The following is a 66,592-nucleotide window of genomic DNA, read 5'->3' as shown; positions in this document are numbered from 1 at the left end:
TCCAAGTAAATCCCCTGGGGGGAGGGGAGCAGGGACAGTTTCTAAATAGGTCCTTCCAGGCACGGTGCCTCAGACTAGAGACTAGACCTGCCCAGAGATGGACGGAACCCAGCGCCAAGGTGCGCGGACAACACGCGTGTTCTCATTGTTCTGCTGAATGGCGCATCTGGGGCGGGTGCGGCAACCAGGCCGGCCCAGCAATGAGGGAAACCCATCTCCCTAACGTCCTGGAGGGGACAGAGCCTGGAGAAGAGGGTCAGGAAGTGGTGGTTGTTGGGTCCTCCGCTCCGGGAGTGCAGGAGGAACAATAGAAATGACGGGGCGGCTCCAGAGGCTCCCGGATTGCAGGAAGGGCAATGGAAATGACCGCTGCTGCGGGGGTCTCAGGTCTTCCAGCCTCCCCCCCACCCCCCGCCCTTAACCCTTGACTCTCCCGCCAAAAGGATGTACGCCCAGGTCACGTCTCCATAGGTAACCCAATACCTATGCAGGAGACAGATCAAAGACCCCCGCCAACTCCATCCCAGCGCGACTTCCCCCACTCTGCTTTCCAGAGTTGCGGAACCTGGAACCTCGGCCGAGGGCGCCCACCTCCTCCCGGCGCAACTTTCTTGGCTCCCCTTCTCCTGAGCCCTGAAACTTCGCCAGAGAGAGCCTTTAATAAATCATGCCTTGCGCCTACCTCGCCTGTGTCCTGTTTATCTCGCCGATAAGACCTTACAGTGGGCCCAGGACAGCTATCGGGGAGCCTGTGTGTCTCTTGGCCTCTGGGCTCCCTGGAGATGAGGAAACGGGGAGGGAGCAGTGTGACCATTCCTGGACGTCTCCTTCTGGCGGGGCTCTCTGCTGGGCCTGTGGGAGCACAGTCTCCCAGAATCCCCGCGATTTGAGGACGGGTGTGCTGGTGGTCACTGCACGTCACAGACAAGGAGGCAGGGGCTGGGAGAGGCTGGGAAATGTAAGGAAACACCTCACATCTAAGACGTGGGATATGGAGCAACAGTCCGGGACTTCCTCCTCTTCCTCAGTCACCTCCAAAGCCGCAAGCTCTGTGGGAAGGAGAGGGGACCCCGGGGAGCCTAGTCAGATGTTCTTGGTGCCCAGATGAATCCAGGGGAGACCCGGCCCATTCGATGGCAGTCTGCGCGCGCGCAGTGGGTCCTGGCTTCTGCGGGAGCACAGTCCCCACTCCTAGACTCTGTGGGCTGGTGGAGACTGGCCTCAGCTGGCGAGGGCTGAATGGGAAAAAAACAATATTTTATATGTTTTGTTTATTTATTTGTCAGAGACAGAGAAAGGGCACAAGCGGGGGGAGCAGTGAAGGCAGAAGGAGAAGCAGGCTCCCTGACGAGCAAGGAGCCTGATGTGGGACTTGATCCCGGGACCCATTGATCATGACCTGAGCTGAAGGCAGACGCCCAACAGACCGAGCCCCCCAGGCGCCCCTAAATGGGGCTGATTCCTTTTCCTTCTGGGCATTTGACAGACTGACGGACACCAGACGTCCCTAGCAGGTTGTAATGGTCCTGCCACAAAGTCTCTGCTGAGGCAGAGGGTGGAAAAGTCCAGAAAATGGCACCATTCAAAGGTGCCTGGGCCTGGTTGCTTCCTCCGTCCTCCTGGAGTGGGGGCTGGGAGGCCCTCCCCTGGACAGTCACCCCTCCCGTCAGGGTCGGGACCTACGTTCCCTTGGCTTTTGCTCTTCAGGGTCTACCCCTGGAAGCCTTTTAACCCTCCAGGAAAAGAGATACCGACATCCAAGTTGGCTTCTGAGACAAGGGAAGGACTGAACGAGGGCCCCCTGGGCTCCTGTCTTCAGGTCACATGTGCTCCCCACTGACTCACTGATCCCACCTGGGAAATGGGTACAACTGGCTTGGCCGTCAAAAGAGGTAGTATTCTACGCTCCACAGGCTCTCCTTGGTCTCAGTTCAGACCCTCTTCCCAGCAAAGGCCTCCGTGGCTCCAGCCCCAGTAATCAAATCCCCCCTCATCACCTCCCCTTACGGGGCTTAGATGGTGAGACAGAAGGTGGGTCAGTCTGACAGCAGTTCGCCAGCCCCATGGGGCTGTGGGATTGGGGGGTGCTCTCCCCAGGTCCTTTCGGAGCAAGCACAGGAATGTGGCGGTGTTCTAGGACACGCTTATTTCTCCCCGAGGTGCAGAACCCCATGCTGACCTTCAGAGGGCAACACAGCTTCCCAGGAGCCTTTCAAAGCCCTGGGGGTGACAATGGGGTGGCAGAGAGGAGGGGCAGAAAGGAGGTGGGGGTGGGAAGCAAACGGAAGTCAGTGCTGCAGGGGGGTCCTGCCAAGCAGATCCGTCTGCTCCCACACTGACACCCGCAGGCCAGGGAGAGACCCTCACCTTCCAGGTGGGCTGCCTCCCTCGGTGGTTGGCGCTGGCAGCTGGGCAGCGAGGGGGAGAGCCTGCGGGTACGGAAGCAAGGGACGCGGAGGACAGCGGGCGCGGGAAAGGAGGTGATGGCCCCCCTTGGGCCTCGAACGGTGGTCTCTGGAAGCACTGCGGGAAGGGGCGCTCAGGGGGGCCGCAGGAGATGACTGGGTGAGGAGGGCCTTGTCCCCTCCTCCTACTGACCCTCTCGGGCTGGCCTGCACTGAGGGCTCTCGGGGGCCGGAACAGTGAGGGGCACAGAGCCCCGTCCCACAGGGGTTCTGACCCACTCTGGAGGCGAGGAAATGAAGGCCCAAACCAGGCGAAGGGCAAGTCCGAGGTCGGGTGGCAAGAGGGTGGGGGGACTGGCGGGGACCTCCGGTGAAGGGCTCTTTCCACAGGGGCCCTCCCACCCCAAAGTGCCGTCTGTCCTGGGCGAGTTCCTGCCCCTGCCCCGCAGCAGGCAGAGGGCAGCCCCCTTCCGAACGGAGGGATGCTGGGGCCTCTGAGACCACACAGGCACATGCAACGCCCACCGGCCACCCTTGGCCCTACACTGTGGCTCTTGCTGGCCTGCCGCTGGCCTGGCGTTCTCCCACTTGTCACCACTGTGTCCCCCACTAGGTTGTCAGTCTGTGCAGAGCCGGGCCTGGGGTGTTTTACTTACGACTGTGCCCACAGTGCCTTGGACAGGTGCCTTTAAATGACACGTGGGGGGCCTGGGGGGCTCTGTCAGTGCAGCGGCCGCCTTTGGCTCAGGTCATGATCTCGGGGTCCTGGGATCGAGTCCTGTGTCAGGCTCCCTGCTCAGCGGGAACCCTGCTTCTCCCTCTCCAGCCTGCTTCTCCCCCTGCTTGTGCTCCCTCTTTCTCCCTCTGTCAAATAAATTAATAAGATCCTTGAAAGAAAAATGAAGACAGGAATGACAAATGGCTCTCAGGTGACCACTTGTTTGTTGAGTGACCCCGGACAGTGACCTGCCTCTCAGAGGACATGTGTGCCCTTACTGTGTGCCTGACGTCGTCTATCTGTGAGCTTTATATGTATTAACCCCTCCAAGCCCACAGCCGTCCTCGGAAGTGGTCACCATTATTACCCCTAATCACTGACCTTGAGGGAAGGGAAGGCGGGAGGGTGGGGTGACCTGTGGCCGGGGGTGGGGAGGAGGCTGGGAGCAGAACTGTGTGGTCACAGGGACAGGTGTTTGGCCTAGAAGGGAGGCAACTGCTGGGCCCCTTCTGTCCCCTCCTCCTTGTAACCTTGCCTATAAAACAGGCTAATCACAGTTCTCCCTTCCCTACCCACCCCTGCTCATTCCCCTCCCCCGCAGGGGCTGAGTCCCCATGGAGATGATGCAGGACAAATTCTGGGTGCAGAGGAAGGGCTGGGGTCAGGGCGGCCTGAGCTCTCCGGCTGCCTCCACCAGCAAGAGGCTTCCTCTGAGGCCTGGGCACTGACCTCCCCATCCGCTTTCCACACACTCTCTTGGGTCTTAGGTTCTCCTGCTCTGAAATGGGGAAGGGGGCATGAGAGACAGACTAGAGTCATAGTGATACAGAGGGCCTGTTCCCACTAAAAACAACAAGTGCTGGACAGAACTGAAAAGCATGTTTCAAAGCAATGAGGAGCTCACAGGACAGTAAGGAGTGAGGAGACCAAAATCTAAGGGAAACCAACTCCAGGAGCTGAGCCGTGCTCCAGGGCCGCTCACATCCCGAGAGCACTGGCTGAGCCAGTGTGTCTGTGGAGTTAGGAAGATGGAGCTGAAGCCCAGGGCTCACTGAGGAGGGGAGACAAGGGGGACCGCCTCCATTATGCTGGGACCCCAAAGGGCTACATACTCCGGCTGAGAGCCAGAGGAGACCCAGGCCCCATCCCATCAGACCTCAAGGAACAGACCTGGGGGCTGCACACACAGAGGAACCTGCAGGGTCTGAGCCCACTCACAGCACTTAGGGCCGTGGGTCGTGGGCCGCAGAGAGGTCAGCCTGACTGGGAAGGGCCCCTGGGAGCAGCTTGCCTTTCTCCTAGCCTTCTAGACACCCTGCAGATGGTCTCCTCAGGGGAGAGAGCAGGCCACAGCCCAAAGTGACAAAGAACCACTGGCCTGGTCATGCAGGGAGGCTGTCTCAGGCCTCCGTGTTCTCTCTTGCAAATGGGGCTGAGCAGACCCTCTCCAGGATCCCCTCCGGCACAGGGATTCTCTGGGGGCGAAGCTATGTGTGCTTCTAGAGCGAAGAAGGGGGTGTGGATGGGATGGATTAGCCCATCTCCTCCTCCGACAGAGGCTAGAAGGGGAAGCGGGTGTGCTGGGCCCTGTTCCCAGCTCTGGGGGTGGGCAATAAGGAGGTTGTGTCTGTGGCCCCAAATGGCCCTTTGATGTATGCATGGGTGGGTGGCCCTAGGGGACCATAATAAGGGCCGCCAGGGAAGGAGGCAGGGGAGCCCCTGGGGACACCCTCAGCTTGACCTACTTGGGCCCTCATAATTGCTCCCTTCCTTCGCTGGGAGACTACAAATAGGGACGGCCCGTCTCCAGCCTCCTACAGCTGAAACCATCACTCTTGGTGAGTGCCAGCTGCTTGGTTCTGCCCTGGATTGGGAGCCGGGCCTGGGGACAGAGGGAGGAGCACTGCAGGTACTGGCCAGGTGCCGGAAGTCAGCTATCGTGGGCTCAGTGGTCCTCGGTTACAGTGAAGGGCTGTCTGAAGTTTGGGTTAAGGGTGTACAGTGTGGAGGTCTGGCAGGGGTGGGGTCTCACCAGAGGGTTCCCTTCAGGCTCCAGGCACCCAACTTCTGAAAAAGCCCCTGGGGTGGTGCCAGCCAGGCCGGCAGGAGCCCCAAGGGCCGCCGAGCACCAATGAGGTTCCCTAGTCCCTGTGCGTGTGGCCCTTTCCTCTGCGGGTAGCGCAGACTCCCAGCTCCACCGCTGGGCTGTCACAGAGACCACTGGCTGAGCGTTGCCCCAGCTCTGCCGGCGGGGCTGTTCTGTTCCGTATGGCCCAGCAGAGGGGCACCCGGGAGAGCCCTCCCAGCCCGGGTTCCTTGCGGCACACTCCTGTCCCCTGGGGGAGCAAGGCCCTAGGTTCACCGGGGATTAGCAGGGCCTTCCCAGCTGCTTCAGGGTTCCCCAGGCTGGAGGCCTCCTCCCAGAGGTGGTGGGGTTGTGGGGGAGGTGGGCACTGCTCTTCTGAGAAAAGGGGTGTTCCTGTGCAAAACCTTCTGGCTCAAGACCCCAGGGGGCAGGGAGACAGCTTCAGGTGGGGCAGATCACTGCCCCGCGAACCTCTGAGCTGGCTCCCTCTGTGGACTGCCGGTTTGGGTCCCTGAGCAGGCCTGAGAGGTGGAATGAAGCCCAGTTTACAGGTAGGGCCCCTGCACCCCAGTGTCAGGGGCTCATCTGCGGTTGTGTGGCTGGCCTGATGCACGGGGGTCCCAGGCAGAGTTCAGGGGAGCAGGGATGAGTGAGGGTGGTGAGGTGCTGGGGTTGCTCTCAGACCTGACCCCTCCCCGAGAAGCCCAGCTGCTCCAAGGGCCTGAGGAGGGGGGGCTGGGGCAAGTATCTCCTTGGGCAATTTCCTGCGGGTCTGGAGGCTTTATCTCCTGGTGGGGCACCGTGGGCCTGAGCCCTTCCTGGGTGTCAGGGCCGAGAGAAGGGAGACAGCCAGGGAGTCCTCAAGGATCCCCAGTGTGGGGGTGCATTTGGGGGGTGGGATGCTCTCTGAGGAGTTTGCCCTGATGGTAGGGAAAGAAGACTTCTGTCCAGGAAAATGACATTGGGGTCATAGGGAGAGAAATTAGAAGAGGCTGGAGTGGTCAGGGCCGGGCTGCTCGGAGGAGGGAAGCAGCAGGAGTGTGTGGGAGCGGTCCCTGTCCTAGGCATGGCTGGGCCTCCGGCTGAGTCTCACCTCCGTGTCCTCTGACAGGGAGGATGGCCAGGCCTCTGGAACAGGCGGTGGCTGCCATCGTGTGCACCTTCCAGGAGTATTCGGGGCGCGGCGGGGACAAGCACAGGCTCTGCCAGGGGGAGCTCAAGGAGCTGCTGCAGAAGGAGCTGCCCACCTGGACCCCGGTGAGCTCCTGGGGGGGCCAGTGTGTGGGAGGCACTGCCCGGACTGCGGAGAGAGCTCTGGGGACCGTCTCGGAGCAAGTGGGGCAGGGGTGAGGCTGTGAGGAGGCGAGCGGATGCGCCAGGGGTCCCAGGGCCCCGGCTGTGAGGGGACAGAGCATGGCCACACCTGCTGCCTGGCAGGCGGTGGGAGGACGCGAGGGCGCACTGGGCGGCACCCCGCACGCAGCCAGCGGTGGGTCCTGCGAAGGGCGGTTGCGGGTGTGGACGCGGGCAGATGGCAGAGCTGGAGGCTGAGGCTCGTCCCCCAGGGCGTGGGAGGCAGGGAGGCCGGCCAGGAGGGGAAGGTGGGTTGGGCATGCACCCCTGCCTCAGCCTGCCACCTCGCCCCCCGCCCCCCGCGCGCAGACGGAGCTGCGGGAGTGTGACTACCATCAGTTCATGAGCGTCCTGGACACCAACAAGGACCAGGAGGTGGACTTCGGGGAGTTCGTGCGCGCCCTGGCCTGCCTGTGCACCTACTGCCACGACTACTTCAAGGACTGTCCCCCCGAGCCCCCCTGCCCCCAGTAGGCTCCGCTCCCACGGGCGCCTGACACGAGGCCCAGGCCGGGCTGACCCAGGGGGCTAGAGGCGGGTGGGGACCTCCCCAGGGTCCCAGCTGAAAAGCCCCAGAGCTCCGCCTCCCCCTGTGGCTGCACACGGATGAGGCCCTGACCCCGGAGGGTCCACTTCACGCCTAATAAAGAACTGGTGTCCCCAGATTGCCTCTCGACTCTTGGGCTTGTGGGGGGTGGGGGGCAGAGTCCTCACTCCTCTCCAACTTTTGTGGGGCTTTTGAGCCGGAGGGCACGAGGCTGCGGGTGAGTCAGCCTAGTGGAAGCACGGAGGGGGGTCCTTCTGAGGACAAGGTCCAGGAGGCTGTGGGGTGTCTTTCTCTCTCTGAGGCCTTTGAAGCAGCAACTCCCCTGGGCCGTCAAGGAGGACGCCAGGGCAGCCCCAGATTCCCTAGGGTTGGTGCTCAGGCCTCGCTCGGCAAGGCTGTTCTGAGGAGGAGGTTGGGGAGCAGGGGTGGGGCGGACTTGTGGGCTTGGGTGTGGGAGCCCAGAGAGCAGAGCTAATAGGATTGGGGTGTTTGAGGTCTGACTAGGGTATGGCTGTTGGCCAGGGAGGGGTGCCCAAGGGAGGGGACACCTTGAGACAGACCCCATCCCTGAAACTATAACCTGCTGAGGGCCTTAGCTCCCTACTCCTGATCCTCAGTAAAGCTGAGTTCATACCCCACTCTGAGAAGGTGACCCTTCCCCATTTCATGCCATTTCTCCTCTAACTTTCCACCCCAACCTGTGTTCTTCATTTTAGTACTATCCCAACTCTAGGTACCCCATCCTGATAGCCTCCCTCTCCCCCATCCTCTGGGTACCTGCTGTCCATCCCTGAGCCCCACACTTGACTCCTACTCCCTACTCCATCACTACTGCATCCGGGACCTTTGTCCACTGATGTGCCTGGGGTGGTCCTAGCATCCCCTTTGGGTGTTGGTCTGTTCCTCTTCCAGACTCCCCTCCTGCCCTGGACCTCACTCAGCATGGCAGAGTGCCCTTGAAGTTGGGGAGAAGGGCAGCGAGAGCTTCCTGGGGTCCCCTCCTTAGTGCCTGGGCAGCCACATTTCCAGAGAATTAGGCACAAACACGCCAGCTGCAGGAGATTAGCGGGAGGGGACAAGAGCCGAAGAGGACGGCTGCCCCAGCCACTCCACAGTCTCCCTTTTATGGGATAGAAAACAGTAGCCAACAGAAGGACTGATGAAGGTCAAACGTTAATCCCGTCTTGCAGACAAGCAAGGAGGAGGATCAAGTTTATCGTTAACCAAGCACATGCAAAGGACTCGTCCAACTAACAACCGGCACTTCTGGGAATAGAAAGGAGGGAGAACGGAAAAGGGAAGCCGGCGGGTTTCGTTCCGCCCAGAGCTGACCGGGCGTTCCCGCGTGCTTGGCTTCCCTGAAGCAGGCGGCCTTCCGCCCTGAGCAAGCCGGGCATCCCCCGCTGCCCCCTTCACGTTCGTACATCGTCCTTCTCCCCAAAGACCTGTTGCCAGTAGGTGTATTTCTGAAGGCCGTATCTAAATGTGCTTGGTAACTAGTAAAATCCTCCAGGGGTTACAGGTTAAGTAACAAATTGTTCCGAGGGGCAGCAGCACAGAGCAATTTTTTTTTTCAAGATTTTATAGTATTTTATTTTTTAAGTAGGCTCCCTGCCCAACGTGGGTCTTGAACCCAGTCCCGAGATCAAGAGCAGGGCCGTGCGCACTCACCTGCCTTGTCTCCCCTTTTCTGGCTGCCCAGCAGGACCACCTCCTCCTTGCCCCCCTGCCCCCCCCATACCCAGGGCACAGACTTCCTCTGGCTCCTGAAAATTCAGGTTGAGCTGAGCCCACAGTGCAGTGCCCACCCCATGGAGACCCCGGGCTGTGTGGGTCTCCCATTGTGCAATGTGCCTACCCAGGGCAGGAAGCTGGGTTCCCAGCCGGGCTGGTGGAGGGGCCCACCGGAGGACGGTCTCTCACTCTTCCCCAACCCCTGCTATGGGCAGGGCCTGGCCAGGGTATAAATAGGACAGACCGCTGGGTTTTCCCCACGCTTCTCTCCTCACACCCTCCCTCCTCATCTCTTCTTCCCTCCTGGCCTGGTAAGTCGTGGTCTCCTGACTGGCACACAAGGGTGTCAGGGTGAGGCTGGGGTCAGGCTCCGGGCAGAGGAAGGAGTGGCTGGTGGGGGCCAGATATGCTCACGGGGTCCAGCGTGAGATTTGATGTGGAGGCCCTGGAGTGGGGCGTGTGTGTGTGAGTGAGTGAGTGAGTGTGTGTGTGCGTGCGTGAGCATACACACGCCTGGCTGCCTGTGTGTGCAGGAGAAAAACCCACGAACAGGACGTGTGCAGGGCCTGGATTCGACCTAGCTGGTGGCATTGGGATGCTGGGCTCTGCACGTGCTGTTGCTGGAGTGTGTGTTGGTGTGTGTGTGACCTGTGGGTCTGCACATCGGCTGCTGTTTGCTGGGCTGCAAGGGCCTGTGGGTGCACACTCGGGTGTGGGAAGCAAACTGAAGTCAACTGGACTTTTGTCTGCTTGTGTCCTGTGGGCGTCTGCTCTGCACCCTGCAGGGAGCTGGCCGCACCCGCCCTGCATCCCTGCCTCTGCCACCTCACCCGGCCCCTCCCTACTCCAGGGCTGGGCCGCTGGTTTTTTCCGCTGTGGGCCCCTGGGCAGGCCTCCAGCAGCCCCGGGAGGGGGAGAAAGGGGCAGGGTGTGGCCGCTGTGGTCGTGGGAGTACTGGGGGAGGGGGAGGCCCCGCCTGAGTGAGGCTGCCCGCAATCCAGAGCCTGGGCCAGGCCAGGCCAGCCCGGACAGCGGCCTGAAGCACACACCTCCCGCTAGGAGCCGCCTCCCACCTTTCTGGGTCCCCCTCTGGTGGGAGCAGAATCTCATCAAGTGGCCCCTGGGGGCTGGGAGTGGGGTGGAACATTCTGAGGGTGGGGCTGGGGAAGACAAGGTTGTCTCCGGGACCCATCCTCAGATCCTGAGTGCCACCATGGCGTGCCCCCTGGAGCAGGCTCTGGATGTGATGGTGTCCACCTTCCACAAGTACTCGGGCAAGGAGGGTGACAAGTTCAAGCTCAACAGGTCAGAGCTAAAGGAGCTGCTGACCCGGGAGCTGCCCAGCTTCTTGGGGGTGAGTGGCTACTGCCTGGGAGTATGCCCCTGTGTGCTCCCCTCTCCACGGGGAAGGGGCAGGGCCTGGTGGGGCACCAGCCTGTGGGCAGAGCCGTAGCTACCGTCCCTGGGATGCTTCTGTCCCTGGGATGGGGACGTCCGAGCAGAGGGCCTGGTTCGGAACACAGTGGGCACCTGCCACTCACTTCCGGGAGCCCAGCAGGAGGAGGGCTGGGACCCACGGGTAGGGTGCAGGCCAGACCCCGCCACGGGCTTTGCACAACTTAACTAAAGGGGAACAGACATTCAGAGCGGCTAAGCAACTTCCAAGGTCGTGAAAGTGCAAAGCTGAGATCCACAAACAGGGACATTTGCCATCAGTCCGGCAACGGATAATTTTGGAGTCTTTGTGGGTGTGAAGTCACAGTCGAGGAGACACGTGTCCACGCCCCTGAGCATTCCCAGTGCCCCATTATACCAGACTCTGTGCAGTATGCGTGTTACCTTCGTGACCACTGTCTAGCCGCATTCTTGGAACAACCTTGGGGGGCGACGTGGTGGTCCCTTCTCCAACTGCGTGCACGTCCCCTTGGGGTGAACTTCTGTGGACCCCGCTTAGCCCCTGAGAGCAGGGGTTCCAAAGCGGGGCCCCCAGGGCGAGGCTGTGCCTTCCTGAGCTCCCGTCTGGAGATGGGAAACGGCTCTAGTCTTTGCTGCATGCCAGAACGTGTGCTTCTGCTTGTTGCCTCTTCCCTGCAGAAGAAGACGGATGAGGCCGCCTTCCAGAAGCTCATGAGCAACCTGGACAGCAACAAGGACAACGAGGTGGACTTCCAGGAGTACTGCGTCTTCCTGTCCTGCGTCGCCATGATGTGCAATGAGTTCTTCGAAGGGTTCCCCGATAAGCAGCCCCGGAAGAAGTGAAGGCTCCCCTGGGGGTGGGGGTACCCTACCTGTTGGCAGAGGGCACCGGGCCTCACCCCAGCCCCGCCAGATGTGTGCACGATGTGACCAAGTTCAATAAAGAGTCTTAGAAGCTTTAAGGTTGATAGTCTGAGAGGCTCTGGGGCTGTGGTGAGGGCTGAGGGACGGGTCCCGGTGGGCCCCACAGGCGGTGGACAGCGGTTCCGTGGCGAGCAGACTAGCCGGGGGGGGCAGGGGTGAGTGGAAGACTGTGTGTGCGCATGATGGAGCTGGCTGATGGCGCCCAGGGCAGGGCAAAGAACCCCCAAAGGCTTGGAGCGCGCCGGCTGTGGGGTCTTGGCCAGCCGACTGGCCCCTCCCACCTCAGCCTCTGGAGAGACCGAAGGTCACATCTGCTCTTGGCTGGGGCCTGGAATGGAGTTTGGGCGCCCTGGGGCAAGGAGCTGAATCACGAGGGCGCTGCCCTGTGGGCCCCTTCCAGCGCCCTAGTTTCCAGCCCAGGGATGGGTGAGTCCCTCCTGTCCGTGGTTAGGCCAGGGAGGCCGGGTGGAAGGAGATCACCCCGTTGCAGCAGCCTGAGAATGTCACCAGCGAGGCTGGGAGGAGGGCTGTTAGCAGTTAGGGTCATGGTCCTTCAGAGAGGGACAAAAGGACCTCAAAGGGGAGAGCGGAGGATGGTAGCTGGGGTGGGAGGGAGGGAAGTGGTGGGAGGTGGCCCTAATTTTGGAGATGAAATTCCAGACACGAGATCTGATCAATGGAACTGAGATTTTTCTTCCCCCAGAAAACACTAGGCCTGATGTCGTGTCTCTTCAGATTACAGGCTGATGGGTGATGGACGCTGTCCTACAGGCCGGGCCTGGGGTTGTGGGGCCTTTAAGAAGAAGGCAGTGAGGGTGATGGCCAGCAGCAGGGGGTTTTGGTCCCCTTGACCTTGCAAGCTTTCCCTTCTCATTACAGCCTGTTTTTCTCTCCAGCGTCAGAGCAGTGGGGCAGGTGACTCAGATGTTCCCCCGAGTGTGACTGCAGAGGCCTGGCTAGGATTTTGGTCCAGGAAAAAGCCTGCCTCCTCCCCTTCTGCCAGGGCCCTGGCCGCCCATCTTCTAAGGGAGTGCCCTCCCCCGGGGATGTTCCTGCATCACTCTGCCTCAGAAACTCCCGTTGCTCAGCGACCAGTCCCTGCTGCCTCTCGCTCTCTCTCTCTCTCTCTCCTCGCCAGCCCAGGTCAGGGCGGGGCGGGGCAGAGGGGGCGCAGGGCGGAGGGTCCAGGCCTGGTGGGGATGCTGTGGCCACAGGTGCCGTCTGACTCAGCTCCGTTCTCACACTTGAACCGTTTGGTGGTAGAAGTGTTTCTCCTCTGATTCAGGCCGCTCTCCCCGCCCCTGCTCCATTCCATCCTGCACCCTGAGCCTGCTTCCCTGTCACCTGGGCCTACCCTTCCTGGACCCCTTCCATGTCGCTGATTCCCAGGCCTCTGTTCCACGTCTCTGACAACTCTTTCCCATGAAGATGAGCGAGGCATCTTAGGCTTCGACTCCATGCTTGCTAATGACCTTGACCTTGACTTCCATGCCCTCAGCAGGGAACATCTTCCCTCCTGGATTCCCATCTCAAGTTGTGTTTGCTCTGTTCCTGGTGTGGACAGGAGGCGCAGTGTGGAGAGTGGCCTAGGGACACTTTGCCACCCCATTGTGAGGAGGTGCCCTGTGTTTGGCCACGTTTCCCTCCTTTTCCCAGGGCTCCTGGTTTCTCTTCCACCCCTGTTGTCCCATCAGATTGAGTGCTGGGTTTGGGCTGGGAAAATAAAGCTTCTGGAACTGAAGATGTGTGTGCCTCAGTGAGCTCAACATGCCCCCTTCCCCTCTGTTGGGAAACAAGGAAGGCAAGACTGGCAGAGGGGTTTCTCCCCAGCCCTGTCCCAGGAGGCTCTGACCTGGGCTTTCTCAGGTCCCTCTCCTCATTGGCTCTCCCTCCTCTGGTTTCCTGGGGACCAGAGCAAGGGAACAAAGGCAGGGAGTGGTGGGAGGGAGACTTGTTTGTGCTGCGTGGGCTGTCTGCTGGCGCCTTCCCTGGTGAGTCCTTCCTACTCACTTCCTGCTCATCTGTGCGGTGGGCAAGTGGGGTGGTGAGGCCAGACCACGACAGCCTTGGGGACCACCACCGAGGAAGGCCTGGCATGCTGGGCAGACATGGGCTCAGGAAGGAGGGCGGAGTGTGGAGCAGGGCTTATCGGAGTTTCCCGGGAAGGGGCTCTGGGTATGCAGTTGCAGGCAGAAGGGCTGGGGTGCTGTCCCTGACGCCCAGAGGCCCTCCCCTCCCCTGTGCTCATGGCTGAATCTTCTGGAGTGTGAGGGGGCATGATGCTGAGGTTTTGGGGTGGCGAGAGGTGAATGACAGATCCAGCTCAAGAATCACTAGGTGGGCTTTGGGAGAAGGTGAAAGCCAGCTGCTGCTTCCTTCATGCTCTGGACTCTACACAGATTGACCTGGAGCCCCCAGGTTTCTTGGGTGTTGTCCCCCTCCTAAGTCATGGGAGCGGCCTCTTCCTTGGGTAGGTGTGGCCGCGCTAAAGGACCTGGAGGGTCACGTTCACACCCAGCCTCTGGATCCTGCCCTCAGAGGCATCCTGGAGATAGGCCCTCCCCTCCTAGTGCCGGTTCTGTGCAGGTCTGTGGGCCAGACTGAGACCAGCGGGACAGGTCCAGCAAACTCTGCCCTGTTTCCTGCTGAGATCTTAGCTCCCAGGTCCAGCTCCAGCGCCCCTCTGAAGCCTGGACTGTCTTTGCCTTGTCCTCTACCTCCATAATGGGACACTCCCCACGCTCCGGTGATTCAGGCGCCCGGGCACAGGAAGGTGACTGGGGCGAGACAGCCTCTGGGGAGTGACTGCCCGAGGTCAGTGGGCCAGGGGACCTCTCTTGGTTCCTTCGTCTGCCACCATTTCATCTCGCGGGGAGGTCATCTGCCCCTAGAGCCCTTTTCCAGCATCTCCTAAGCAGGGGCGTGTGTCGGCTCCTGTGGGGGCTGGAGGGGCTCGTGGCTCTGGCTATTCCTTGTTTGCCTTGGGCTGGACTAGCGATGGGGGGAAGCAGCAGGTCTGGCTTCCCGGGGATGGTGATCCTTCCCTCCCCCTTCACCCTCCAGAGCTCACTGATGGAGACACCTCTTGAGAAGGCCCTGACCACTATGGTCACCACTTTCCATAAATATTCGGGGAGAGAAGGCAGCAAACTGACCCTGAGCAGGAGGGAACTAAAGGAGCTGATCAGGAAGGAGCTGTGTCTTGGAGAGGTAGGTGACTCTTGCCCCAGCCCAAGCCCGAGTTCTCCCTGCGCACGTCACGGGGGAGGAAGAGAACAGAGGAAGCACCACACCGCTGTGGGGGCGCCCCTTCTGTGAGGTAGGACGCCCCAGCTTTGCATCTGTAGAGCACCAGCAGAGGGGACACGCACCAGTGCTCTGCTCTCCCAGTGCTCAGCCTGGAGTAGGGTGACCAATGGGACTGGCAGAGACTAAGGAAGAAGGTGGGCATCTTGGGCCAACAGGTGCACGGCCTCCGTGATGGGAGGTCGGTGGGTCTCCCTGGGAAGGAGGCAGGCGGCGTCCAGAGGGTGAATTCCAGCCCGCGCGAAGGCCTAGAGGTCGGGGAGCCTTGTGTGTTGAGGCCGGGCGCACGGAGCCATCAAAGAGCCTGTGTGAGGAATCGTGGGGGACAAGGCCCCAGGGCGCCCGGCTCGAGCTGCGTGAGGCTCGAGGGCCGGGCCTCCGCCTGTGGGCCCCGTACAACCAGGGCTCTCAGCTGGCACCGACGCGGGAACAGAAAGTGTCCTGCTCGTTTGGGAACACAAGGATGGAAGGAGACAGACTGCTTCTCGCCAGACGGAGAAGGGGGAGGTGGCTGACCGAGGGGAAAGCCTATGCGGAAATGATACTGTTTTTACAGCTCGAAACAACAGAGGCTCAGAAACATTATCTAACTGGTCCAAAGACACCCAGCTAGTAAGAGGTCGAGTCCTTCCTTCTTCCTTGAAAATCTAGTCCTGGGGCCTCTCCAGTCACATTGTGAACCCTGGTGGGCCTCCCTTGGGCAGGAGCAGGTGTGGGTTTCACGAAGCTTGGCCTCCGGCTTTCCCGCCAGGCTCTCTGCATCCTGAAGTTAATGAGGGCAAAAGGAGGGGTGGCGGGTCCCCAGGGGTTAATTACAGAGCACAGAGGGCCTGGGGAATGCTGGGGCAAGGACCATGTCACAGAGAAGCTGTTTCCATCTCCATTTGTCCTGACGTGTGTCTCCTGTGGAAAAGTGGGAACTGAGGGCAGTGAAGAGGGGAGGGCAGAACTCTTCTGTGTTTTCTTCCTGTCTCACCCGAGGGCCATGTTTCATCCTCTCTGTGGCGCTGGTCTGGGAGAGCAGGGGAGAGCAGGGGACAGACAGAACATGGCTGGGCCCCGGCCTCATCTCCACACAGCTGAGCGGCAAGCTGTCCCAGAAGGGAAGGCCGCGGTGGCTTCTGGGCTCTGACACGTGGCTTTCGTGGCATGCTGTCTGGGTCAGGTCTCAGCTACCCTCTGCAGGGACAGAAGACTCAGTTCCACACAGTCTCCAAGGCATTTCTGTTTTGGACGCTGTATAACGTCCAGACCACTATTTCCCTGGATGGTGGGACGTGCTGTGGAAAGGGGCGGTTGGGCCGGCTTTCCTAGGGACAATTGCTTGGATTCAAGGTGTGTCACCGCGTGGCGCCAGGCCCGGTGCTGGCTGTGCGCTGGGGGCTGAGACCGTCCGTGTTGGGGACCCAGCTGAGAGTCACCCTGAGGCTGTCTTCCCGGGTTGTGCGTGGCGCCGTGCGGTGGTGATGCAGGGCTATTTGGGGTGGCTGACCTGTCCCTTTCCCTTGAAGAAGATGAAGGAGACCAGCATTGATGACCTGATGAAGAGCTTGGACAAGAACAGTGACCAGGAAATCGACTTCAAGGAGTACTCGGTGTTCCTCACCACACTGTGCATGGCCTACAACGACTTCTTCCTGGAGGATAGGAAATGACCAGGGCTCAGCCCCTCCCCCTGGTCTCCGCAGCCCCTCTCACAGCTCCCCTCTGGCCACTTGCCCTCGTCTCCCTTCTGGATGGACCCTGCTTCTGCCTTCCCTTCCAGCAGGGCAAATAAAGATTTTCCATTCCTGGCTGGTTTTGAAGATGTCTTGTCCCCCTTGCCTAGGGGTGGGGGGGGGGCAAGGAAGAACGCCTCCTCGAGTGGGCGGAGGGCCTCCGGGATTTAGGGTCCTGGGCGTCCTCCCTTCCTCGGTGTGGATGTCACTGAACTTCCTGGGCTTAGTTTTGCCCTTCCGGAAAATGGGGAAGTTGGGCCCGGCTTTCCCCTGCAGAGAAAGCTAAGAGGAAGCGCTTTGACAGGGCAGAGGAGGTGCGCGCGCTGGGGGAGGCTCCGAGGGCGGCGGTGGACAAGCCAGTCTGAGGCCACGGGAGGCCTCCTAGCCAGCCTCCTTTCCCCACTTCCCCCGGGCGGGGGGCTAGCCCGCCCCGCCCCACCCCAGTCCTCTGTGGGGTCCGGGCGGAGGGTACAGAGCTCGGGAGGGCGCTATTCCAGGCTGGGGTGTGGGGCGTGGGAGGGGGCGAGCGGGGGAGGCACGGGCTGCGCCGGGGAGGGAGGGTTGTGAGTTGTGAGGGTGGTGGTGGGAATTGGTTTTGGCTGAGGGGTGGGTGTTCCAGATGTCCCTGAAATCCCAGGTTGCAGACCACTGGCCGCTCCCCCTCCATCGGGGGTTGTCCCCAAACACCCTCTAGGGAGCCCCCCCGCCCCCGCCGTGGGCCGGGAGCTCGGTGTCCCTGGCTGGCAACGGTCGCCCCTGGGATCCCCGTTCCGTGCCGGGAACCGGAACAGCCCGAGGCCGGCGGCGCGGAGGGCTGGGGCCCGGGTGTGGTGCCGGCGCCCTGCGGGCCTGGACGGGGCGGGCCTGAGGGCGGCGCGGAGGGCGCGGTGGGGCTGGCCAGGGGTGGGGGGGGAAGTTGGCCTCGGGCGGCGGCGGCGGGGGGGGGGGGTTCGGGGCGGGGTTGGGGGGGCCTGGCGGGGGGGGGGGGGCTCTGACTCGCCCGGCCTCCGCCCCGCGGCCGCTAAAAGGCGCGCTGGCCGCCGCCCCGCGGGTCCGCGGACGCTCTCCCGGCCGTGCGGTGAGTCCTCGCGGGGCCGCCCGCGCTGGGGTGAATCGGCCCCCGGGCGGCAGGTGGCTCCCCCGAGTGCGCCCCGGGCTGCGGGAGGGTGTGTCCCGGGTGTGCGGTCCCCCTCCTCCTCCCCGACCTCTGGAGCCCCCGTGGCTGGCTCTCGGCCGTGGTCCGGCTGCTGCTTGTCCACCTCTCTCCTCTGGGCCTTCGGGTCTGCCTCCCTCCCGCCAAGCCCCGAGCCGACTCCCGCTGGTGACACCGGTGCGCTGCGGCTGGGGACAGAGCTCTCGGGGAATGTGAATGTGGGCGGGTGGGGCCCTTCGGCACTGACCAGCCTTTCCGCCCCCAGCTCTGAGCCCAGCGCCCAGCGCCCAGCCATGGCGTGCCCCCTGGACCAGGCCATTGGCCTCCTCGTGGCCATCTTCCATAAGTACTCGGGCAGGGAAGGCGACAAGAGCACTCTGAGCAAGAAGGAGCTGAAGGAGCTGATCCAGAACGAGCTCACCATCGGCGCGGTGAGTAAGGCCGCTCCCCGGGCCCTTCGGAAGCAGGGTGAGGAGAGGGAGGGGCCAGGTGCATCTGACGCTCAGTTACCCATATTCTGGGGCCCGAGCCCACACAGCTTACTGGGACCATGGGTCAGTTCCCAGCGGTTAGTGGAGCAATAAAGCCAATGTCTTTGAGGAGGAGAGAGCAGGGTCCCCTGTCTGAGGGAGGGCTGCCTGGAGGGAGCAGGGGAGAGAATCGGAGGTTCTCATCACATTGAGTCTGGATTTCCCTTCTGACACGTTAGAAGCTGCAGGATGCTGACATTGCAAAGCTCATGGAGGACCTGGACCGGAACAAGGACCAGGTGGTGAACTTCCAGGAATATGTCACCTTTCTGGGGGCCTTGGCTTTGATCTACAATGACGCCCTCAAGGGCTGAAAACCTATCGGGAGGTGGAGACACCCTCGAGCCGGCCTGCCTAAGTCAAATACTCAAATACTGTGGTGGGTAATTGTTCAATAAATACCTTTTTTTGGTCAAGTTTGCCTCCGTGTCCTGGCTTCCTAGTGATTTCTGTTCCCTCCTCTTACTGGTGCTGTGCCAGCCATCAGAGTTTGCTCATGGTCAATTCTGGGAGTGACAGGGCAGTGCCCCACCACACCTGGGGCCACCCTGACTGCTGCTAGCCTGTAAGGTGACTGCAGGCGAATTAGAAAAGGGTCTCGCCCTGGACGAAGGCTTCTTAAGGAAGGCTCACGTGGTTCCCAGGAAAGAGGGCTCTGGAATTTGGGTGGGGAAGGAAATGGTGCCCAAGCCAGGCTGTGATGGGTCCAGAGTGGGGCAGAGATAGTCCTGGTGATGTAATTTTTGAATGTTGTTGAGGATGGTGAAGGCTGGAGCCAACGGCCAAAAAAGAATTCCCGAGACATCTTTGTGTGTGTGTGTGTGTGTGTGTGGGTTTAAGGATTTTATTTATTTGACAGAGATCACAAGTGGGCAGAGAAGAGGGGAAAGCAGGCTCCCCGCTGAGCAGAGAGCCCTAGGGGCGGGTGTGGGTGGGTTTGATCCCAGGACCTGGAGATCACGACCTGAACAGAAGGCAGAAGCTTAGCCCTCTGAGCTACTCAGGCACCCCCCTGAGACATCTTTGGTGCAAATAGGGGGTTTTATTAAAGCACGTGGGCAGAAAGAGCTTCTGCCCCAGGATTGTGAGGAACCACTGACTGTACACCTCCGGGTTGGGGGAAGTAAAGATAAGGGAAGTTCCAGAAGGACTTCTGCAGGCTAGAGCAGGCTCTCCAGAAGCCTGGCTGTTGTCAAGCTGAGTAAGGTTTTTCCCTCTAGTCTTGACATTAAGACTAGGGAGCTTCTGGAGGAAGGTTGTACTCTGCCTGCCTCCAGTATTTTATCAACGGGTGCAGCGTGCAGGGACACAGGCTGTGAGGCATTTACTTTTATTTACATGTCTTTCTGCCTTTGCCTCCCACCTCCTTAGCAGCCTCCCAGAAGACACAGGCCTGCTGTGCTCTGGGTGTGCTGACTGAAGGGCGGGGGTGGGGGGGGCGCTTATGCGGTGAAGGGAGGGAGAGAGGGCGCATCTGGCACGCCCCAAGCCTGGCAGGACAGAGGCCACTGGCGGGCTGAGCCCACAGCAGCCGCCCATGGCCCAGTTGAAGGTGGGGGGCCTACTTTAAGAGTCTGTCTCTGTCATTTTTGTGTTGGGGGCGGTGGTCTGAGTAGCTTGCAGCTGCAGGGGTCCTAGGGGCTGGGCTAAGCACAGCTTCGAGCCTTTCAGCCTTGCGGTCAGTCCGGATCTGGCCCATCCCTGCAGCCGCCGCATGAGTCAGCCCAGTCACCCCATGGGAACCAAGCCGGGCCCTCGGCCCCCTCAGGGAGGATGACTAATGGGATTACCGTCTCAATGCATTGTTTGCGTTTGAGGTTTCAGGGTGTGGGGCAGGGGGATAAACTGGACCTAAGGGCAATGGGGCATTTGTCGCTGTTCCCCTCCAGGCCTCGTCCGGGCTGGGCACGCTCCGTCGTAGGTTCTGGGCGCCTCGGAGGGAGACCATCGGCTCCTTCTCTCTTTCCTCCCCACTTCCTGGGAGCCCCACTTTGCCGAACTGTCTTCCTTCTCCCTGGGGCTGCGAAGAGAGAACAGTCGAGGAAGCCCCCCCCCGTTGCCCCTCCTGCGCCGCGGGGAGTGGGACCCGCGCGGAGGGGGAGCGGGAGGGACGCAGGGCTGCCGCCCCCGGCTGGAGAGCCCCGTGCCAGCCCCGGCTCTCCCAGCCCCGGCGCCGCCTCCACCGCGGGCACTTCGGGGCGCAGAGCGGGCGCCCTCGTGCGGGGCCGCGAGCCGGACGCGGGCAGGAGGGCGGCGCCCGCTTCCCTGAAGCCCTGGGGAGGGTCGGTCTCGGCCCCGACCCGCAGCCCCGGCTCTCGGAGACGGGATTTGCCCGCCCGGGGAACGTCAGCGGCGGGGTCTCTGGGTTCCAGCAACCGGTCTCTACGGGGTTAGGGTTAGGGTACGGGTTAGGGTACAGGTTAGGGTTAGGGTGAGCTTAACCCTAACTCGACTTGGTCTGCGACGCACCTGCGCGAGCCGGTCCGGGGAGGGACGGCGGTTTGCAGAGACGATTAGGGTTTGAGCCCCTTCCCCTCTTCCAGGGACCCAAAGACCTTGGTGCCAAGAGGGAGCAGGAGCTGTCCCGGAGGGCGAGGGCGGAGCGGCTCTGGCAGGCTCAGCCCCACGTTTCTGGGGAGCCGCGGAGGCTGAGGTGAACCCACACACGTGCGCAGTCCACCTGCTGCACAAAGACGTCCGTCCTTCAGCTTCTGCTTCCCCACAGCAGTGGAAGGGGACGGGAACATGGATTAAAAAAATAAGATAATAAAACAAATCCCAAATAGAAAGCAAATCTTTCCGTTTGCTTTGAGACTATGATTTTTTTTTTAAAGATTTTTATTTTAAGTAATCTCTTCACCAATGTGGGTCTTGAACTCACAATCCCGAGGCCGAGAGTCCAGGCTCTACTGACTGAGCCAGCCGCGTGGCCCCAGAGTATGATTTTAAAGGTTTTTTTTTTGTGGTGGTGGTGGTGGTAGGCAGCATTTCCTTTGGGATCTGGGGGTGGGGGGGTGTGCGGTGGTGCACGGGCTGTTCGTTTTTCGGGTATTTGACTCCAGTTGATGGAAAGTTGAAGTGAACCCTTTGAACTCCCGTGATGGAGCAGGGGTCGGTCGTAGAGGAGAGTGAGAGGTTCAGATGCAGGGGCTCATTCGCTCTCTGTCTCTCCACTGAGGTGCACCTGCGGACGAGAGGAAGTGGCCATGTGACCCCATTGCCCCAGGTGAGGCTCTTGTCCCCCTCACCGTGCGGACTGACAGTGACCCTTCAGCGGGGGGCCCTGAGGCCTGAAGCTGAGCAGCAGGGCCGCTGCCGATTTCCGTGAGCCCATGGAGGGGCTGCAGAAGGGGTAGGACCGAGTCCCAGGCTGCAGCTCTCTATTCCCTGCCCAGCAAATTGGAAATTATTAAGAATAACACCACATTACGTTTGTGTAGCACTTTTATTTTTACAAGACACTTTTTTTTCTTTTTAAGATATTATTTACTTACTTGACAGACAGAGATCACAGGTAGGCAGAGAGGCAGGCAGAGAGAGAGGAGGAAGCAGGCTCCCCGCTGAGCAGAGAGCCCGATGCGGGACCCTGAGATCATGACCTGAGCCGAAGGCAGAGGCTTTAACCCACTGAGCCACCCAGGTGCCCCCTTTACAAGACACTTTCGCGTCCATTGCCTTTTGTGACACTCAGAAGATCTGCACTGGTATTCTTAGCCCCATTTAATGAGTGAAAAGGCGGAGTTCCGGAGTTCGGAGGAGGCGAGGGCCTCTGCTTGGGCACATGGTCAGAGCTGGGCCCTCCCTTGCCAGTTCACTAGTGTGCATTTTTTTAAAGTTTTCTTTATGTCAGTAATCTCTGCATCCCACATGGGGCTCAAACTCACAAGGGAGGTCAAGCGTTGCCTGCTCTAATGACTGATCCTGCCAGGCGTCCTAGTGTGCATCTGATCATGACATAGCTGGCCATTTCTTCATCTTTTTTTTCCGATATGTCTTAATTACTTATTACTTAATTACATTATGACGATTACATATTGTCATATGAAAGGATTTGCGGAACACATCTAAGATATAAGAATCATGGCATAAGAACCTTGAGTTTAAGAAATGAATGTCACCTTTGCCTCTCAACTCCCTGGACGGACTCCCCCATCCCACCTCCTTCCCTCCAAGTGGAGCCACTGCCCCGTCATTGTGTGTATCATTTCTTCTTTCTTCAATAGTTTTTACTACTAATATCTTCATCTCTAAACAATATGTGTTTTTGCATTACGGTTGGCTTTGTATAGATGGAATAATACCATGTATTTTATACGGCGTGATGAAGGAGTCAAATCTAATTGTTTTCCACGTAGGTAAATGTTCCAGAAAAATGAATTAAAGATTCCATCCTTTCTCCGTCACTCTGTAACCCCAGTTACGCGGTGCATGTAGTATGGATTTGCTTCTTGTTTCTGGTCCATCGACTGGTCTACTTTCCTGTCGGTACCATCCTACGTTTAGACATTAAAAAATATTTTGATAATAATCCTTGATATGTGGTACAGCAAACCTCTCAGCTCGCTCTTCATTTTCTTGGCTATTCTTGGCCCTCCATTTTATTTACTTATTTATTATTTGGGGATTGTATTCCTTTGTCTTTATTTTCCCAAAGGAAACAGTCCTCAATCTTCTAGTCCATTAAAAACCTCCCATGTGCAATTGTGTCTTCCTTGCACAGGACGCAAATGTCCTCACATTGCTCAAGTCACTGGGCAGAGTTCAGGAGCATGCAGTGCCACGGGTCCCTCTCTCTTGCACGTGGGTACATAACAGGTTTGGTTTCCAACCCGCTGCAGGCTCTGGTGTTTCTCTGCCCTCGACTTTAAAATATATGCTTTAGAGTGAGCTTGTTGAGCTTGTTAATGCCACAGAATTTGGGATTTTGGGGTTTTGTTTGACATTGCACGGATTCTGTGGACCATGTGGAGAATATTGAATTTTCCAATCCACGAATATGAGAAGGTTTACCTCCCTGTTTATTTAGATCTTTAATGTCTTTGAATAGCTGTTGTTCTCACCCACAGGCACTGACTTGTACAGTTTTACTGACATTGTTGCAAATGGCATGTTCAAAAATTTTTTTCTGTTATTGGTATAGAAATGTAATTAAGTTTTAAAATACTGAAACATTTCTGGGATGCCTGGGTGGCTCAGTGGGTTAAAGCCTCTGCCTTCGGCTCGGGTCATGATCCCAGAGTCCTGGGATCGAGTCCCGCATCAGGCTCTCTGCTCAACGGAGAGCCTGCTTTCTCCTCTCTCTTTTTTTTTTTTTTATTTATTTGACAGAGAGAGAGAAATCACAAGTAGGCAGAGAGGCAGGCAGAGAGGGAGGAGGAAGCAGGATCCCTGCTGAGCAGAGACCCCCGATGCAGGACTCGATCCCAGGACCCTGAGATCATGACCTGAGCCGAAGGCAGAGGCTTTAACCCTCTGAGCCACCCAGGCGCCCCTCTCCTCTCTCTTTGCCTGCCTCTCTGCCTCCTTGTGATTTCTGTCTGTCAAATAATAAATAAATAGATCTTTAAAAAAAATAAAATACTGAAACATTTCCTATTTCATATAAAACATAACAAAATGTACCAATTATCCATTTTTTGAGGGGGAGGGGCAGAGGGAGAGGAAGGGAGAGAATCGTAAGCAGTCTCCATGCCCAGTGTGGAGGCTGACTCTGGACTTAATCCCCTAACGTGAGATCCTGACCTGAGCTGTAATCAGGAATTGGAGGCTTAACCGACTGAGCCACCCAGGTGCCCCCTCATCTTAACCATTTTTTAAAAAGATGTATATATTTATTTGAGAGAGAGAGAGAGAGAGATCGAATGGGGGGGGCAGGGGCAGAGGGAGAGAGTCTTCAAGCAGATTCCCCACGGAGCACGGACCCCTATGTTGGGCTTGATCTCCTGAACCCAAGATCATGAGCTGAGCCGAAACTAAGAGTCGAAGGCCTAACTGACTGAGCCAAGACAAGCCCTACCTTTGGTATTTCAAGTGTACAGTTTCGTACATTAAGTATGTTCACATTGTTGGACGACGGGTCTCCAGACGGCTCTCATCTTGCGGAAGTGTAATCCTACATCCCTCAGACAAGAGCTCTCCATTTTGTACCCTCACCTGGTCCCCGGGAACCAGCAAGCTACTTTCTGTTTCTGTGAGTTTGCCTGCTTCGGGTGTTTCATGCATGGGAAGCCATACAGTATTGGGTTTCTTGGTGACTGGCTTATTTCACTTAACGTCCTGTCTTCAAGGTTCATCCATATTACAGCATGTGACAGAATTTCTTTCCTTTTTGTTACTGAGTTTTGTATTGACTTTATATTCAGAAACTTTGCTCGCTGCTCAGTGGGGAGCCTGCTTCTGCCTCTCCCCCGTTGGTGCTCTCTCGTGCATGCTCTCTCCCAAATAAATAAATAAAATCTTAAAAAAAAAAAACAATTGAGAGGCACCTGGGTGGCTCAGTGGGTTAAAGCCGCTGCCTTCGGCTCAGGTCATGATCCCAGGGTCCTGGGATCGAGTCCCACATCGGGCTGTCTGCTCAGCAGGGAGCCTGCTTCCCCTCTCTCTCTCAGCCTGCTTCTCTGCCTACTTGTGATCTCTGTCAAATAAATAAATAAAATCTTAAAAAAAAAATGAGTTGAGGGGTGCTGGGTGGCTCAGTCAGTTAAGCATCCAGCTCTTGATCTTAGTGCAGGTCTTGATATCAGGGTTTTGAGTTCAAGCCCCATACTGGGCTCCATGCTGGGTGTGGAGTCTACTAAAAAAAAAAAAAATCAGGAATTGATATTTTTAAAAATGCTTTTTCTGCATATGTTAAGATGATGGCTGGTGGGACACCTGGGTGGCTCCGTTGGTTAAGCAGCCAGTTCTTGGCTTCGGCTCGGGTCCCCATCTCAGGGTCTTGGGATCCAGCCCTATGTCCTGCTCCATGCTCACTGGAGAGTCTGCCTGAGATTTTCTCTTTGCCTCTGGCCCACCCACTGCTCATGTGCTCTCTCTTCCTAAATGAATAAATAAAATCTTACAAAAAAAGATGATTGCTGAATTTTCTCTTTTATCTGTTAATGAAATGAATTATATAACTTTCTTTTCCTTTTTTAAAAAAGTTTTAAAGGGGCGCCTGGGTGGCTCAGCGGGTTAAAGCCTCTGCCTTTGGCCCAGGTCATGATCCCAGGACCCTGGGATCGAGCCCCGCGTCGGGCTCTCTGCTCAGTGCAGAGCCTGCTTCTCTCGCTCTCTCTCTCTGCCTGCCTCTCTGCTACTTGTGCTCTCTGTCAAATAAATAAAAATAAATAAAATAAAAAAATAAATAAAAATAAATAAAAATCTTTAAAAAAAAAGTTAAAAAAATTATTTATTTGAGAGAGAGATCACAAGTAGGCAGAGAGGTAGGCAGAGAGAGAGGGGGAAGGAGGGTCCCTGCTGAGCAGAGAGCCCGACGAGGGGCTTGATCCCAGGATTCTGGGATCATGACCTGAGTCCAAGGCAGAGGCCTTAACTCACTGAGCCACCCAGGCGCCCCTAAAAATGTTTTTATTTATTTATTTGACAGAGACAGACACCAGCGAGAGAGGGAACACAAGCAGGGGGAGTGGGAGAGGGAGAAGAAGGCCTCTTGCTGCACAGGGAGCCCGACGCGGGGCTTGATCCCAGGACCCTGGGATCATGACCTGAGTGGAAGGCAGATGCTCAATGCCTGAGCCACCCAGGTGCCCCATAACTTTATTTTCTATGATTAAACCAAGCTTATATTTCTGATATAAACCCAACTCGATCATGACATGTCAGTTTTTTAAAACTTTATTATCTTTTTAAAAAAGATTTTATTTATTTATTTGAGAGAGAGAGAGTGGGAGCATGAGTGGGGGAGAGGCGGAGGGAGATGGAGAAACAGGGTCCCCACTGAGTAGAGAGCCTCGATCCTAGGACCCTGAGATCATGACCTGAGCCAAAGGCAGAGGATTAACTGACGGAGCCACCCAGGTGCCCTGGTGACATGTCAGTTTTTATATATTGTTGGATTTGGTTTGCTAGTACTGTATTTCAGACTTTTATTCTTAGTACGATTGGTTTGTAATTTTCCTTTCTTGAGTTATCCTTGTCAAGTTTGGATATAAAGGCCTCAAACAATGAGTGGGGGAAAGTTTTCTTCCCCCATTTCTTTTTTTATTATAGTATTTTATTTTATTTATTCATTTGAGAGAGAGACAGAGAGAGCACAGCAAGGGGAGAGGCAGAGGCAGAGGGAGAAGCAGGCTCCATCATGAGCAGAAAGCATGAAGCGGGACTCGATCCCAGGACCCGAAGATCATGACCTGAGCTGAAGGCAGACGCCCAACCATCTGAGCCACCCACGTGCCCCTGTTTCCTTCTTTTTTTTTTTTATTTTAAAGATTTTATTTATTTATTTGACAGAGAGAGATCACAAGTAGGCAGAGAGGCAGGCAGAGAGAGAGAGAGGAGGAAGCAGGCTCTCCGCTGAGCAGAGAGCCCGATGCGGGGCTCGATCCCAGGACCCTGAGATCATGACCTGAGCCGAAGGCAGCGGCTTAACCCCCTGAGCCACCCAGGCGCCCCTGCTTCCATAATTTTGCTATTGTAAATAACATTGCTGTGAACCTCGGGATGCATGGATCCCTTTCATTTAGTGTCTTCATGTTCTTTGGGTAAATACCCAGTACTGTGATTATTAGGTCATAGGGTAGCTCTATTTTTAAACTTTTTGAGGAAACTTCATACTGTTTTCCACAGTGATTGCACCAGTTTGCCTCCCCACCAATAGCACACGAGGGTTCCTTTCTCTCCATGTCCACGTCCTCGCCAACACTTGTTGTTTTTTGTGTTTTTGGTTTTAGCCATTCTGACAGGTGTGAGGGGAACTCCCATTGTAGTTCTGGTTTGCATTTCCCTGATGCTGAGTGATGCTGAGCATGTTTTCATGTGTCTGTTGGCCATCTGGAGGTCTTCATTAGAGAAATGACTGTTTATTTCTTCTGCCTATTTTTAAATTGCATTATTTGTTTTTTGAGTGTTGAGTTGTGTAAGTTCTTTATATATTTGGATACTAACCCTTTATCAGATATGCCATTTCCAAATATCTTCTCCCACTCCATAGGTTGCCTTTTTATTCTGTGTTTTGATTTAAGTCCCCAAACCGAAGGCCGCCTGTCCTGTCCTTCAAGTGCTTTTGCTCAGGCTGATAGTAACACCCTGTGCCAAAGCCCCTTTGCTTTCAGCTCATCTGCTGAGAGTCCAGATGTGAGATGCCAGCTGCTGCCACTGTTCTCCAGCCAACCATTCTTTTCTCTCTCTTCCATCCTGAAGCTTTGTATCCAGGGATCAGACTGAGAGGAGGGTGCCGCTGCCTGTTGGCTTTCTGTTAAAGCCAGTCACTTCAGTCCAGGGACGTGTTCGTTTTCGTGTGGTGGTCTGGGCAGAGCAGGTCCCTGACATTATGTCCTGTTCACTGTGGAGCCTTGGACGCCACCGTACACTTGCAATCAGCCCGAGTGGTGGTGGGGGTGGGGTGAGGGCTCCCAGGATTCTGGTTCTGTTCTGACCAGAACTTGGACCATCCACTGCAGATCAGAGATGTGAGCACCTGGTTTAGTGGACAGTGGGTTGCCAAGCTGCGTGATGATCGGCAGGTTCTGGCTCCAGGCTATGCGGCTCTTGTCTCTGTGGCCTCCCCTCAGCCCCTGTGGTAGCCGTTGTCATAAACCCATGAGGTTAATCTACTCCTGTGGCTCCTCCGACTCCTCTTCATAACCGTCTATGCTCTTCTTAGCCTTTTGAATTCCGTACACTTTTTAGAATTAGCTTGTCAATTTCTACAAAAGTCCCCACTAGGATTTGGATAGGGATTGTACGAAACTATGGGTGACTTTTGGAAGAGATGACAGCTTCACAATAGCAGTCTTCTGGTCCATGAACATGGTGTATCTTTTATTGGCTTCCCATCCCATGTAGAGTAAACTCCAAATTTGCAAAGTCTTTCTTGGTCTGGCCTCTGCTTCCCTCGCAGACATACCCTCCCCTCCTCCCTCCCTCTCTCTCTGATCTTCATTGACATTTTTCGGGCCGTGTTCCTTCCGTCTCCTGAACTTATCCTTACTGGGGTGGCTTCCTCCTGAGTGTGCCCTGGTAGCAGCAATTTTCCAAAACAGCAGGACTCCTCCCCCAGCTGGATCCTGTTACTCAGAGGCAAGGTGACATGGTTGATGCCGGGCACGGCGATGATAGCTAACAAACTGTATTGCACACCTGCCATCTGCTCAAATGATGAAGCCTAAATCTTCCATATAAACGCACATGCAATGGTAATGATGTGAAGTGATGGGTGTGTTAGTTGGCTCAGCTGTGGTAATAATTTCACCATGTACACATGTCTCAAACCTTCAAGTTGTGCACCTTAAATACATGTCAATGATATTATATCTCAATAAAACTGTTGAAAAAGGAGAAGAGAAACAGGAGCCGTGGAGTCAGACAGTCTAGGTATTAATTGTGCCTCTGCACAGTTAATAGCTCTGTTGCCTGGAGAAGGTTCCTTATGTTGTTCACTCGCTCTTTGTCAGCGACCCTTACACAGGCGAGATGACCGGGTGGGTGTGAGGTCTGTGCTCCACACAGAGGAGGTGCTCGTGCAGTTATTCCTATATATTTAGGGATCTCCTCAGTTCCTACAGAAGCAGCCAGGCACTCTCTATAACCCGAAATTCTTCTAATTTTCCACACAGCAAAAAAAATTAAGTTACTCAGAAAATGCAATAACGTCACTCTCTCCCTTTCATGTCAAACATTCACCCAAGTGTTCTAAAGCATCTATTAACGCCTCTCGAGCACAGACCGTCACTGGTGGTTCCAGCTCCCAGTGAGGCCACTGACTACGATACCAGTTGGTTCCAATTGTAAAGAGAAAACGGGTCCATAAAATAGAAAGTAGATAAACACTGATGAGAACTGGCAAAAATCCCAAGTGGAGCCTCAATATTTAACCATCACAACCTGATTTATTATCTTTGTGTCAAAGTGGCCATATTTCTTTACTTTTTAAAATAATTGTTCGAAATCTACCCCCTACCCCAGCCTAATAGTCTCTTGAGGTCTTGGGTCTCAGGGCCAATTCTGAGTGAGTTGTTCTCTAACTAGAGATGAGTCCTTTGCTGTAGTGGCTTGTGGGTGCTGCAAGGTGTCGCTTTCAGGACTGGTCTTCACAAGTGGATGGCGGCGAAGCCTAGGACTGTGCCTTGGTGGCTGTGGGGATGTCTGTTTGGCACTGAGCCTGTGGTTCTTTTCTAAGCACACTGTCTAGGTATCTGCTTCCCCAGACTATAATCTTCTAGAAGATAGGGTGTTGTTCTTCTTTTAAGTTGAGAAATATTTGACAGTTAATAACTGTATATATTTAAGGTGCACAATTTGATGATTTGATATACATAATACATTGCGAAATAATGACCACAATTAAGCTAATTAACATATTAGTCACCTTATATAATTACATTTTGAATGTGGTGGGAACACTTACGATCTACTCCTTTAGCAAATTTCAAGTATACAATAAAATATTAATTATGGTCACTTGGTTTTACATAACATCTTCAGAATTTATTCATTTTGCACAACTGAAACTTTGTATCCCTTGACCAACATTTCCCCATTTCCCCTCCCACCAGCCCCTGGTAACCAATTATCTACGATTTCTGTGAGTTCAACTTCTTTAGATTCCCCGTACAGTGAGATCAGGCAGTATCTCTCTTTCTGTGTCTGCCTTATTTCACTTTGCACAATGTCCTTCAGGTTCACCCATGCTGAAAATGGCAGGATTTCCTTCTTTTTGGCTAATGACATTCCATTGTATATACATGCCATATTTTCTTTCTCTGTTCATACTTTAATGGACATTTAGGTTGTTTCCATTACCTCGGCTATTATTAAATAATGTTGAAATGAACATAGGAGTGATTATTTCTTGAGATCCTGATTTCATTTCTTTTGGGCGTATATCCAGAAGTGGGATTGCGGGATCATCAGGTGGTTCTATTTTAAATTTTCTGAGGAACCTCCATACTATTTTCCATAATATTTTACCAATTTATATTCCCACCAATGTTGGATTATATAAAAAAAAACTTTGCTTTGTTATTGAGTTGTATGACTTCCTTACGTATTTTTTTTAAAGATTTTATTTATTTATTTGAGAGAGATTTATTTATTTTTTTTTAAGATTTTATTTTATTTATTTGAGAGAGAGAGACAGTGAGAGAGAGCATGAGCGAGGAGAAGGTCAGAGAGCGAAGCAGACTCCCCATGGAGCTGGGAGCCTGATGTGGGACTCGATCCCGGGACTCCAGGATCACACCCTGAGCCGAAGGCAGTCGTCCAACCAACTGCGCCACCCAGGCGTCCCTATTCATCGTAGTTTTGTAATGAATTGTGAAATTAGCAAGTATGATACCCCTAACGTTGTTCTTTTTGCCCACAATTGCTTTGGTTATTCTGAGTCTTTTGTGGGTCCATATGAATTTTAGGATTGTTTTCTATTTCCATAAGAAATGCCATTGGGATTTTTATAAGGATTGCATTGAATCTGTAGATAACTCTGGGCAGTATGGACACTTTAACAATATTAATTCTTCCAATCTATGGACATAGGATATTTTCCTATTTGTCTATGTCTTTTTAAATTCTCTTCATCAGTATTTTCATGTGAAGTTCTTTCAACATTTTGAGTAAGTTATTTCCTATGCATTTTGTTCTTTCTCTTGTTATTGTGAATGAGATTGTTTTTCTTTTTTTTTTTAAAAGATTTTTTTTTATTTATTTGCCATAGAGAGAGAGAGAGAGAGAGAGTGCACACAAGCAGGCAGAGGCAGAGAGAGAAGCAGGCTCCCTGCTGAGCAAGTAGCCTGATGCGGGACTTGATCCCTCATCACCTGAGCTGAAGGCAGCGGCTTAACCAACTGAGCTACCCAGGCGTCCCAATGAGATTGCTTTTTAAATTTTTTTTTTTTTTGGGGCACCTGGGTGGCTCAGTGGGTTAAGCTGCTGCCTTCGGCTCAGGTCATGATCTCAGGGTCCTGGGATCGAGTCCCGCATCGGGCTCTCTGCTCACCGGGGAGCCTGCTTCCTCCTCTCTCTCTCTCTGCCTGCCTCTCTGCCTGCTTGTAATCTCTCTGTGTCAAATAAATAAATAAAATCTTTAAAAAATTTTTTCTTTTTTGGATAGTTTGTTGTTTGTGTAAAATACATTGATTTTTGTATGTTTATTCTGTATCCCACAACCTTATTGAATTTGTTTATTATTTATAACAGGTTCATGATTGTTTAGTTTTTAGAGTTTTCTATGTATGATCATGTCATCTGCAAATAGAGATAATTTTATTTCTTCTTCTTCTATATGGATGCCTTTATTTCTTTTTCTTGTCTAATTTCTGTACCAGGACTTTCAGTATCATGTTTAAAAGAGATGGCAAGGGGCGCCTGGGTGGCTCAGTGGGTTAAAGCCTCTGCCTTCGGCTCAGGTCATGATCCCAGGGTCGATCCAGGGTTCAGGGATCAAGCCCTACGTCAGGTCAGGCTCTCCACTCAGAAAGGAGCCTGTTTCCCTTCCTCTCTCTCTGCCTGCCTCTCTGCCTACTTGTGATCTCTGTCAAATAAATAAAATCTTTAAAAAAAAAAAAAAGAGGTGGCAAGAGTGATGTCTTTGTCTTGTGCTAGATCCTGGAAGGACACGTTTAGTTTGTTTCCACCTTTGATTATGAAGTTACCTGTAAGTTTTTCATATGTGGTGTTAAGATCCTTCTGTACCTATTTTGTTGAGTTTTAATTGTGAAAGGATGTTAAACTTTGTCAACTGCCTCTTCTGCATCTACTCAGATAATTATGTATTATTTTTCATTATGTTGACATGCTATAACTTCGCTTTACATATGCTGAATCCTGAACTATCCTTGAATTGCTGGGATAAACCCCACTTAGTCATGGAGCATGATCCTTTTAATGTGCTGTTGAGTTCAGTTTGCTAGGATTTTATTAAGAATTTTTGCATGTATGTTCATCAAGGATGTTGGCCTGTAGTTCTTTCTTTGTAGTGTCTTTTTTTTAAAAAAGATTTTATCTACTTACTTGAGAGAGAGAGAGAGACAGAGTGAGAGAGAAAGCATGAGAAGGGAGGTCAGAGGGAGAAGCAGACTCTCCATGGAGCAGGGAGCCTGATGCAGGACTTGATCAGACTCCAGGATCATGACCTGAGCTGAAGGCAGTAGCTTAACCAACTGAGCCATCCAGCTGCCCTCTTTGTAGTGTCTGTGCCTAGTTTTGGTATGTGGTGATGTTGGCCTCATTAAATGAGTTTGGAAGTGTTCCTTCTGTTTTTTTTGGAAGAGTTTAAGAAGCAATGGCATTAATTCTTCTTTCAATGTTTGGTATCACTCACCCATAAAGCCAGAGGTCCTGGTTTTTCCTCTCTTGCTTTCTAGACAAAACAGGGAGCTCATCACTAGACTTACAAGAAATGCTCAAGATCGTTCTTAAAATTGAAATGAAAACTCACTAAACAGCAATGTGCAAGCACAGGAAAGCATGTCTCACAGGTAAAGGTAAATATATGGACATATACAGGTTAATATATATGTAAAGGCACCTATTGACTTTTATATTAGGGTGGGGAAATTTGCTGGGGTATGCCTGTTCTTTACCCCCACAGAAGGAGGTCATGGTTAAGAGGGTCTCTCATGGGTCTGCATATGGCAGTAGTAGACAGCAGGGGCACCTGTGTGTGGGGCCGCTATGGAGCTGGGCATTCAGGGGCTTGCATTTGGGAGGTGGGTGGTGGCTCTGGTCTGGGGTTGGGGTTCAGGGCACACCAGGGGCAGCGCTGGCTGGGGAAGGGGATGTAAGTCCATTTCTATCCCCTTCTCTCCAGCACCTAACACACATGGCAAAATTCTCTCTTTTTTTTTTAAAGATTTTATTTATTTATTTGACAGAGAGATCACAAGCAGACGGAGAGGCTGGCAGAGAGAGAGATAGAGGGAAGCAGGCTCCCTGCTGAGCAGAGAGCCGGACGCAGGACTAGATCCCAGGACCCCGAGATCACGACCCGAGCGGAAGGCAGCGGCTTAACCCACTGAGCCACCCAGGCGCCCCCACACATGGCAAAATTCTTAAGAAATATCAATATTAAGGAAGAGTTGGTTGAAATGTATAAATTTAAACTAATTTAAATGTCTACAGATAATGGATTAATCAAACATATTTTGATACATGCAAACAAGTAATCACTTGGCATTCCTTAGAAATCAGGCCAAGCTTGATTAGGTGGGTGGAAGACGCCCACAGTCTAGCATTAGGTGAAAAGGGTGGTTATAGCAGAGTTGAGGAAGGAGGTCATCACTGTGCATTGGGGGGGTGTAGGGTCTCGTTTTGTCCTGGTTGAGGAAACGTCAGGGTGAAGCGGGGAGCAGTACGACCCCCTCCCCCAAACAACCTATGGGTGAGAAATGGAGTTCCTTCTGAGTGACAGCCGGATCACTACCCCGTGATGGTCCGAGGAGGTCTTGGTATGCCGAATCTGTTACTTAGGTGGTTTCAAGGTTTTTGTTTCTTGGCTACCGAAAATGCAGTGGTGAACATTTTACTCCTTTTTTTTAAAAAAAAGATTTGATTTATTTATTTGAGAGAGCGAGAGCGACAGGAGAGGGGAGAAGGTCAGAGGGAGAAGCAAACTCCCCGCAGAGCTGGGAGCCCGATGCGGGACTCGATTGCGGGACTCCGGGATCACGCCCTGAGCCGAAGGCGGTGGTGCAACCAGCTGAGCCCCCCAGGCGCCCCTATTGCCTTTTAATAAACTCCCAGGACAGTTACGGCTAAATTGAAGGTGTTCGATGAAAATATCTGGGACTGCGGCGCCTGGGTGGCGAAGCCTCTGCCTTCGGCTCAGGTCACGACGCCGGGGTCCTGGATCGAGCCCCGCCTCGGGCTCCGGCCCCGCCTCGGGCTCCGCGCTCAGCCGAGGGCCTGGTCCCCCGCTCTCTGCCGCCTGTCTGTCCTCTCTGTCCCCCCGCCCGGTAAACAGGCGGACTCCGGGACCGCAGGCAGGCCCCGCCCAGTCACTTCCCGTTTTGCAAACGAGGCTCCACTCTGGGAGCGGAGACGCGCGCGGCCGGCGTCGGGCGGAGGAGGGCGCCCCCTGCGGGCTGGAGGACCAAGTCGCTCCCGCCGACCTCCTGCCTCAGGCCGCCCGCGCGCCGTCCCCTGCCCTCTGGCGCCCCCTTCCGGGAGACGCCCGGCGGGAGGGTCACTTCCGCCCGGCGGGCGGCGGTTTTCCCGCCGCGAGGCCGGTCCCGCCCCTTCTCCCCCGCCTCCCGCCGCCACCGCGGCCGCGGCACACCCCCTCCGAGCTCCCTGCCGTGCAGGGGTGACGCGCGGCCCCCACAGGTCTGCGGCCTCCGCGCGCCTCCCCCTGCCGGGCGCGCTTCCGTCGAGTCCCGCTCAGGCGCGTCTCCCTGAGGAGGTCGTCGTCGGCTCGTCTCCGGGCTGGAGCGGTTCCTTCGCGGGCGCCCTGGTCCCGCCTCCGGGCTGGTGGCGCTCGCGGGGCATCGTGCCGCGGGCGACGCCGTCCGCTCCGGACGCTCGGCCCGCGAGCTGGCCCCACGCCGTCCCCCCGGCCCCGGACGAGGCCCCCGCGCCCTGCGGGGCTCCGGAAGTGGCTGCGGGACGGCCGGGCGCGGCCGCTGAGGGAGGGCGCGGGAGGCCCGCCGCGTGCGTCCGGCCCCGGAGCCGGGGGCACCCGCTGGGCGGTGGGCGTGGCCAGCTTCGGGTCGGGCTCGGAGGGAAGGCGGGTCCCCGGAGCGGGTCGCGGACCCGCAGGGAGCAGGGGTCCTGTGACGTCATCTCAGGAATGCGGTCGGGGCTGCCGGAGGACCGGGCGGGTCGGGACGCGGGCGGCCGCAGTTAGAAGCGCCCGCGAGGGGCAGGAGGAGCACCTGCCGGCTGGGCCCGCGCTTGCCGCCGCCGCTCGGCTGGGAGCACCGCAGGCCCTGGATCCCCGCGCCCTCAGCCCGGGTCAGCACTTCTGAGCGCGCGGGAGGTGGGGCCGGTCCCAGGAAGCGGGGGTGGGCGGCCGGCCTGTTCGGGGAACGCGTGCCCGGCATGGGTGTCCCAGTAGGGTCACTGTGGTCCTCCAGCGGGTTTGAATCGGGCTCCGGGCGGGTCACACCTGAGGTCGCCGTGGGGGACTCCATTTGTGTCTTGCACCACGGAGTCCGCCGCCTTCTCCTTGATTTCTGGTGACCGTTCCGTGGAGAGGAGGGTCTAGGGGCCGAGAGCACGGCCCGCGGTCTCCGGGGAGGGGCAGGGCCCTGTCCGCGCGCTTGCAGGGTTTGCAGGGGGGCGGAGGGAGTGCCGGGAGGGCAGCTGGGGCGCGGTGCGGGAAGGCGGGCAGAGCGAGAGGGAGCACCATCTTCCCTGGGCGGGCCTGGCCAAGGCGCTGCCCTCCCCCAGCTGCACCTCTGTCCCCAGGGCTCCAGGGATACGTCTCTCCTCCGGAGCCGCTCCCTGTCCCCGCCAGGGCCCGGCCACCGGGATGCACACGCCGGTGGAGGAATCCCTCTTGGGGATCATCGCCTGCTACCATCAGTACGCCGCTCGGGAGGGGGACGTGGAGACCCTGTCCTTGGAGGAGCTGAAGGCTCTGCTTATGGACAATGTACCCCACTTCATGGAGAGCCTGGTGGGTGGGGTCTGGGGTCAGGTGGGCATGAAGTGTAGGGGGGTGGTGGGGCTGGAAGCAGTGGTGAGGGCAGAGGTATGGGGAGCTGTCTCCCGGGAGAATTCCTCCTCAGGGGAGGAGCGGTGAGGGAGTTGGGAGGGCAGGGTCCCCGGCAGAGGGAGGTGGACGTGGCCCAGCTTTATTTCTCCTCCTCCCTCTGCGAGATCCCTGCCGGCCCCATGCAGCCGGGCGCGGTCGGTCGGGTCGGTCCGTGAGACTTAGTGCCGACTCCAAGCTGCTGGTCCCTCTGCTCATCCAGTTTCCGGAGAGAATAGGTCCGAAGTGTCCCGTCTGGCCTCTGCCCCATGCGGTCAGCCATCCTGCCCCAAACCTGCCCTTTTAGCCCCAGGCCCCCTCTCCTGCGACTAGTACAAACCTCCCCGTCACCGTGCCTGGGTGAGGACAGTTTGGGCAGAAGCCAGGTAGGGGAGGAAAGGTAGTGTTTCCTTCTAGCTGCTGTCCGAAGGGCCAGCAGAGGCTCCCGGATCAGCCCAGGAGCTCGGAAACCTTGTCAGGCGGCACATCTCCCCGATCAGGCCCGGTATTATCAGGCGCCTGGGGGGCTGCAAGGCTGGCAGGGATGTCTGGTTTGCTGCCCTCTGCCCTCGGTGTCCTGCCTCAGAGGTCTCTGGACCGTCCTCTCCAGAGGACTTCAGGTCTGGGCCCTGACTGGAGGCCACCACCTTCCAGAAGGAGCACTGCCTCCTTGGCGTGTTCCCTTACCTACCTCTGGGAAACATCAGAGGAGGGTCTTGCCCTGGGTGTATTGGAGTGTCGTTGTGAGGGTCACAGAGGGGATTAGGGAAACTTTCTTTCCAGAGCCACCTACCTATACCGTGGGGCTGGGCAAGGATGGCCAGACCGTCTCACCTGGAGCTCACAGCCCTGCCCAGGGAACAGGGCCCTCAGGGACAGACAGAAGCACAGGGCACGGGGCAGACAGACAGCAGCCTGGGCCTGAGGTGGTGGGGGCGCTGAGCTGAGGGAGAGCCAGGGAGAGCCCGCCCATGCAGGAAGCCCCAGGGGCTCAGTTCAACCAGTTTAGCAGGGGAGATAAGCTTAGGTGAGTTAGATGGTGGTGGGCGGTGGGGGGGATAGGGCCCCCCTCCAGGCCCCCCCAGCAACAACTCCCTTCCCCAGAGGCTTCCAGAGGACTCCACTCTGGGTCCCCACACCCACCGGCCAAATACTGCCGGAACCAGCTCTGAGGCCCTGCCTGGGGCTCCTTCTCCCTGGGCTGCCTGCTGAACCCCGCCTTCCTTCCAGCTGTCCCTTCCATCCCAAGTGCTTTTGCTCCTCCCCTCTAGCATTCCTGACCCTCAGCCCTCCGGCCTGCCCGCTCTGGGACGTGCTGGCCAGCCCCAGGGCCCAGGACTACTTCTTCCCTCATGCAGCACTTTCCGCAGGCGACGCAGGCTCAGTGTCTTAAACAGTTCCTGGGCAGATGCCACAGTGTGCAGACATCTGATCCCCTCCTTGGTTTCCCTGCAATAGTCCTGGAGATGCCAGACATGAGGGGCAGGTGGGCCGTGCCCTGGGGAGCTCCCTGCGTGCAGGAGGGGGCACTGCCTTCCATCCTGAAGCCGCTAGGCCAGGCTATCGCTGCTGGGCAGCTCCAAGGGAGCTGGGAAGACAGGCTTAAGCAGCCACCAGTGGTGGTCGGGGGCGTCAGGAGGCCCGAGGCCACTCAGCACAGCGCAGCAATAGCCAAGCAGTGGGCCAGTGGTCCCCAGGCCCCATGGTACGCCCACATAGCCCTGCGTGGAGCCTGCAGAGGCCCCTGTCCCCTCTTCTCCTTGGAGTCTGATGCTGCCCCACATGCTTTCCTGGCCTCCGCCTGAGTGGGGTGGGGTGGGGTGTGGGGACGCTGGGCCCTGCAGGGCTGTGGAGGCACGGCCAATGGCTGTGGGGCGGGTGGGGGGCAGTGCCAGGCAGGCATTGACCTCCGTGCCCCTCCGCAGGGCCGGAAGGAGCCCTACTACCTCTCGGAGTTGTTCCGGGCTGCAGACAAGAACAAGGACAAGCAGATCTGCTTTGATGAGTTCCTGTTCGTCCTGGGCCGGCTGCTGACCGACTACCACCTGCTGTACCACCGGCGGCTGTGCGCCTGCTACTGTGCCCAGCACAGCCTGCACTAGATGGAGACGCGTGGACCTGCCCAGCCTGCACTAGATAGAGAGGCGGCAGCCCAGCCTGCACTAGATAGAGACACACTAGCCCAGACAGCACTAGGTAGAGACGCACTAGCCCAGCCTGCGCTAGATAGAGAGGCGCCAGCCCAGCCTGCACTAGATAGAGACGCACTAGCCCAGACAGCACTAGGTAGAGACGCACTAACCCAGACGGCACTAGGTAGAGACGCACTAGCCCAGTCTGCACTAGATAGAGACGTGCCAGCCCAGACAGCACTAGATAGAGACGCACTAGCCCAGCCTGCACTAGATAGAGACGCGCCAGCCCAGACGGCACTAGGTAGAGACGCACTAGCCCAGTCTGCACTAGATAGAGACGCACTAGCCCAGACAGCACTAGATAGAGACGTGCCAGCCCAGACAGCACTAGATAGAGAGGCGCCAGCCCAGTCTGCACTAGATAGAGATGTGCCAGCCCAGACGGCACTAGGTAGAGACGCACCCATCTGCCTAGCCTGCGCTGATAGAGATGCGCCCGCCTGCCTAGCCCGCAGGTGCTGCCCAGGAGTTGGAGCCAGAGCCACTGCAGAGCTTTGCCCCGCTTGTTGGCATGTGCCAGAACGGGCACTCCCCTGTGCACACGTGTGTGCAATGCACAGCTGTGAGGGAAGAGAATAAAGCCATCCCACAAACATGCTGGGAATTCCTTGGTCATAGTTCTGGGTATCTGCTGTGGGTCCAGAGAGGAGATCGGCTGCTCCCTTGGGGGTCATCGCCTCCAGCCCCTGTCTGAGGGGGGAGACACAGCTCCTGGCCTCCAGAGCTCCAGTCTGAGTCGGGGGGACTCTCTTCTCTTGGGGAACCGGCTCTCTGACAGCCCTCACCGGTACTGTTCTGACCTTTCATACACAATGGGACAGGAGTCAGGAGGGCAAAGGGGCACTGTACAAAGACCCTCTGGGAGGGTCTCCTTGCTCTGGAGGAGACCCAAGGAATCAGGGTAGGGTGGCTGCAAAGGAGGAGTGTAGTGGCCTGCGAAGGTGCCAGGCAGGACCGGAGGAGGATGTGGGTAATTGGCATGGGCTGGGTGGCGTCGGAGATCGTGAGGTGGGTTTTGAACATGCTGAGTCAGGGACAGGGACCAGGGCAAAGGGCAACACGCCAGCCTGTATTGTGAAGAGACAAGAGTGGAACCTAGGCTACTGTCAATCAGGGAAGTCTTCCCGGAGGAGAGAAGGGTTGGGTCTGGGTTTTACTAATAAAGGCTGATGTGGGCATTATTCCACTCGGGGCTATTATGACTCACCAAGTCCTCCTATGGTCTCTGACCCCTCCCAGCAGGGACCTGCCCCTGCCCATCTTTCTGTTTATTTTTCTCTCCCTGGGCATCCAGGGATCTGATGCAAAAATCTCTCTGGGTCAGTCTGCTCTGCCTTTAGGCCCTGGGCAGGTTTCTTCTCAGAGGGTGGTCTGGGAATCCCTGTGCTCAGAGTACTGTGACAGCAATGAGGAGTTTTCCAAGAATGATGGGCAGTCACCATTGCCCCTGTGCCAGATACGGGGGGGTGGGTGTCATTTACAGGACGTGGTTGGGTTCCCTCCCTCAGCTGGGTCTGTGTGCCACAGCAGGGCAGTGCTCTGTCGGCTGAACCGGGGCCATTGTTTCTGGCCAGTCAAGCTCTGAAGCACCGTGTTGCCCCACGGCTCCTGGGCCGGGCCTGCCACTGATCCCCTTTGCACACTTGTTGTCTGCCGACGCTCAGGACTCGGCTGGGCGCCAGCTGTCCCCCTCCCAACACTCCTGCACACTCCCTTGGGTCTGCACTTCCCCTCGGAGGTTCGTGTCCTGCTGTACCTGGGGGTTGGGCCCTGTGCTGCCTCCCATGGGCTCTGAGTCACCACCAGAGGTGCAGATGGCCGGGTGAGCCAGGCTGCCCACTTGCCCCAGGCCTAGGGAAAGAGCCTTCTGGCCTGTCTCACCGACTGCTGGGTTCCACAGACCTCTGCTTGCAAAGGGGTGGCTCAGCCTAGATCTGCCCTTTCCCGGGGTGGGGGCAGGGGTTTCTACACCCGCTCTAACCCTGTGTCCTCATTTCCTCAGCCTTGGGCACAGGGTTGGTTGGGTAATTGGGACACATACCCAGGACTGGACTCTTTCCTGTAGGTAGGAACAGGTTCCGTTCCCCCTGGGTTGCCCCATGTCCGTCGGTCTGATTACAGGCTCTACCTTTTCCCCTGAAGCGCTTACCCAATTCTTAATGCCATCTTCTGCAAGGTCACTCAGCTGGCCCCCTACTCTACCTGGTGGTCTGGGGGAGCTTCTCTGGGGCAACTTTCAGGGTCTTGCTGGTCAGCAAGTTCTACTGTTAAGCACATGATGCCGGGAGGAGGTCCTGGCTTCTGTCTGCCTTGGGTCTCTACCACTGGACCTGGGGTCTTGTGTTCTTGATTTCTGGATAAAGAAAACTGTCTCCACTGGGACTGTTCTCAGGGACTAACTTCTAGGGAGACATCTCTCTTTTTCTCTCTTTATAAAAAATATTTATTTGTCAGAGAGCGGGAGAGAGAGCACAAGCAGGGGGGAGCAGCAGAGGGAGAGGGAGAAGCAGGCTTCCCGCTGAGCAGGGGGCCCGATGCGGGGTTTGATCTCAAGATGCTGAGATCATGACCTGAGCTGAAAGCAGATGCTTCACTGACTGAATGAGCCAGGTGTCCCAAGGGAGGCATCTCTTGAAGGGTCAGGGGTCTGGGATGACATCATCTACATCAACCTCATCCTCACCCCCACAAGACAGGTCAGCATGAGCCCCAACCCAAGCTCATGAACTAATCCTAAGGAGAGCCTCAGAAAAGCCACTTTGTCGTGTCTCTCTGTGGGCCTCTGTTCCTCGTCTGTAAAATGGGCTGATGTAGGGACAGCACTTACAACAGTTCCTGGCACATGGTGGAAGCCCAGTGTTATTCTGCTATTACTTGTTCTAATTATTGCTTGTTGCTGCTGTTACTGTGTTTGCCAGGCACTGTGCTGGGTCCTGGGGAGACCGAAACGGGAGGTCCAATCTGGGTCCTTGAGGGCTCACAGTCCGGCTGGACAGTTGCCAGAGGACACGCCCACCCAGCGCTCACTGGCACTGCACTAACTCAAGTACTTGACACATTCTTTGTGGACACTTTTTATCCGAGTATAATACGTAAGATAAGTTCACAAACCATCAATTTTTTTTTTAAAGATTTTATTTGTTTATTTTATAGAGATTACAAGTAGGCAGAGAGGCAGGCTTTGGGGGGTGGGGAGGGAAGCAGACTCCCTGCTGAGCAGAGAGCCCCGATGTGGGGCTTGATCCCAGGACCCTGGGATCATGACTTGAGCCGAAGGCAGAGGCTTTAACCCACTGAGCCACCCAGGCGCCCCATCATCAATATTTTTCATCTGTTGTTAATCCTTACAATAACATATAAGGAGATTCCATTTATTTTTCAGGAGGAAGCATTTAAAAAATTAAAAACATTAAAAAAAAAGTACTATTTGTTTTTTTGTCAGAGAGAGAGAGAGAGAGCATAAGCAGGCAGAGTGGCAGCAGAGGCAGAGAGAGAAGCAGGCTCCCCACTGAGCAAGGAGCCTGATGGGGGGCTCGACCCCAGGACCCTGAGATCATGACCTGAGCTGAAGGCAGCGGCTTAACCCACTGAGCCACTCAGGCTTCCCAAAAAGTTTTAAATGTTTAATTGTGGCAAAATATGTATAATATAAGATTTACCACCTAAGTGTTCAGTTGTGTTAAGTACGTTCACGTTGTTGTGCAACCAATCTCCAGAGCACTTTCATCTTGCAACTGAAACCCTAGAGGCACTAAGTCTCCATTATCCCTCCTTCAGGCCCTAACACCCACCATTCTACCCTCTGTCTCTACGAATTTGCTACCCTAGGGATGTCATGTAAGTGGCATTAAAGCATACTTGTCTTTTTGTGATGGATCTTTCATGTAGCGTGATGGCCTCAAGGTTCATCTGTGTTGTAGCAGCAAGTGTCCGAGCTTCCTTCCTCTTTGAGGCCAATAACATTCCATTATGTGAATATGCCGCGTTTTGTTTATTCCTTCATCCTTGGATGGACACTCGGTTGGTTTCTCCATTTCAGCTGCTGTGAATCATGCTGCTGTGAACACGGATGTATGAATATCTCTTTGAGGCCCCCCTTTCAGTTATTGTGGATGTCGACCCAGAAGGGGAATGACCGGGTCATATAGTAATTCTGCTTCTTTTTGAGGAACCGCCATACTGTTTTCCACAGCAGTGGCACCATTTTACATTCCCACCAACAGCGTACAAGGGCCCCAATTTCTGCAACGCCCCCGCACTTGTCATTCTGTTTTTGTCAATAGCAGCTAATCGCATGAGTCTGAGGTGATATCTCATTGTGGTTTTGATTTTATTTCCTTAGTGATTAGAGATGTGGAGCATCTTTTCATGTACTTATTTGCAGGTCCTCTTTGGAGAAATGTCTATTCAAGTCCTTTTTCAATGGGGGTAATTTTGTGGTTGAGTCGTAGGTGTTCTTTATATGTTCTAGATATGAACCCATTATCAGATGTATGATTTATAAATATCTTCTCCCATTCTGTAGATTGTATTTTTTATCTCTTTTTAATGATTGTGGTAACTAAGGCACAGAGAGGGTAATTGGCCCAAAGTCACACAGCTATAAAGTTAATGATGCAATGAAGCCTTGAAGGGCTGTGGAAACAGGAGAGGGAAGCTAATCCCATCTGCTTCCTCCCAGGAGGCGATGATGGCACCGGGTAATTACCTGCTGAATGCAGGAAGGAAGAGAGGAGAGCTTTCTCGGCAGAGTCATGTTCTTGTTGGGTCATGTTCTGGCTCATGATGCTTGGTGCCCTGACACATGTGCACTGGGAAGCTCTGGGTGAACTGCCTCACCTTCCCGGGTGTCAGCCTCCCTGGCTGCAGATTGGGTGGGTTCTGTGCACTGCCTTCCTGATAGGCATGTTCTGAGGCTCTCTGTGCTTTGTAACGAAGAAAGATGCACCACAGACTTGAGCGCGGGAAGCCAGTCAATCTGAGTGGCATCTTGTTGGGGGACTTGTTCCTCCTGAAATCCTGGGGGAATTGGCCACCTCCTCTTCTTCCCTTGGACACAGAGTGCTTTTGACTTCTCCAAAGAACCCCTTCCCCCCAGCTGATCCCCACAGACTTGGGTTCCTCTTCAGCCCAGGCTTCTGGGGTCAGAGGCCCACAATCACCCCAGGGAGGGCTCAAGGGTCCCTGCCATGTTTATGCAGCAACTCAGTGCCTCCCGCATGCACAGGGACCCCAACCCAGCCTCAGTGTCCCGGGGTACCATGCACCCCCAGCTTCCAGAGCAGGAGAGCTGGGAAGGGGTGTGGGCGGCAGGAGAGCCTGATAGACTAGCACACATCCCATGGAATCCAACCACACAAACAAAAGCAATTGTAGAAACAGTCCAGCTTTCTCTACTAAAATCCAGCAGCTAGTACAAGTCTTCTTAACCTTTTAGGGGTCTTTGGACCCTTCCAGGAATCCGACGAAAGCTGTGCAGAAAAGTGCTTATTTATGCAAATACTCAAAATGATGCTTTCGGCTCCAGCTCCATTTCAGAGACGACAGCCTTCGGTGCACGGGTTCAGTAGCAGCAACAGTAAGGAGGTCTCAAGAGTGGGCATCCCGGCTGGCCAAGCCAGATGATGCCAGTGGCTCTCCAAAGGAGTCTTCCCCGTGGCCTCTTCCTGGTTTCTCCTGCTGGGCACTACTGCCTGGCAGATGCCTTCCTCTTTCCGCTTTTCCTGCTCCCCCTCCCGTCCCATCAGAAATTTTCGCTCTGTGCAGTGATTTCCCCATTCACCTGGTTGGGAAACCAGAGGCTGTGGCAACTTGGGAAGGGAGGGGCTCTCTCTGCGTGGCCCAGAGTCCTGGCAACGGGCCAAAGCCTGGCCTGCTATAAAAAGGAGTGGACACTGAGCCCTGCACATCTTCTGCCAACTCAGTTTCGGGGAGACCTGGTAAGTAAGACTGCTTCAGTCTGCCCCATGCTTTGGGGCTGGGCCCCCGCAGGGAGGGCCGGAGATGGAGCCGAGAAGGGGAGAGAAAGCTCAGGGAGGTCTGGAGCAAGACCCAGATCTCCTGGAGGATGTCAGTGAGACAGGGATAAAGACAGAGCCGGGTCCTCTGGCACTGTTGGTTGGTTGAGGATGCAGGGAGAGAAGGCAGGCACCGTGTGTGTGTGTGTGTGTGTGTGTGTGTGTGTGTACCCTCCCCCTCCCACACCCCTTCCCATCACAGGCACAGCCACCCGCTGGGTTTGGTTATTTGAATGGTGCAGGCCAGGACAAGGCCCTTACTTGGGGTACTTTGGAGAAGTCAGTCTCCCTTCAGTCTTCACTCTGCTGGGGGCAGAGGCACTGTCCCCATCTTGGGATTCCCAATGTGCTCCCTGTTCCAGGTGGGGCAGACTCTTGGGCACCATGTTGACAGAACTGGAGAGTGCCATGAACTGCCTCATTGACGTTTACCACAAGTACTCCCTGGAGAAGGGGAACTACCACGCCCTCTACAGGGATGACTTGAAGAAATTGTTAGAGACAGAGTGCCCTCGGTACCTGAAGGTGAGGAGGGGCTGGGTGTGGGCGGGGTCTCGAAGTCCCAGGCCCCTGGTCCCCAGGGCCACCCTGTGCAGACATCCCGGCCTAGGCTCTTCCGAGGTCTTCACACTCGGCTACTTTCTCCTTCATCTTGACAGAAAAAGGATGCGGATACCTGGTTCAAAGAGTTGGATATCAATAGTGATGGTGCAATTAACTTCGAGGAGTTCCTCATACTCGTGATAAAAGTGGGTGTGGCCAGCCACGAAGACATTCACCGGGAGTAGCAGAGCCCTGGGCCCTGGGGCTGTCCCTGCCAAATAATAAAGTCCTCCTTGATACCTCAGGCCTTGTTTGCTGTCTTGCCTTCTTTATCTTGCCAACTTTGTTTCCAGGGGGTGGAGGGAGGAAAGCCCGGAGAAAGGAAAACCTCCATTGTCCTTGCTCCAGCGGGCAAACTCGTCTGGTTTCCTCCCCACCTTCTCCTCAAACTAGTCCCTTCTCTTCCAGTCCCATCACATGGAGGCTCGGTTCTAGGACCTAAGGGTTTGAAAACACCCAGGACACTGTAGTTGATGATTTTCCTGCTTGTTCCCAAATGAGAGATATGGGAACAGAGTGGTGTAGGGAAAACTCACATTGCTTTCTTCCTTTCTTTCTTTTTTTTTTTTTTTTTTTTAAGATTTTATTTTTTTATTTTAGAGAGAGAGAGAAAGCACACAGTGGGATGGGCGGAGGGACGGGAGGAGAGTCTTAAGCACATTCCAGGTGCCGAGTGTGGAGCCCTACGTGGGGCTTGACCTCATGATTTTGAGACCATGACCTGAGCCAAAACCAAGAGTTAGATGCTTGACTGACTGAGTCACCTAGGTGCCCCTCACACTGGGCATTAAAGTTTAGTTTAGAGCAAAATGTCTTATATGTGACTCTCGGGAAGTTAGGGAGATAACTAAGTAGATGTGCAAGTGTGAGGGAGAGAGATGAATTCTGTGTGTGGTGAGCCATAGGTGGGTGTCCAGAGTCCAGCATTAAGTAACCCTAACAGCCCCCCAGGTCCCACACTTGTAATTTCTCCTCTGAGATTTTGGAAGCTTTCTATCTCGTTCTGGTTTCAACCACCCAATGTGATGAAATAAGAAAGGCATAGGCATAGGCAAATGACTGAAGTCACAGAAGAGGGCCCTGAAATTCTACCCTGGGTGGTGAACCCTCTGCTTATCCATGATCACCCCTGATCTTCACTCTGGTAGAGTGGGAAGGCCAGTGATGAAAGGGGCACCTCTCACCAGTATCCACCCCCAAGCTGAGTTTCCAGGCTATGCCTTGGGAAATTTTCTGTTATGCCCACTTAGGTGATGCGGCAGAGGGGCTAGTGATGGAGATGGGGCTCGGGAGCTGTCACCAGAATCTGTAAACCAGAGTTCTTAACTTGGTCTGTTGTGCATCTCTGAAACGGAGCAGGAGCTGGAAGTGGATCCCTGTGCATGCGGAGGCACTGAGTTGCTGCGTAAACATGGCAGGGACCCTTGAGCCCTCCCTGGGGTGATTCTCTGATCCCAGAAGCCTGAGATCAGCTGTGGGGAAGGGGTTCTTTGGAGAAGTCAGAAGTACTCTGTGCCCAACAGGAGAAGAGGAGGTGGCCAATTCCCCCAGGATTTCAGGGGGAACAAGTACCCCCTCCCCCAACAAGATGTCACTCAGATTGACTGGCTTCCAGTGGTCAAGATTACTCACTGTAGATCATTGGGCTTTTTGTTTGTAGTAGACTTTAATCACATAACAGTGCAATCAAGTAGGAAAAGATGATGGCTTAAACCCTTATCCATCAACCAAAGCTTTAGTTACTAGTCAGTTTTTTTAAAAAAGATTTTATTTATTTTATTTGACAGACAGAGATCACAAGTAGGCAGAGAGGCAGGCAGAGAGAGAGAGGAGGAAGCAGTCTCCCTGCTGAGCAGAGAGCCCAATGCAGGACTCGATCCCAGGACCCTGGGACCAGGACCTGAGCTGAAGGCAGAGGCTTTAACCCACTGAGCCACCCAGGCACCCCACTAGTCAGTTTTAATATCAGCTAACATATTGGAGAAATTTGTTGGCAGCCAGCAAATATTTAAGATTGGGGCCTAAGGAGCCCTTGTTTACTGTTGTTGGTGGGACTGCAAAGTGGTGCAGCCACTGTGGAAAACAGTATGGAGGTTCCTCTAAAATAAAAAAAATACTTTATGATCCAGTAATTCCACTACTGAGTAGTTATTCAAAGACAACTGAAACACTAATTCAGAAAGATAATGCACCCCTGTGTTTACTACACCATTATTTAAAATGGCCAAGAAATGGGAGCAGCCCAAGGGTCCACTGCTAGATGAATAGGTACAGAAGACGTGGTCTATATATACAACGGATGACTACTCAGCCATGAAGTCAATGTGATCATGACGTTTGCAACAACGGGTATTATGCTGAGTGACATAAGTCAGACATAGACAAATACCATCCGATTTCATCTAAAAACAAAACAAATGGACAAACAAACAAAAAGCAGAAATAGACTCATAAATACAAAGGGTGAACTGATGGCTGCCAGAGAGGAACAGGGTTGGGGGGTGGACAAAATGGGTAAATGGGAGTGGGAGAAACAGGCTTCTAGTTACGGAATGAAGAAGTTATCAGAATAAAAGTCACAGCAGAGGGAACATAGTAATGGTACTGGAATAGCAGCATATGGTGACAACTGGTAGCCTCACTTCTTTTTTCTTTTAAGAGATTTTATTTATTTATTTGGGAGAGTGAGTGAGTGTGAGAACGAGCAAACATAAGCAGGGTGAGGGTCAGGGAGAGCAGGTTCTCTACCGAGCCGGGAGCCCGATGCAGGCTTGATTCCGGGACTCCAGGATCATGACCTGAGCCGAAGGCAGATGCTTAGTGACTTGAGCCTGAGGAGCCTGAGGCAGCCACACTTCTGAGCACAACATAACATGTTGAATCTCCATGTACATGTGAAACTTACGTAACATTGTGTGTCATAATTTAAAAAACTAAGAGATTGGGACCTAGAATGGGATGGGGGAATCTACCGTCAAACATGGAGATGGGCTTAGGCTGGGCAAGTGGAAAGCTCAGGGACCAGATTGCTGCCTTCTCAGTTTTCCTGAAGGACAGCTTTATCCACCCCCAAAGCAAGTGCTCCCATTTGTTGGGAGTGTGAACACACTGTCTGCATTGCAGAAACGGATATAATGCTGGTTCTCAGGGGTACTTTAAAGGTGAGCTGTTGGCCCAAATGTGGTCCAGGCAGAAGAGGATGAGAAAGGTTTACAGATTCCACAAGCCATACCCAGGCCTCACTCAGCATTTAGGAAAGGTCATGGGAGAGTGCTCCAAAGGGGAGAGCAATCCAGTTTTTCTCTCAGTTATCCAGTGATGGTGGTGGTGTGCATGTGTGTGTCTGAGTCAGGGTGGAGTTGTGTATCCCAGTGCCTTTGATTCTCCTTGAAAATGCCCTTTTGGGCTTGCCATTAGTGGGTCCTTTGGGCAGAGATTTACCATTATTAATTGTTTGTCTCTATTGGAAAACCCAATGAGTCTACTTTCTCTGAGCCTGCTTGGAGACACCATGGAGAAGGTGGCCCAGGGTGCCCTCTGGAGTTTCACCATAAATGATGGTCCACTGGTCGTGAAGAAGTGCATTGACACAGGGTGTCAGCAGTCGATACCCAAACTCATGGCTGGGCAAGGGAGGTGGCTTAGCTGGCACTGGCAGCCTGGAGAAAGAGTAGGGATGAGGGAGGTAGCCCTTGGAAGCTTGTAACTTATAAACAGACTGTGCCCATTACAGGAACCACTGGGCAGAGTCAGACAGGTCTTGTAGCCCAGAGCAAGGTGATTTGGTTTCCTGTTTCCCCAGCTACAAAAGAAGAACAAGGCAGGGGGAGTTGAGAAATAAGTTGTTCAGCAGGAAACCTCATGCAACGGTTGAGTCCACCAGGAGAACTTGGCTCACCAATTGAGGCAGATCCGGCCGCTGAGATTTCCGGGGCTGTAAGAATGACCTGTCTGAAATCTGCTTCTCCACCCAGGCTCCTGACTTCAGCCAAGTTCCTCATGTTTGTGACCAAAGTCCTAAAGTGCATGGAGAGGATGTGAAGTTGGGCAGTTGGTATATAACATTTGAACAAAAGAGCTTATTCCAATGGAAGAGGCTTCCCATGTGTCTCTCCACTTGGGAGCCACAACCAGTCAGGCCGGGTCTATCTACCAGCCTATTCTGTGGTCCCCTGAACCGGGGAATGCAGCCTAAATTCAAATGGGCTGAAAAAGGCAGGGAAAGCTACCAACAATTACTGGGTTGCTGCTGGGTGTCAGTATGAAAGGAAAAAAAAATCATCTTGAACCCAGAAGAAGACAAAATGGTGGTTGCCTACATCTTTGATCTCATGCTACAGTCTGTCTAGAATAGAAGCAAGTCCTTGTGACTTGTTGTTCTTTTGGGAAATGTAACACAGTTGGCACAGTGTATTTGAATAACGAGTCAGAAAGGGTACAGCTTGATGTGGTGATGGGGTTTCATAGGCTTGGAGAGATGTTAACCCTCTAACTGTCATGGTGTTGTCACCCCGTTGGAAGTCGAGTCTTTTCTCTCTTAAGAGTCTTACTCAGGCATTCCTTTCCTGACAGTATAGATCCTTGAATACTCTTCAAATCAGCTTTAAGAAATCTATGCCAACTCTCATTAATGAGTTAAAACAAGAATTTTGACTTGTGCCCAGTATATTTGTTGATAAGTTTGCTTTTTAGCACTAGACTTCATGATAGTGGATCTTATTTCTCATTACAGTCTTATGAGAAAGCTAAGTACTATTTCCATTTTACATATGAGGAGATTCAGAGAAGTTAAGAACATTGATACAATTTATTAATCTGGCAAGTGGCAGAGGTAGGGTCAGGTCCCTGTCTCCAGAAGAGGATCCTTGGTTAATACTCCAGAACGCTCTCTTCTAGTGGGTTTCCATCCTGAGTGGGCACAGGGCAACCCTTCCTCTGTTTGTGGACTTTTTGTCCTCATCCACTACAGGGTCTCTGCCATCCAGGGGTGAGTAGCAAAGCACGGCAGATGCTAGAATGAGTCTGTCATTGGGCCCCTCTCCTCTGTCCAGGACATCACCAGGCATGCCTCAGAAACTGACTTACTGTGGGTTTTTTCCTGGTGTGAGCAATCCTCCAGACATCAATAGAATAAGAAGATTAGCATCTTGATTTCCCTAAGCTCTTAGGGGCTGTTTCAACTCTCCCTTCTTCCTGAGTTGGGAGCCTTCCTTCCAGTCTGAAGAGCTGTGGAAATTCCCATGTGAATAATTCTCTGATTTGCAAAATTGAGGTCAGAACTGGCTGCTCAGGTCAGGGTGTAGACCTGTAGTAACTCTATTTTTTTTTTAAGATTTTATTTATTTAGTTAACAGACAGAAATCACAAGTAGGCAGAGAGGCAGGCAGAGAGAGAGGGGGAGATAGCCTTCCTGCTGAGCAGAGAACCTGATGTGGGCCTTGATCCCAGGACCCTGAGATCATGAGATCATGACATGAGCCGAAGGCAGAGGCTTTAACCCACTGAACTACCCAGGTGCGCCGACCTATAGTAACTCTTTGCAGTGGTCTGTGGCCTCCCTTCTCTGTGGGCAGGAGCCTTCTCCCCTTCCTCATGAACAGGCCTAATTTACAGCTGAACCTAGTCCCAGATGGAGGCCCCTCTCCAACCCATATAGAGGGCCCTCTCCAATGTAGCCCCAGCAAAGCCTCCATCCAGGTCAGCTTCCTCAGCATTGTGTTTTGCTATGGCATGTTTTTAACCCTGCGCTTTCTAGAGCAAAATATCTGACCAAAACAGTAGGCTCTGGGTTTCTCTTCTGCTTTGGTCCTAGGACCCTCCATGATAAAATGTGTGTATTAAGACCAAATCAGGGGCACCTGGGTGGCTCAGTGGGTTAAAGCCTCTGCCTTCGGCTCAGGTCTTGATCCCAGGGTCCTGGGATCGAGCCCCGCAGGGAGCCTGCCTCTCTGCCTACTTGTGATCTCTGTCTGTCAAATAAAATGAGTAAAATCTTAAAAAAAAAAAAACCAAATCATTAATACCAACCTCAATGGAAAAACATTAGATGTTTCCCTTTAATGACAGGAGGGAGACAGGATGACCCTGTTTCCACTTCTTTTTTTTTTTAAAGATTTTATTTATTTATTTGACAGACTGAGATCACAAGTAGGCAGAGAGGCAGGCTCCCCACTAAGCAGAGAGCCCGATGCGGGGCTCGATCCCAGGACCCTGGGATCATGACCTGAGCTGAAGGCAGAAGCTTTAACCCACTGAGCCACCCAGGCGCCCTCCTATTTCCACTTCTATTGAATAACTGTATCAGAGGCCCTAGCCAGCGTTAGAAGACAAGAAAACAAATGAGCAGGGATGTGAAGGCTGGAGGCACAGGCTTCGTGAAGTAAATGAACCCTTCACAGAGCGCTCTCGATTCTGCATTTCGTTGCCGCCTCCGTTTCTCCTTTGGAATAACTGCTACTCTTGCAGAATTTTTAGCCATGTACCCCAGCCCAGTGGGACTTGGTGCTTCTCCGAGACTACCAGTGTCCCTACCAGAAAGCACACTCACTGGCATGTTTTAGTTCTCTCTGCAGGCCTGACAGCCTTCTCCGTGTCTGGATCTGAAACCCTCAGGCTGGAAGCAAGACACGTGGGGCCAGATGCCAGGACTCTGGAGACGTTTCTACCCTTGCATCCCCTCCTCTAGGAAAAGGTTCAGAAATTTAGAAATTCAGTCTGAGGTTGGCATTGCAAGATTAATTTCTGATGCATTTTCCTTTTCTGTTATGTGTCCTGGGTCACAGAGAGAATTAAATTTTGAACAAATTCAAAAAACACTTTTCTTGGGGCGCCTGGGTGGCTCAGTGAGTTAAAGCCTCTGCCTTCGGCTCAGGTCATGATCCCAGGGTCCTGGGATCGAGTCCCGAATTGGGCTCTCTGCTCAGCAGGGAGCCTGCTTCACTTCCTCTCTCTGCCTGCCTCTCTGCCTACTTGTGATCTCTCTCTCTCTGTGTCAAATAAATAAATAAAATATTTAAAAACAAAACAAAACAAAACACTTTTCTTGGGGCACATGGATGGCTCAGTGGATTAAGCCTCTGCCTTCAGCGCAGGTCCTGATCTCAGGGTCCGGGGTTCGAGCCCCGTATCAGGTCCTCTGCTTGGCGGGAAGCCTGCTTCCTCCTCTCTTTCTGCCTGCCCCTCTGCCTACTTGTGATCTCTGTCTGTCAAATAAAGAAATAAATCTTAAAAAAAAACAACAAAACACAACACTTTTCTTGCCTTCTTTTTCTCTGAGTATTTTGCAAACCACTCTGTGCTGTCCAAGGGTTTGATTAAAAAAAGAAAAAGAAAAAAGAACAGAAAGACAAAGAAATGGTGTGCCTTGCTGAAAACCAGTTCACATTGCGGGGGTGGGGACCCCCAGGAACCCTACAGGGGAACCTGCGTGAGGAGCGGGTTTCCCGCCACCTCCTGAAGGGCAGTAATTGCTTGCATGGACGCATAAACCCCAACATCGGCTCTGTCTGGATTCCCACTCAGTCTGGTGGAGTCCCTGATGGACCTGACTGGCCTGGGGGTGGACAGCTGCTGGTACAGGCTCCGAGCCAGTAGTATGGGATTCACACACAGTGCAAGTCTTCACCCACACTGTCTCATCCACAGGTCGAGGACTTCCCCAGTTCTGGGGCTCCCGCAGGCTGGGAAGGGAAGGCCCTTGATCCCTGCTGAGGGGTCCCTCTTTCTTCTTCTCCTTGTTCTCTGCAGTTCGGTGCAGCCTGAGGGAGTGGAGACCTCTACTGACTTCCTTTTGGATGGCCTTCCCCTAGCATTTCTGCAGGTGTGGGAGGAGGAAGCCCTCCTATTAACTAAGTTGAACCCTTGTGGGAGGGGGAGCTGCACACTCTCATCTCCAGGTTCGTGAGCCTTAGTCTCCTAAATGCTCAAGGCAGATTCACAGAACGGGCTCAGGGCACCAGGAAATGGCCACCTTCTCCACCGGTAAGGTGAAGATGGCCACTTTGCTTTTTCAAGGCCCTCAGAGGTTGTCTCATAAATAGCGCCTTCTCAGACCTTCAGAGCTTTAGAAGTTCCTACTGGATTGATGTTCTGAGTGGACCTCAAGTCCCAGCATGGTGTCCTGGCCTGTACAGGGCCCTTGGCTGCTTTTTCAAGTGAAGTGTGTCCCTCTGTCTTTTCTGTCTTGCAATGGACCACAGCCTTCTCCTGCCCTTCTGGAACTGGCCCTCAGTGCTGAGCCCTTTGTGAAGGCTTGGCTCCCCATGACTGGGCCTGGGCGAAACTGCCTTGTGTTCCGTTGGGCTTTCTCCACATGAAGCCCTTGAAGATCCTGCAGGGTGTCTCTTGACCTCTTTCATTTCTCCTTTTCTCTGATGTCTGCCACTTTTACGACTTTCAGCTTGGTTCCCAACTAGGAGAGCCTGTTCCTGGGCCACCTGGCACCTCACTGGCCCACCACTCGCCCTGGAGGTTTGCTTGGAGTCACAGGGGCCCTTTATTCCTGGCACCACCTCCCCCCAGGCCTGTCCTCCAGGGAGATGCGATCACTCTGGGACCTTAGCCGGCCTCTCCGAGGCTTAGAATTCACCACTTCCTTCTCTGCTCTCTGGACTACTCTGCCAGTCCCCAGGTGCTTGTCTGGCGCCTAAGAGCACCCTGTAGACTCACAGGTGTTTGTGTTTTATTTTGGGTTATAATGAATGTAGATGCTTCATGTAGTCATTGGCGTATTTCAAAAGGGTCTGGCAGGGAGTAGCAGAGGGAGGGAGGGAGAGCCACATACGAACGAGCAGCCCGCAGTCCTCATGGGGAGGCGGGCGTCGGGTCAGAGTTGCCGAAGACAAGCAGCTCTCGGTGTCTGCTGGACTGTGGTCAACCACACGGTGTGTGGACTCCAGCGTTTCTTGAGAGGGTAGGTCCAGTGCTAAGCGTTCTTACCACAAAAATCAAAACCAAGACAAAGGGACACAAGAAAACTTCAGGTGATGGATGTGTCTAGTCCCTGCCTGTGGTCACGGCGTCATGGGTGTGTGCACACGTCCGAGCTCAGCAAACTGCACACGTTAAATATGTGCACTTTGGGGCCTCAGTTATGCTTCAGTAAAGGTGTAGAATAATGGAGTTATTTCACCTGAAAAGGAAAAAAGAAAGGCAGCATGGACCTTGGGCGGACGCCCCCACCAGATTTCCAGCCAGCGTCAGAGCCTCGTCCCAATATCAGCCGTTTAATTCTGGAGGAGAAGTAGCGCATGATGTCGGGTAGACTGAAGGGGTTTCCAAACTCTGACTGTGACATCTTTCCTCCCTTCAGGTAAAAATACCGTCACATGTATTCTTTTCTCTGTCAGTTGTTTAGTTTCTCCTCCGGTGGCTTCCCCTACCCTAGAAATGTCCCAACACCCCAGGGGCATCCTTGCGCCCTCATTGGGACCTGTTCTGCCTCAACAAGCCGAGGGGTTGAGGGCTGGGGTCTCACTCAGTTGTTCCCCTAGGGCAGGTCCTTCCCATGGCTCTAAGGTCGGGCAGCTGAAGCCGGCCACTGTTTTAGGGATGAACCCAGCCCACGGCTGCCTTGGCGCACTGCAGGGGTGGCCTGGGTCCACTTCCGGGCCTCAGTGGTGCCCATGTGGGGTCCTGGGGCTCTGTAGTTCCTTTCAGTTCATGTTGCCATGGTAACTGGGCTAATGCAAATCCTGCAGGGGAGTCTGGGTTCTGGAGGCCTCCTTAACCTCTCTTCCTTGGTCGTGGTCATCCTTGTTCAACCTGGAGCCCCTTTCGAACTGCCAGTTTTGGGGATTATGATGGGAAAATGGGGGAAGGTATAGAGGAATTGGTGTCTCCCTTCCTGAAAACCCTGGGATCCTTTTTGAAATTTGACCCAGGGATTAGCTTTGCCTTTTAGAGCCACTTAGGCAGGTGTGTCCCTCCTCCCCCCCGCCGCCGCCCCCCCCCCCCCCCCCCCCCGCCCCGGACACTCAGAAGATCTTTTGTGAACTGACACTCCGCTTGCCAAAACTGAGGATAAAGGTGGAAACTTACTTTTTCAAACAAACACACACACTAATTTGAAAAGACACACGTATCCTGTGTTTATTGCAAATAGCATTATTTACAATAGACAAGACGTGGAAGCAGCCTAAGTTTCCAGTGACAGGTGAACAGATCAATAAGATGTGGTATATATTTATACCGAATGTTATCCAGCCATGAAAAGGAACGGAATCTTGCCATTTGTGACCACATGGGTGGGCCTAGAGGGTCATACGTGAAATGGAACTAGTCAGACTGAGCAGGATAAACACCTGGTAAATACAAGAGCTTATGTGGGATCTAAAAAACAAACAAATGGAGAAGCGAACAAAACCAGAAACAGTCTGTAAACAGAGAGAAGACACTGTGTCACCAGAGGGGTGGGTGAGCTCGGCGGGGCGAGGGAGAGACGCAAACATGCAGTTACAGGATAAGCAAGTCCGGCGCTGACGGCCACCGCGTGGCGCAGGGTCAGTAATTCTGCGCCTCTGGTGGGGCCGCAGGTGGTAACTCCCGTCACCGTGCTGGACTCTGTGATGCACAGAACGGGGGGAGCTCTGTGCGGTGCAGCCCAAACCCAATTCAATTAAAATTTAAAACTTGCCAGACTCCCACCCCTGACCTTCAGTAGGCAACTGTGCAAAAGGTATGAGACAAATCCCTGAAGTAGAAATGTAAGGAAAAATGTTATCACATAATAAAAATAATTTCTAATTAAAACAAAAAGGAGCAACACCCCTGCTTCCCTGGTGCTCTTGCCTCTCTTTCCAGGGAGGGGGCTTGGACTCTGAGTGCCCCCAGGATGAGCCCGGGGCTGCTAGGCTGTGCCACCCCGCTCCCCCTGCTGGCCCTGTGCCCGCTGATACGAGGGAGGCAAGGGAGGTGTTCGCCAGGGTCCCTTCTTCCCTCGCCGGCTCAGAGGCTCGAGCCTGTGGCGTCCAGGGTCAAAGGAGCGAGACTGATACAAAGCGAAGGTCAAGCAAAGCTTTATTTCGCGCCAGCATCGAGAATCAAACTGACCGGCCAGGGCTGTCGCTTGCAAAGAGGTGACCTCTCTCTGCCTTACAGACTAGCTTTTAAGGGTAAAGGCTGTGTGGTTGGGCCTGGCCACGCACGGGTGGCCAATGAGACTAGAACACAGAGGAAGCTGCACAGTCCTGCCAGGTCACACATAAGTGACTAATTGAATTACAATTTACCCTATCGTAGATATTTGAACTAGCCTATCACTTTGGTCAGAATTGGCACCCAAAAGGCACCCAAAGTGCGGGGGCCCACACTTCTTGGTAGCTAGGAGACAGTATGTGCCCCCACTGATTGGATGTCTTCCCCTGGCCTGACCTACCCTTGTATTTGGGCTTTGTTATGTGGGACTTGTTTCCGGGACTTGATTTTAAGTAAGTTCCTTGAAGGGGGAGGGGGGTCAGGGACAGTTTAAGTTTTACTGTATAAACAACAAGATCCTTGTTTAACCGCATGGAATCTCTCTGGCTAAATAGGCCCTTACAGAGCCCACCCAAGGCTCTCTCCCCATCTCCGGGGATGGGACCCCTTTAGACCCAGAGTGTCCCATCCTTTTAAGCAATGGCACTTTTTCCCCCTCCCCCTGCTTGCGTGGGAGTTGTTTCCCTGTTAGAGAAGGTAGCTGTGCGGGGAGTGCCTTGCTTGCGAGGGCAGGACACTCCCATTTACTGTCTCTCCTGAGTCAGGCTCAGGCTGACTTGGGCCCTAAACCCGACTTCAGGTCGCCTGCCTCCACCTCCGGGTCTGGGTCTGCCTCTTCCCACTTCTTGACTGTGACTAAAGGAGTCATTTGGGCTGTCATGAGTACTTTCTTGGGTATTTTTTTAGACCTTGCAAAAATTTTAATGATAAAAAGGTGTTTTACATGGGGATACTAGACTCTTTTTTGTTATGCTCCTGAAACTAATAAGGGTAATTCTAAATTTTGATGTAATTTCCATTTGATATAATTTAATTTGGTAATTCCAGGCTTACAGAAAAATTGCAAGTATTTTACAGGAAACTCCCAGCTCAACCCTTCGTCTCTTTACATTACACGAATTTGAAATTGTTGTGATGGGCTTTTACAGGGCGTCCCCATCAGAGCACCTACAGATTCCAAATTGAGGTTAAAGGGTTTGAATTCATGTTTTTATGAGTAGCTAAAGTTTTCTTGCCTTGTGCGAGGTTTTCCAACACTGTCAAAGCACTCGGACTAACTTCACGGAGGGAGTTGCTAAAGTGTCAGTCTGCTCCATGTTTCTTTGAAAAGCTTATTATTTATCGTGTCATATGTTATTACTCTTTGTACGTAAGTGACTCTAGATGTAATTTTTTAAATGAATAGACTCTTCTTTTAAGGGGAAGTTTTATGTTTATGGACAAAGTGAGCAGACAGTGTAGAGGGTTCCTGTACACCCCAGTTCCTCGGTACCGACATCCTTCATTAGTGTGGTCCATTTGCCACCGTCCATGAGCCAGCAGGGAGCTGTTGACTACTGTGCCGCGTTGGGTGGGGCTCCCTTGGGACACACTCTGTGGGTCTGGACAGATGTTGATGATGCATCTCCAACAGGACAATACTATCTGATGAAGTTCTAGAACCTAGGTGAGGTTTGGTGGGCTGAGGTCCGGAGCTGATGACCAAGAAAGAATTCTTGAGACCTCTTTGGTGCAATGTGGTGGTTTATTAAAGCACGGGGACGGGACCCGTGGGCAGGAAGAGGTGCTGCCCCAGGTTGTGAGGGGTCGCAGGTTATGTACCTGCCACTGAGGGGAAGGGAGGTCTCAACGGAGTTTTCATATGCTAAAGAGGGCCTACAAGCCAGGATGTCTGAGGCCTACCGGAGGCCTTGCCCTTGCCCTTGCGGCTTGATCAGTGTTGTCTTTAGACCAGCCATTAACATTAAGATAGTTGGGAGACTTTTTGCTGGGATGTCGCAATCCTGCTATCAATCGTCTTAGTTAGTGAGATTTAGGACATTTGTAAGCCAAGGGAGACTCCTGTCTAGCAGGATTGTGAGCTCTGCAAGTTAACTATTTGCTTATTGTTCATGGCAGTCAGGGCTGGCTTAGGGGGGCTACACAGATGACTGAGGGGGAGCGGATGGAGAGGGGGGGTGCATGGCGCCAGCTTTTGCTTTGTCTTCAGCCAGCCTCGTGCTCCCTCAACACTATCCACAGCCAGCTCTGACTAGAACAGTTTCCATGTTTTCCATTCTCCTCGGCTGCGCCTTCCTGCCCAGCCCTGGCCTGGAGGACTTCCGGTTGTGTGGGGGACACAGGACCAGCCCAGGCGGTGGCCAGGAGGCCGTCAGTCTCAGGCACAGCTCTGGGGGCCCCTGGAACAGAGGCCAGCAGTGGGACACCATGGAGCCAGAGGACACGTCCCAGAAGCTTGGCCTTTCTCCTTGGGGCTAATCCTACCTTTTCCTTAGGGTTGGGTTGGGGGGAAGGGGGAGAAAGAAACGTGCCAGGTGCCGGATGTGCGTTGACTCCCTTGTTTTCCCTGAGACTTTGCTGGTGGCACGGATCTGGGGCCCCTGCTTGGGTGCGTGAGGTGTCTTCCTTGGATGGGAGACTGGGGTGTAGGCTCTTCTACCATGGTCGCAATTAGGTCTCTTTCCCTTTCCGGAAGCCCCAGTGGCCAGTGGCCAGGCCCCCAGAAGGCTGGGCTGCCCGGAGTGATCCACATCCAAGTCAAGGAGGTAAGGTCATAGGGAAAACAAGTGTAAAGATCACTTTTTACTCTTTTCAAGCACATTCTTACATACTCTCCCAATTCAGCCTCATAACAACTCTGAGAACTAAGGACAATAAGAAGACCACAAATGAGGAAACAGGTTCACAGATGTCAAGGGCTTGCCCAAGGGCACAGAGCTATTCCCCAACACCCTTCCACAGCTGCCCACTGTGGCCACCAAAGCAGTCCATCCCAGAGTGGGATCTGGGTCTCTAATCTTGGGCTAACTGGCCCTTGGCAACCCCCCCACCCCTCTGGACCCTTCAGCCCCCCTCCCTGCCCTGGCGCATTGGTGGTGAACTCCCTGTGTTATTATTATTATTATTATTATTTTTAAAGATTTTATTTATTTATTATTGACAGACAGAGATCACAAGTAGGCAGAGAGGCAGACAGAGAGAGAGGAGGAAGCAGGCTCCCCGCCGAGCAGAGAGCCCGACTCGGTGCTCGATCCCAGGACTGAAAGATCATGACCTGAGCCGAAGGCAGAGGCTCAACCCACTGAACCACCCAGGCGCCCCTCCCTGTGTTATTATTGAGGAAGGTGTCGGCACCCACTTTGTTCTGAATTTTGGGAAGGCAGCCCCAGAACTTTGTGCTCTCTGTGTCTGAGTCAAGTACGGCGCTCCCCACGCAGTGATTGGGGTGTAGGGGTACGTGGAGGGAAGAATTCTTGAAAAAGCTAGTCAAGACTTGACTGTATTAGGCAAAAAACTGGAAGGGAAATCAGAGTCTTATATAAGAGTGTCTAAATCTGCCCCAAATTATAATTTTTACAAAAAGTATGAGCATGTTTTATATTTTGATAACCAAAAAACCCCAAAACAAAACAAAACAAAAATAAACCCCAAACAAACCCTATTCTGATTTAGGGAAAACACGACATCAATGACAAATGTTTTGAAAGCAGACAAATCTGGGTTTGATACCTTACTCCTCCAAACTCATTTTCTTCATCTGTGTAATGGGCACTCGTCCCACAGCACTGTTCGGAGGATCAAGCGAGGGTTTGTATGAAGCAGCATCTGGAGAGCCCAGCATGGACTCACTTTTCAAAACACAGAGACTCAAGTTTTTTAGAGCAGTTTTTGATTTATGGAAGAGTGGATAAGACACTGTAGACAGTTCCTAAATACCTGTACACAGGCAGTCTCCCCGTGATTAACATCTCGTATTTATGTGATGCATTTGTTACAAGTGATGAACCTTTCTTGATACCTTATTACTAACTGAGTGCCTTTCCCTGTTCCCGGAGTGCACGTCCACTTTGATGGTTTTTATTATCATTATTGTTTTTGTTGTAATAGACACTCAGCAAACGCCTCTCCCCAGTCCTTCCCTTTCCCGGTATGTGCCATCCAGACAGCAAAACCTGTTCCTAGGATTCCTGTTACTAGGGTTTCCCAGTAAAAGGCCACAGTTTAACTCAGGGGACAGAGGTAAACCTGAAGGCGGGGTCCTGTCCCAGAGCTGAGGGCCCTTTGGGGGGGGGGGTGAGATTGGGGGTCTGTGTCAGGCTGAGCAGGGATGGGTGGCGTGTACCATGGGAGCCATCTGGAGGGCTCACGTTCCAGTCAAAGCCTCAGGTTTGGAGCTTCTGTTGAGCAACAAAGCATTGTCTAGCAATTGCAAGATGAATCAGAGAGATTTCTTCACTCGATGTTGACGGTGAAGCCTGCGGTGCCTTATAAAAGCCTCCGGGCTCCGTACTCCTCACCAGCACCTGCCGCTTGCTGCACGGCCGCTCTCCAGCTCGCTGAAGGTGAGTGTCCTGTCCCTGGCTATGGGGGGTTCATAGGGCGGTGACTGCAGGTGGCGACCGCAGGCTGTTGGAAGCCACAGCGTTCTGCTTGCCAGAGCGCCTCTGGACTGACGGCATTTTGGCCTCAAGGAGACCAGTCCTTGGTGCACCAGGTAGAGCCAGGCTCAGGACCTGGGGTTGTGAAGGTGGAAGAGGCTGGTAAATGTCTGCGGGAGGCCTGGGGCCGAAGTGCCATCATCTGGGGAAAGGGAAGAGCCTGGCCAGCCCCCAAACCCTTCCTGCGTGTGCTTGAGTGAGCAGCACCCTGAGTGACACTCCCTAGGAGACAGGGGGACACGGGACACTGTGGCCACGGGGGCTGATTCTTTTAGACTTTAAACTGAAGTCTAACTACAAATGAAAAATTCACAGCAGATCAAATGATGCAGAGAGAACACCAGGCAGAGGCGGGGGAGTCACCCCTTGTCTGAACCAGAACGAGAGGGGAGAGGGGACTGGGGGCGGGTGGGATTGGACCCGCCCTGGACCTCCCGTGTCTTCTGAAGGTTGAGAAGATGACTAAGCTGGAGGACCACATGGAGGGGATCATCAACGTGTTCCACCAGTACTCAGTCCGGGTGGGGGACCCCGACAAGCTTTCCAAGGGTGAGATGAAGCAGCTGACCACAAGAGAACTTCCAAATGCCCTCAAGGTAGGTGACGTCCCTCGCACCCAAACTCACTCGCTGAAGGCCTGGGCTGGGGTTGGCCTGAGGGTGCTCTCCTGAGCTGTGGGACTGTGTGTGTGTGTGTGCACGCGTGTGCACCTCCTTCTCTCCAGAACTCACTCTGTCACCTCAGGCTCTCTTCACCTCTCCGTCTGGGACGGCTCACTCACCTGGGGGGACTGGTGAGCTGCAGGGAGCCGGCTGAGACCCGTGTGGCTCGAGGGTTAGCTCATGACAGCTGCGTCCCTCGGTCTCTGTTTTGTCACGTTGGGTTCTCCAGCGCAGTTTTGGCGAATGAGTTAATCGTCCCTGGGCCTCCCTGAGCCCAGCTCTGAGGGGCGAGAGGCCTGGAGAAAGGGGAGGAAGAGTCTGAGCTCACTGTCTCTCATGCCCCTTCTAGAACACCAAAGATCAAGCTACCATTGACAAAATATTCCAAGAGCTGGATGCTGATAAAGATGGAGTGATCAGCTTCCCCGAATTCGTGTCCCTCCTGGCCCGTGTGCTGATTACTGCCCACGAGGATATCCACAAGGAATAGGAAGCTCTCAGGGGCTTTTCTCCGGCAGAGTCCCCAAGAAATCCGTTCCTTGTAGTCACTGCAGCCCAGCCCTGCACGTGGAAAGGGAGAGTTAATAAACGTATTCTCGAAAAGTTCTCGGTAGTGTGCACTTTCTTTCTTTCCATGTCCGCGGTCCCCGAACTGGAGGTACCTCACCCCCGAGAGTCTGACAGACCTCGTTTAGAGCCTTGGGAAGCCCTGCCTGTTTGTTCGTTTATTCACCAGCTATTAAACGTCCGCTGTTTGGCTCCTTCTTTCGTTTGGTCAACAAATATTCCCTGAACGTCTGTGATAGCCAGAGACCGAAGACAAAACCCTGTCCAGCTGGGGAGGAGAGCAGACAAACAAGCAGACAGACGGACAAACAGACAGACAAATAAAAGCACATCCTATGATATGGGGGAGACAGTGGTAAGTGGTATGAAGTAAGCTAAAGGGGGAAGGAGAGAGGCAGAGGAAGGGACAGAGGGAGAGAATCTCAAGCAGACCCCGTCCCCCTGCCCTTGCTCAGTTCAGAGCCCAATGCAGGGCTCGATCTCACGACCCAGAGATCACGACTCGAGCTGAGATTAAGAGTCAGACGCTTAACCGACTGAGCCACCCAGGCACCCCAGAAGTATAGAGGTTATTATTGAGATATTTTGCATTCTTTCTCTTTTTTCTAAGACTCTGAAATCCAGCCTCATGCTGACAGTCACCATTCAGGAGGCCAGTGATCACGTGTAGCTCACGGCGATCACCCTGGAAACGCAGCCCCAGCCCATTTGAGGGATGTGGGGGCCAGACTAGGGGCGGGAGGGCTGGTGTTAAAGCATACTCAGGCTCTGCAAACACTTGAAGCTGGCAACGAGAGGTCAAGGGTCACTCCAAAGATGTTTCCCTGAGATGGGGTTGATGTTGCGGATGCAGAGACAAGAGACAAAGTCCTTGCCAGCTGAAAACCCAAGCAGCAGAAATCCCCACACACTGTTGTATTTGTTTTGGCAGAAGGAAGCAGAGGGGGGCATGGGGAACAGGAGAGTGGCCTGGGCTTGGGTGTTGGGGTCACTTAGGTATCCTGGAGGAGTAGACCCCTGGACATGAAATTTGGGGTAGAACTTTGAAAGGGGGAAAATGATGCAGAATTTCCGTGAATTTCTTTGATTCTTTCAAGGGTGTGGGTGGGGGGCAGGAAGGCGTTGGGAGCGATAAGGGACGTGGGAGCAGGGAGAAGGGGGTTAGCTCCACCCAGCATGGGGCCTGGTGAGGGAGCCCTTCACTGGCCAGTCTCCCTCCTTCCTGCGGTCTGGGCCAGGTTCTTTGTTCAATACCCTAGAACGGTGCAGCTCTCCTTCTGTATTCTCTCCTGCTGTCACTCGGCATCTCCTCACGGGATTGTGTAACGTCGGTCTCCTCCGTGGGGCAGGTGCTGTTTCTCTGTGCCTGGCACATGACGGGGTTTCGTGAACCTCTCTTACACGGGTGAACGTACGGACACCAGTGTGGCTGTTGGTAGGATTCTGTCCTACCAGAGACGGTAGAGGACCCTGAGAGCAGCGATCGTGTCCCTGAGGGACAGGGTCAATGCCTCCTGGTGAGAAGTGCATTCATCTGAGTCAGTGGAAGTCCCTGGGGGCGTCCCTGTCTTCAGCCCCTTCTGGGGCTGAGTTCAGTCTGCCGAAGGTGGGTGTCCCTTTGAGGTCACACTCCTTGCAGCTGGTGTCAGAGCACCGAACTGTTATGGGCAAACGTGCTGGTGCTTGGAGGTAGGGCCTCCCAGGGGTTAGGGTTAGATCAGTCGTGAGGCTGGGGCCCTCCCAATGAGATTAGTGCCCTTATAAGAAGAAGGCAGAGAGAGAGAGGGAGAGTTGGCCTTCTCTCCAGGAGCATACACAGCAGAAGGTGCTGTGTTCAAGGCAGGAGGTCAGGTCTCACCACGACTTGACCACACTGACACCTGCTCTCGCACTTTCAGTCCAGAATCGTGAGAAGTACGTGTGTACTGTCAAAGCCCCCAGTCTCTGACTTTCCATGCCAGCAGTTGAGCAGCCTGGGAAGCCGCAGAAACAGCCCCAGGATCTAGCCTGGGTCTCTGGGCGACCCTCCCGCGGCTGCTCCCTCTGGCTTGTCTGCAGCAGGAGGGATAGGCCAGAGGGCAGAGTTAGTGACAGCCTTTGAGAAAGATTAGGTAATTTTCTGGAGCCCAGGAATGACAGCTAAGAAGGGGATCTTTGTATTGGGGAAGGGGTAGGTCTGTCTCTCTGTTTATTCTTTGCTGAGGGAAGCTGGGATTGAGCACGGAATCCAGGAGGTGCCCAGTCCTGACCACTGAGGCCTGGGGTGGGAGGTTTGGTGGGCTGCCCGCCACATCTATGGGATGTGGATCTGAGGAAAAGCTGAGGCAGGAGGAAAGTATGGTAGGCTGTGATGGGGTGAAGTTGGATTGGCAGAAGAGGAAGGAATTTAGAACCCAGAAAAGGGGATCTTGGAATGGCCCCAGCCTAGATGATGATAGGGAAAGAGTCAGGAAAGCCCTCACTTGCTGGGTGACCCCAGTAGGTGAAGCACTTTGCCTCTCTGGACTTCTGTTCTCATTTCTGAAGAATCCAAAGGAATTAAAGAAATTCATTTTGAAGATTTTAGACTAGGTGAACACTCAGGTGTCACCCAGATTTAACATTCCAGGTGTTTTGATGGGAGGGAGGAGAGCTTTGGGTGGGATCTAGAAGCACTGGAAGGAAGTGTGTTCTTGGACATGAAGGGGTAGCGGTCGAGAGTATGAGGGTTAGGGTTAGTTTTACCACTTCCTTACCATGATACCTCGAATGAGTCACTCAAAATCTCCAAGTCCCAGTTTTCCATCAGCAAAGTGAAGAGAACCATGGCCCCTCTCTTCCAGAGTTGGTGTGAGGACCAGACGACCTAACAGAACAGGGGAAGCACTCAGCACAGCTCCTGATACCATGCAAGCCCTCAACAGCCAGCAGCGGTCACTGCAAGACACTGGCTTGTCTAGGAAGTCATGGCTGTCACTGGTCAGTTGCTTGCTGCTGCAAGCCCAACAGTGACGGGTATTTTAAACCCAAGCAAAGATGAGGGTAATTTTAGGATAGAGTTGGATAAAGTTGACCGGGGCTGGACAGGGAGGGAAACAAGGGCAGCTGAGTTCTGTCTTTCCCTAAAGATCCTGAAATGGCTGGACCAGGACCAGGCTGCTGTTGCCCAGACCAGGGGTCTCACAGGTGTGTGACCAGTTCTGAGACACGGAGTCCTGTCAGAATGTGCTGGAAAACAACCAACCACTGGGAACAAACCCAGTGTATTTGCTGTTGTGAAAACATTCACCAGCCATGATTTAGTTTCAAAAGAGCCAACTGAACCACGGATTGAACTTACATCCTATTTAGAGAAATGTTAAGGCCCCCAAACCTGGTAAAAGTTCATCAGCCAGAGGTACCTGAGGGCAAGGGAAGGCACCCAGTCTGGATTCCAATGTGCCTGGTTAGACTCACAGAGCCAGGAAGCAGTGGGAAGAAGTGGGAAGAAGTGGCCTCCCTTGTCTGAACCTCAGTCTTTCTACCTGGAAAGAGCTGTTTGGGCCAGACAAGACTAGAGACTTGTCCCCAGATGACGGCTGGCATCGTGAATCAACAGTTGGATCCAAAGACCACAGGTCTGAACCACAGGACCAGAGACCGGACCTGTTCTCTGCAGCATCTTGTCATCAGCCTCCTGTCCTCCACTCTCGGTTCTGGTCTCAGAACCACTCAGAAGTGGCCATTCTGGAATGTTCTCTAGTTTCCTTGTGAACTTTTGGAGTTTTTGGATTCTGCACTTGCTGTGCTGTTTGTTGTCTTCTTTTCCTGAAGTGGCCTCTTGTCTCTTTAAGGCATCTACCCTGTATTAGGCACCAGATCACTGGGATCCAGATCCCATGCTTGCCCACCAAGGCCCAACCCAGTCGTTGCATCCACCGGGGAGCTCACCCCCTCAGATCCCTCTCATGTTTCCACTCTCCCATGCACAGTAGATTCCTGGAATGCTGGGCTCGCCTGCCCATCGGGGTAGTGCTGTGAGCAGCGGCGTATTATTCAGTAAGGGACACCAATTCCATCGTCTCGGGTGCAACACCTAGCCCTTCAGAGAGACATCTCAGGAGGGCTGCTGGCCCACTGCAAGCCAAGCCAGGCCAAGCCAACATGTACATCAGGACTTTGCAAGTCAGGAAATGACATGCACTCAAGGAGGGGGCTACCGGGAGCCCAGGGCAAAAGTGACTAGGACTCAACGTTTTAGCTTGGCCAATATAAAAAGTCATCTAAGTCTAAAGGAAGTGAACTCGACTATGCTTCTCTGATTTCTCTGATTAGGTAACAAACACAGCCCTGGGCACACAGTAGCTCAACTCTTGCCCTTTCAAAACTCACCTTGGCATTAATCTGCAGGTGCTTACCCTCGCCTTCTTTCTCTCTCCGCCTCCACCCATGCCAAGGACACAGGCAGAAGGTGGGTCCTCCGAGCTCCCCAGGACACCTGTGGTTATCCCGTCTTGGCTTTTCTTTGGTCCACACCATCATATTGAAAATATCTACTTGGGTGTTTGTTACCCCGTTAGGCTGAGGGCTCCTGGAGGGCAGGGACCTAACACCGCGTTTGATCTGAAGACCCAGGCTCAGTGCCACAGCCTCCTAGCCACTCCCCATACTTCTACTCTGGACTCCGACCCTCCTCCGCACAGCAGCCCAACAGCCTCCAGACCAAGTCCACTGTGTCACTTAGCAGAATAAAGCCCATCAGAAGTTCTCCAAGCCTGGCTCTTGGGCCTCGGTTGCCTTACTGCTTCCCCGGGGAGGCCCTGGCTGCTTCCGGGCCCAACACTCTATCCCATCTTCCTCTTTGATTTTCTTTGTGCAGCTCATCAGCTCTGAAACCACCGATTCTTTATTCCTCGGTTTGCTTACTGCCTGACTCTCCTCTAGACGTGGACTCAAGCGAGCAGGCCTGGCCAGCGCCCGGCGTGATGTCCCCACGCCGCTGCTCCTCAACGTCCAGCCGCTGGATCCATGCATGACCGAGCGGTGTTGGTGTCGTGGGACCGACTTGGTGCTTTCTAACAGAGCGCCTGGTCCAGAAAGCAGTGAGCCGCTCCTGGAGGCTGTGGGGAGGGTGGGCCCAGCACAGAGGGTGCTGGCAATGGGGGGACTCCCCTCTACCCGACCTCAGCAACATTTGAAGGCAGTTGTCATGACCTCCCT

The 66,592-nt window shown here is 54.1% G+C and overlaps 7 protein-coding genes across 14 annotated transcripts; all 7 read left to right on the top strand.

Moving 5' to 3' along the window:
* The first annotated feature begins 6,325 nt into the window (after window positions 1-6,325).
* Window positions 6,326-7,126, top strand: S100A3 (S100 calcium binding protein A3). The gene is made up of 2 exons (XM_044266165.1): window positions 6,326-6,466; window positions 6,872-7,126. Exons 1-2 carry the CDS (start codon window positions 6,326-6,328, stop codon window positions 7,034-7,036), a joined length of 306 nt encoding a protein of 101 aa, XP_044122100.1. The 3' UTR covers window positions 7,037-7,126.
* Window positions 7,127-9,099: 1,973 nt separating this feature from the next.
* LOC122918011 (protein S100-A4) lies at window positions 9,100-11,221 on the top strand. Its single transcript, XM_044266164.1, has 3 exons — window positions 9,100-9,154; window positions 10,042-10,197; window positions 10,938-11,221. Exons 2-3 carry the CDS (start codon window positions 10,057-10,059, stop codon window positions 11,100-11,102), a joined length of 306 nt encoding a protein of 101 aa, XP_044122099.1. The 5' UTR covers window positions 9,100-9,154; window positions 10,042-10,056; the 3' UTR covers window positions 11,103-11,221.
* Window positions 11,222-11,500: 279 nt separating this feature from the next.
* On the top strand, window positions 11,501-16,282 carry S100A5 (S100 calcium binding protein A5). 6 transcript variants are annotated; one of them, XM_044266160.1, is made up of 3 exons: window positions 11,501-11,609; window positions 14,247-14,393; window positions 16,001-16,282. In XM_044266160.1, the coding sequence occupies exons 2-3, from the start codon at window positions 14,256-14,258 to the stop codon at window positions 16,142-16,144; spliced, it is 282 nt and encodes a 93-aa protein (XP_044122095.1). In that variant the 5' UTR covers window positions 11,501-11,609; window positions 14,247-14,255; the 3' UTR covers window positions 16,145-16,282. The 6 variants fall into 6 exon arrangements, with proteins under 6 accessions (XP_044122095.1, XP_044122096.1, XP_044122098.1 ...); XM_044266161.1 differs by lacking the exon at window positions 11,501-11,609 and adding an exon at window positions 13,156-13,174; XM_044266163.1 differs by lacking the exon at window positions 11,501-11,609 and adding an exon at window positions 13,723-13,956.
* A 931-nt stretch (window positions 16,283-17,213) lies between these two features.
* On the top strand, window positions 17,214-18,306 carry S100A6 (S100 calcium binding protein A6). The gene is made up of 3 exons (XM_044266156.1): window positions 17,214-17,285; window positions 17,626-17,791; window positions 18,070-18,306. The coding sequence occupies exons 2-3, from the start codon at window positions 17,654-17,656 to the stop codon at window positions 18,202-18,204; spliced, it is 273 nt and encodes a 90-aa protein (XP_044122091.1). The 5' UTR covers window positions 17,214-17,285; window positions 17,626-17,653; the 3' UTR covers window positions 18,205-18,306.
* A 16,013-nt stretch (window positions 18,307-34,319) lies between these two features.
* On the top strand, window positions 34,320-38,529 carry LOC122918203 (protein S100-A15A-like). Of its 3 annotated transcripts, none has more exons than XM_044266357.1 (3): window positions 34,320-34,369; window positions 35,453-35,663; window positions 37,664-38,529. In XM_044266357.1, exons 2-3 carry the CDS (start codon window positions 35,517-35,519, stop codon window positions 37,838-37,840), a joined length of 324 nt encoding a protein of 107 aa, XP_044122292.1. In that variant the 5' UTR covers window positions 34,320-34,369; window positions 35,453-35,516; the 3' UTR covers window positions 37,841-38,529. The 3 variants fall into 3 exon arrangements, with proteins under 3 accessions (XP_044122292.1, XP_044122291.1, XP_044122290.1); XM_044266356.1 differs by lacking the exon at window positions 34,320-34,369 and adding an exon at window positions 34,380-34,996; XM_044266355.1 differs by lacking the exon at window positions 34,320-34,369 and adding an exon at window positions 34,380-35,021.
* A 5,321-nt stretch (window positions 38,530-43,850) lies between these two features.
* Window positions 43,851-44,797, top strand: S100A8 (S100 calcium binding protein A8). Its single transcript, XM_044266155.1, has 3 exons — window positions 43,851-43,872; window positions 44,313-44,475; window positions 44,610-44,797. Exons 2-3 carry the CDS (start codon window positions 44,335-44,337, stop codon window positions 44,736-44,738), a joined length of 270 nt encoding a protein of 89 aa, XP_044122090.1. The 5' UTR covers window positions 43,851-43,872; window positions 44,313-44,334; the 3' UTR covers window positions 44,739-44,797.
* A 15,047-nt stretch (window positions 44,798-59,844) lies between these two features.
* On the top strand, window positions 59,845-61,453 carry S100A12 (S100 calcium binding protein A12). The gene is made up of 3 exons (XM_044266154.1): window positions 59,845-60,089; window positions 60,635-60,781; window positions 61,197-61,453. The coding sequence occupies exons 2-3, from the start codon at window positions 60,644-60,646 to the stop codon at window positions 61,335-61,337; spliced, it is 279 nt and encodes a 92-aa protein (XP_044122089.1). The 5' UTR covers window positions 59,845-60,089; window positions 60,635-60,643; the 3' UTR covers window positions 61,338-61,453.
* Window positions 61,454-66,592: the final 5,139 nt, after the last annotated feature.

The sequence above is a fragment of the Neovison vison genome, chromosome 10, assembly GCF_020171115.1.
Source record: "Neovison vison isolate M4711 chromosome 10, ASM_NN_V1, whole genome shotgun sequence".
Classification (NCBI taxonomy): domain Eukaryota; kingdom Metazoa; phylum Chordata; class Mammalia; order Carnivora; family Mustelidae; genus Neogale; species Neogale vison.
This window is presented reverse-complemented; position numbering and strand designations above follow the sequence as displayed.

Excerpts from the sequence above, each read along its gene's own strand:
- LOC122918203 (XM_044266357.1), top strand. The coding sequence starts at position 35,517 with ATGCACACGCCGGTGGAGGAATCCCTCTTGGGGATCATCGCCTGCTAC. Across the intron at positions 35,664-37,663 it reads CCCACTTCATGGAGAGCCTG|GGCCGGAAGGAGCCCTACTA; the intron begins GTGGGTGGGGTC and ends GCCCCTCCGCAG.
- S100A3 (XM_044266165.1), top strand. The coding sequence starts at position 6,326 with ATGGCCAGGCCTCTGGAACAGGCGGTGGCTGCCATCGTGTGCACCTTC. Across the intron at positions 6,467-6,871 it reads AGCTGCCCACCTGGACCCCG|ACGGAGCTGCGGGAGTGTGA; the intron begins GTGAGCTCCTGG and ends CCCCGCGCGCAG.
- S100A5 (XM_044266157.1), top strand. The coding sequence starts at position 14,181 with ATGGGGGGAAGCAGCAGGTCTGGCTTCCCGGGGATGGTGATCCTTCCC. Across the intron at positions 14,394-16,000 it reads AGGAGCTGTGTCTTGGAGAG|AAGATGAAGGAGACCAGCAT; the intron begins GTAGGTGACTCT and ends TTTCCCTTGAAG.
- S100A8 (XM_044266155.1), top strand. The coding sequence starts at position 44,335 with ATGTTGACAGAACTGGAGAGTGCCATGAACTGCCTCATTGACGTTTAC. Across the intron at positions 44,476-44,609 it reads AGTGCCCTCGGTACCTGAAG|AAAAAGGATGCGGATACCTG; the intron begins GTGAGGAGGGGC and ends TCATCTTGACAG.
- S100A12 (XM_044266154.1), top strand. The coding sequence starts at position 60,644 with ATGACTAAGCTGGAGGACCACATGGAGGGGATCATCAACGTGTTCCAC. Across the intron at positions 60,782-61,196 it reads AACTTCCAAATGCCCTCAAG|AACACCAAAGATCAAGCTAC; the intron begins GTAGGTGACGTC and ends TGCCCCTTCTAG.
- S100A6 (XM_044266156.1), top strand. The coding sequence starts at position 17,654 with ATGGCGTGCCCCCTGGACCAGGCCATTGGCCTCCTCGTGGCCATCTTC. Across the intron at positions 17,792-18,069 it reads ACGAGCTCACCATCGGCGCG|AAGCTGCAGGATGCTGACAT; the intron begins GTGAGTAAGGCC and ends CTGACACGTTAG.
- LOC122918011 (XM_044266164.1), top strand. The coding sequence starts at position 10,057 with ATGGCGTGCCCCCTGGAGCAGGCTCTGGATGTGATGGTGTCCACCTTC. Across the intron at positions 10,198-10,937 it reads AGCTGCCCAGCTTCTTGGGG|AAGAAGACGGATGAGGCCGC; the intron begins GTGAGTGGCTAC and ends TCTTCCCTGCAG.